The 72,089-nt window shown below is 44.2% G+C and overlaps 3 protein-coding genes across 7 annotated transcripts in view; all 3 read left to right on the top strand.

Moving 5' to 3' along the window:
- Positions 1-13,337: 13,337 nt before the first annotated feature.
- On the top strand, positions 13,338-60,974 carry LOC109877388 (neuron navigator 3; the record flags this gene model as incomplete). Its single annotated transcript, XM_031817979.1, has 31 exons — positions 13,338-13,472; positions 14,158-14,443; positions 15,261-15,972; positions 17,188-17,628; positions 18,396-18,437; positions 20,209-21,410; positions 21,584-21,772; positions 22,227-22,279; positions 23,831-23,851; positions 24,459-24,482; positions 25,769-25,792; positions 26,044-26,121; positions 32,706-32,789; positions 35,411-35,522; positions 36,021-36,142; positions 36,364-36,384; positions 38,150-38,173; positions 38,651-38,823; positions 39,304-39,393; positions 40,498-40,663; positions 41,746-41,929; positions 44,539-44,636; positions 45,814-45,909; positions 46,145-46,313; positions 48,125-48,360; positions 48,548-48,702; positions 49,172-49,243; positions 52,598-52,794; positions 53,317-53,435; positions 53,567-53,770; positions 57,712-60,974. Coding segments are annotated over 31 exons (5,649 nt in total), but the record flags the coding sequence as incomplete, so codon positions are not given.
- A 1,945-nt stretch (positions 60,975-62,919) lies between these two features.
- On the top strand, positions 62,920-68,503 carry LOC109876150 (zinc finger protein 2 homolog). Its single transcript, XM_020468618.2, has 8 exons — positions 62,920-63,116; positions 63,364-64,444; positions 64,747-64,949; positions 65,219-65,311; positions 65,759-65,854; positions 66,110-66,220; positions 66,584-66,707; positions 66,853-68,503. The coding sequence occupies exons 2-8, from the start codon at positions 64,402-64,404 to the stop codon at positions 68,313-68,315; spliced, it is 2,133 nt and encodes a 710-aa protein (XP_020324207.1). The 5' UTR covers positions 62,920-63,116; positions 63,364-64,401; the 3' UTR covers positions 68,316-68,503.
- A 610-nt stretch (positions 68,504-69,113) lies between these two features.
- LOC116352679 (uncharacterized) overlaps positions 69,114-72,089 on the top strand; it is a 3,061-nt gene continuing 85 nt past the window's right edge. Inside the window, exons 1-5 of one of the 5 annotated variants that reach the window (XM_031817976.1) lie at positions 69,114-69,222; positions 69,881-69,912; positions 70,055-70,089; positions 70,832-70,883; positions 71,009-72,089. The exon at positions 71,009-72,089 is cut by the window's right edge and continues 84 nt beyond it. In XM_031817976.1, coding sequence (XP_031673836.1) covers positions 69,892-69,912; positions 70,055-70,089; positions 70,832-70,883; positions 71,009-71,779 — 879 coding nt within the window. In that variant the 5' untranslated portion in view covers positions 69,114-69,222; positions 69,881-69,891 and the 3' untranslated portion in view covers positions 71,780-72,089. Of the gene's footprint in view, positions 69,275-69,459; positions 69,913-70,051; positions 70,090-70,831; positions 70,884-71,008 lie in introns of those variants that run through there. The other 4 variants (XM_031817974.1, XM_031817975.1, XM_031817978.1 and 1 more) reach the window with 4 other exon arrangements.

Genomic DNA, 72,089 nt, shown 5'->3' with positions numbered 1-72,089 from the left:
TCTACTGGCAGTGACAGCCATTATGTTTATCAAATACTTGGTTTTCAAGGCCAAATCTAAAAAATGACATATTAAAACAATGTCAATCACATTGCCCTCTAAAGCCAATGCTCATAATGACTTCCATTTAGTCTGAATCCCCATCAGACTCATTCTGTGGTTAGGAAACAAGCCTTGTGAATAATGTCTAGAGATGAATCTATATAGACAGCCTGCCTGCCTCACCTATTATATATGAGTTCATTTCCAGTCAAGGCTTCTCAGACAAACAGCACACAGTTTGCTCACTCTTCTTCCAGGAAGGGGTTCTGTTGTTGTCTCTCATCCTGAGGCTACTAGATTCATCCCCCTTTCTCTCCATCCTGCTGCAATTAACCCCTCGTGGTCCAGCGCTGGCTCTTATTGGTCTGCGGGGCGTCTCTTGGTGATTAAGTGGGTGGCGGACGGATCCTAACGGGAGGGAGGGGAATAGGGGGGAGGAGGGGTTGTGCGGAGTGATGGGGTAGGTGTCCCTCCACTCTCTGTAACTATCCGAGTGCAGTCGTGTCACAGCTAGCTGTACAGCCAGCCAGGGCAGGTGGGCTGGGCTCCTGACTCTAGTTAGGGCGCTATAGTCAGTCAGCCAACCAGGGAAGGAGCCAGGCAGGGAAGGAGAGCCTCAGCCAGTCGGTCCTTGTAACAACAGACAGCCATAATCCATCCATCCTTCCCAGAGAGGTGAGTGGGAGTCAGCTGGCTCCAACGCTTTATCCCCCCCCTTCACACTTTACCCCCCCTTTCACACACACACACACACACACACACACACACACACACACACACACACACACACACACACACACACACACACACGCTATTGATTGCTGTTCGTTTGGTGTGCTCTCTCAGATCAGTAAGGAATGACTTATACTGATGGGACAGTTTACAGTTTGGCTTTGGCTAAGCTGGATGAGCCTGCTGGTTAAGAGAGAGGGAAAACATTGATTAAGGTCATTTAGCACGGCATGTTTTCTGACATGTAATTGCGAGAGCCTCGGGGCTCAATAGCATTAGGCTAGGATTACAGAACGGACTAACACGGCTAGAGCACTTTGAAAGCAGTTTCTTTGAAAGCGTCCCCATTATGGCGTCGACGTGTGTCTCACAATTCACTTCACCCTACACTGCTCTAAACCGTGTTCAGCCTTTTATTCTCTTTGTTTTGAGGTGGAATGGGTGTCACAGATTGATCCTGAGTGTATTTCATGGTATTAAGCGAATGAGTGTCATGGTATTTCATGGTATTAAGCGAATGGGTGTCATCTCGAAAATGACTGTTTTTCTCTGGATTTATCGTCTTAACATTTTCATGATTCTTCTGAAGGAACAGTGATGAGGTCCTTGATTGAATACATACGGTCACTTTCCATTTAGTATTAAAGACAAACCGTTTATGAAAACACCTCTGGGCGTACTCCACCTCCCAACAGAGTCTCTGTGGCTGCATTTACAACGCAAACAGTTCTTTACAAAAGGCGCCAAATGAAAGAACTGTATGGATGAATGTGCTTGTCATTGTGTTGAGAAATGCGGAGGGAACACATCACTGTAGCTCCTTATTGTGAGAGTCTGGGTGATGTCTGGGTGATGTGTGGGAGTCTGGGTGATGTGTGGGAGTTTGGGTCGCTGTTACACAAGAAGTCCTCAGAGAAAGGGTCACATCCTACTGTCGATGCCGGTCACACACACACAACACCACAAGGTACTCTTCTGAAAAGACGTTGCTTCTTCCATTCCTCTGTTCGTCTCTGTATTACAGAGTCTTTACAGTCGTCCGTTCTACATGCTGCAAATAGCATTGAAATCGTCTGGGGTTTTTCTCCCTTCGCCGAGCAACACTTACAGTATTGAATATTGCATGAGACGCTGTTTGCATGGATGAGAGGAGCCATTTCATTGCACTCTATGTTTGGAAAGTACGTGCCACAATGCATAGTAGGAAACACAAGCATCAATACTAGACACTGCCATTGTTATTAAACCTGAGGGAAATCTGGCACGTCAAGAGGAAAGGCTTCTGGGTTTACAGGAAGTCTTCAGTGTGTATTGTGACTTTCCTAAAGTTTATTTTCTGGATATGATATATTGTATACAGTACCAGTCAGTAGTTTGGACACTTTCTTTATTTGTTCTATTTTATACGTTGTAGAATAATAGTGAAGACATCAGAACTATGAAATAACACATATGGAATCATGAAGTAACCAAAAAAGTGTTAAACAAATCAACATTTCCACCGGTCTAATGTCCATTGCTCGTGTTTCTTGGCCCAAGCAAGTCTCTTCTTCTTATTGGTGTCCTTTAGTTGTGGTTTCTTTGTAGCAATTCGACCATGAAGGCCTGATTCACACAGTCTCGTCTGAACTTTTGATGTTGATGTGTCTGTTACTTGAACTCTGTGAAGCATTTATTTGGGCTGCAATCTGAGGTGCAGTTAACTCTAATGAACATATCCTCTGCAGCAGAGGTAACTCTGGGTCTCCCTTTCCCGTGGCGGTCCTCATGAGAGCCAGTTTCATCATAGCGCTTGATGGTTTTTGAGATTGCACTTGAAGAAACTTTCAAAGTTCTTGACATGTTCCGTATTGACTGACCTTCATGTCTTAAAGTAATGATGGACTGTCGTTTATCTTTGCTTATTTAAGCTGTTCTTGCCATAATACGGACTTGGAGCAAATAGTCCATAGTATGGACTTTTACCAAATAGGGCTATTTTCTGTATACCACCCTTACCTTGTCATAACACAACTGATTGGCTCAAACGCATTAAGTTAATTTAACGCATCGTTAACTTTTAAGAAGTCACACCTGTTAATTGAAATGCATTCCAGGTGACTACCTCATGAAGATGGTTGACAGAATGCCAAGAGTGTGCAAAGTTGTCATCAAGGCAAGGGTGGCTTTGAAGAATCTCAAATATAAAATATATTTTGATTTGTTTAACACTTTTTTGGTTACTACATGATTCCATATGTTTTATTTGATAGTTTTGATGTCTTATCTAGTTGTCTACAATGTAAAAATAAATGTAAAAACCCTGAATGAGTAGGTGTGTCCAAATGTTTGACTGGTACTGTACATGATATACAGAAGGGGGAATCAACATGCTCTACATCTAGCAACATATCAAGACACACAGCGGGACTTACACGTTGTTGTTTATTAAAGAGCTTGTGACTCAAACACCTATACTGTTAGTGTTGACATAGCTTCAGGGCTGTGATATGGTTATTGGTCATAGCTGTGAGCTCTGTCTGGGGCCGGGCCCCTAGAGATATGGAGAGGCCCCTAGCGTGTGTCGCCCATCCGCAGCTCTGAGGGACTCGCTGCCTGTCAGAGACATCACCGATGATTCCATCAGGGGCTGGTGCCTAGGGATGCACCTCTATTAAATATTCAGCCAATACAGGCATGCTCTCAGGACAGCCCTCAGGGGTCCTCCTGTAAACAGGCCTTGGCTGCACTAAGCTAGGCTGAGGGGGGAGAGGAGTTGAATACCTTTAGGTAGTACTGTAGGGTTACTTTACCTGTACTGTATATTAGTTATTACTACATTTGCACACATTGTATATAGATTTTTCTATTGTGTTATTGACTGTACGTTTGTTTATGTGTAACTCTGTGTTGTTGACGCACTGCTTTGCTTTATCTTGGCCAGGTCGCAGTTGTAAATGAGAACTTGTTTTCCACTGGCCTACCTGGTTAAATCAAGGTGAACTAAAAAATCAATCAATCAAGTTATCGCTATTGTATATCTATAGTGCATGTTGTCGAAGGGTGGGTTTATTCATTCATCAATATAATCAAGTAATTAATTCGCCCCTGTCCTCCAGTGCTTCATAACAATGTATTGACAATGTAATCAACCCTGGTTTGAGTAACAAGCTTTCATTCTGAGATGTGTTATCAGTAAATGTCCCTTCTAACATGATGCTTGAATTGTAGGTCACTTTTTGTGAAGTATTATTTGTCTTCCTAACTACTTCTTCTTCTTCTAGCCAAATACAACCATTCTGAATTGCACATTAGAGTCAGTCACTTAATTAAAGTAATTGACTTACCATCACAAAAGAGGATGGCAGAGAAATCAAAAGGGTTAGTTAGCGTTACGATTATAGGCTTATTTTTTCAAGAACAATCCAGATCGCCCCAAGTCTGTGACAGTCAACACGTTCTAACTGGGACAAATTGGGGTGGAAAATAGCAGAGAATTATAATCTTATTTCCCAGCACTTTGTAGACTAATTAATATTACTTTGGATTGTCAGCATTGTGTTAAGAAGACCACCGCAGGAGGGAAGAGGGAATTGTACCCAATGTGTCACAGCCGAGAGTGAGAGAGAGAGAGAGAGACAATTTCCTCACTTTTAGAAAAGAATTTGAAGGCAGTGGAGATTTTAAACAGCCATCTGTTTTAGTTCTGCTCATTAGTGTGGCAGACAATAATAACACAGGCTAAGTAGCTATTTGTATATCCAAACAGTATCATATGGATAGATAGTCATCACTTGTTAGCTGTTAGTCAAGGCTGACACTCTCACAAGATTTTCATACCATTTCCTTGAAAACCATCCCTGTAATTTTGTGATTTAGACTCAATTTGGGATACGGTATATAAAAGCCATCCCTTCTTCACAGGAAATTAGCCTCCCCTCTCTACTCAATCCTCCCAAATAGACAGTGCTACCGTCGATGTTATCAAAAGTGATAGATTTGGTGGGGGAATTGAAAGTATATCAGATAAGAGTCTCTTTCCTTTGTCTGGTCTTCTGTCACAGAAGACTCACCTTATAGATTGATCAGGAGTTTGATGTGTAAGATTGGGCATAAAGGACTATTGACGCTGTACAGTAGTATAGTTTTTATCTCATGAAATGTTTAGTATTTATCTCATGTATTTATTATATCATTAGTAACATAGTATGTACTGTATCTCATTAAATGTTAGAAAGTTTAGGAGCTCTATTTTGTCTTACTATTCTGGCCCGGTTGCCTACGCAGTACGCAGTAATCCAAAGGTATTGATCATCAGAAAGGAGACACGAGTCATCTAAGGGCCGGTCACTTCCCAAAACGGGGATTTTGGTATGCTACCAGTTCCTCTGAGACGCTGATAGATCCATTCCAAATAGCACCCTATTCCCTTGTACTGCACTACTATGATAACAGTTTTTTGGACGCAGTCTTAGACGTGTCTCTGTCTGCCCTCTTCTTGTCTGTTACCCAAGGATACCTGGTCTCTGGAGACGTTTAGGAAAGGGACATCACATTCCCCCCTGTTGGTGTTGTAGTTGTGAAGAACACAGGACCGGCTCTAGTCTTTTAGGGGCCCTAAGTGAGATTTATTCAGTTTTAAAGCTAATTTTCTGCAGTTCTACACATTTTGCCATGACTTATGCCATGTTAATGATATCTGAGTGAGAGTGACTAACTAAATCAATGCTGGCCCCCTGGAGGTCAGGGCTTTAGGGCACGTGCCCTGCATGACCGGTCAGTATTCGGCCATGATTATTAGTTTAGATAGATGGCTAGACTAATTTACCAGTGTAAAAATTGTTAGCTGACATGGCTTATTGAGTGACTGAGATAACAACAACAAAATTGCTGATGCACAACCAACTTTCTAACTTGCACCTTGTGTATTTTTCTATTCTAACTCTCAAAGGTAAGTTGAGACCCTGACTGAGTTTATAAACGGGTTGGGCGCCCCTTAGCAGTCTGGGGCCGGCCCTGGAAGAACAGGACAGGTTTCTTTATTTTCAGAGGGGCACATTTAAGTAGAAATACGATGTGACCTGACAGAAGCTGCTGTCACTATGGAAACTCAAGCGTTAGCCCTGGGTGCATTCTTGATCCTGAGTACCATCATCGTCGAGTCAGAAGTTTATCTCTCCATGTTCCATTCTAGGAGGGGAAAGTCACTGTCAGCCAACACAAGTGCTTTGGATGCTGAAGCTCGTCGTAACAACTTCCAGGCAAAGTCGTGGCGTTGCCATCGGCCACTTAAGATAAGAGGAAGTGATTACAGCAAACAAGCCATATTTTTTCGAGGCTATCGATTTCCGTGTCTTTGTAGAATCCTATTGGAGAAAAGTTGCATAGTGCCTTTCACTTTAAGCACCAACTGACTCTGTTTGAGATCAGGTCAGTGCAGCTCTTGCGGTAAAACGACAATTAAACGTTTAATGTTAGAGTAGCTGGTGATCTTTGAAATGGCTTGTTCACAAAGTAACCACTCTGATTGATTCGATGTAAATACATCCAGGCTTTTAATGTGTAAAAGCAATGGGATACAAACTAGCTTGATAGCGTAGCTACACAGAAGCCCCATACATTTCTCTCCCAGACAATGGGTACGTTTACATGCACACAATACTATGATTATTGTGAATACCCAGATTGTGAATAGCTAATCATTCAAAAGAGTTCAAAAAAAATCTAGGTGTTTTAATCGGAGTGTGCTGCTTACTTGGAATATGACCTTAAGCTCGTTAAGATAATCAGAGTAAGATGTTTATGGCATACTCAACCTATTACCACAATCAGTTTGTTATTGAATTATTAGTGTGCATATAAACATACTCAATGGAAAGGCTCAAAGGCTCAAATGATGCCATCTAATCAATGCCACTAAGCACCTGTCCTGAATCAGGGCTTAACGAGCGGTGTGGCCAATTACCACCTACAACACTAAGAGCCTGTCCTGAATCAGGGCTTAACGAGCGGTGTGGCCAATTACCACCTACAACACTAAGTGCCTGTCCTGAATTAGGGCTTAATGAGCGGTGTGGCCAGTTACCACCTACAACACTAAGCGCCTGTCCTGAATCAGGACTTAATGAGGGGTGTGGCCAATTACCACCTACAACACTAAGCACCTGTCCTGAATCAGGACTTAACGAGCGGTGTGGCCAATTACCACCTACAACACTAAGCACCTGTCCTGAATCAAGACTTAACGAGCGGTGTGGCCAATTACCACCTACAACACTAAGTACCTGTCCTGAATCAAGACTTAACGAGCGGTGTGACCAATTACCACCTACAACACTAAGCACCTGTCCTGAATCAGGACTTAACGAGCGGTGTGGACAATTACCACCTACAACACTAAGCACCTGTCCTGAATCAGGACTTAATGAGCGGTGTGGACAATTACCACCTACAACACTAAGCACCTGTCCTGAATCAGGACTTAACGAGCGGTGTGGCCAATTACCACCTACAACATTCTCAACATAGACACAATTAATCAACTGTTGATGATAGGATGCTTTTAATATCGTAGAAAATATGTAATGAAAATAGCATCTAGGCCCGTTGAAGCAAACAATCAATACCACCATCAATTAAAACAATGAGGAAGTGAATACATGTTTCTCATGAAGATCTGCATCTTCACACATGATGATTCAATCACTCACCCTGAGCACGGTCATCAGTGAGACTGCCTCCTAATAATAGAGTTTGGGGACAAATTAAATGGCAAAATGAGAAATGACATATGGCCAATGAGAAATTGGCTATCGTGAAATGGAATCCATGCCAGACAGGCCACAGGCAATTTATAGTTTCCATTTATTTCATGGAATTGAGATGTTCAGAGACCTATATTCCAAAAAGATGGAGGAGCTGAGAATTCCCATTTAACTGTCAAGGATTCCATTTGTACAGATCAAACTTTTGCTCCAATTGAAATAGTTTCCAACTCTACATACAGTACAGTTAGAAAACATGCCCTTTCCAGCTCTACATACAGTTAGAAAACATGTCCTTTCCAACTCTACATACAGTTAGAAAACATGCCCTTTCCAACTCTACATACAGTTAGAAAACATGCCCTTTCCAGCTCTACATACAGTTAGAAAACATGCCCTTTCCAACTCTACATACAGTTAGAAAACATGCCCTTTCCAACTCTACATACAGTTAGAAAACATGCCCTTTCCAACTCTACATACAGTTAGAAAACATGCCCTTTCCAACTCTACATACAGTTAGAAAACATGCCCTTTCCAGCTCTACATACAGTTAGAAAACATGCCCTTTCCAGCTCTACATACAGTTAGAAAACATGTCCTTTCCAACTCTACATACAGTTAGAAAACATGTCCTTTCCAACTCTACATACAGTTAGAAAACATGCCCTTTCCAACTCTACATACAGTTAGAAAACATGCCCTTTCCAACTCTACATACAGTTAGAAAACATGCCCTTTCCAGCTCTACATACAGTTAGAAAACATGCCCTTTCCAGCTCTACATACAGTTAGAAAACATGCCCTTTCCAACTCTACATACAGTTAGAAAACATGCCCTTTCCAACTCTACATACAGTTAGAAAACATGCCCTTTCCAGCTCCGTCTTCTTAACAGGCTCACCCTGTTAGCATTGCAAAAGGGAAGGATTCTATTATTGAATAACCAACTGTGAACTTGATATTTAAATTCCTGGTGTTATCCAATGCTGATATGAATAGCTTTCAATCCCTTTGAAAAGCACGAAAGAGGTTGTAAAAATCAATGAGCAGGGAGAACGCACCCGTGCATGTCCACACTGTTATATCTTTCAGAGGAACACCCACACACCTCTCCCAACACCCATTGTGGGACTTTCATACAACTCATTATTTTCTCCTTTTGAGCCTGTCTTTGGGTTTCAGCTTTGTCTTGGATGAGTTATAGATGTCAGAGGAGAAGTAATGTTCACTCGACTAAAATGGAATTAGCAAACTATCCTAAGCAATGACAACTGATTCACTTTTCTAAGGGATTGGAAGTCATCTCTGATCTGTCATCTCTGGTATGTCATCTCCCATATGTTGTAGAGGACAGTTGCTCAGTCACATATGATTGAATTGAGATAACAATACTTCAGGGTTTATTGTTTCATGTCCTTGAGCAGGTTAAATCCTCTCCTCTCTTAGACAGTCGATAAGGTTCCCACACGTTGTTGCTTCATTTGTCGTATTTCTTTAGTTCCCTGTATGTATGACTGTAGCTATGCTGGATCAAATTGGCTGCATTTTCCTCTGAGACTCAATTTCTAGCTTTAGTGAGGTGATCAGACTCCAAATGTTAATTCATGCTACACAGACACAGATTGTCATGGCAACCATCCACTGTGTGTGTGTGTGTGTGTGTGTGTGTGTGTGTGTGTGTGTGTGTGTGTGTGTGTGTGTGTGTGTGTGTGTGTGTGTGTGTGTGTGTGTGTGTGTGTGTGTGTGTGTGTGTGTGTGTGTGTGTGTGTGTGTGTGTGTGTGTGTGTGCATGAGCCTGAGACGGAGAGAGAACTAATACATTATTATTGAGGGGGATTTATTAGGTGTGATAAGAGAAAATGGAATTGAACATGACTGAAACATATTTCTGGAGATCCCCAATCTCTGGAGCTGTGGTAATTAAACAGCTTGTGCAGAAATGATCACCAGTTGAACCATATGGCCTTTGTTTAGGGGTTCTGGGTACATCACCTGCATAATAACCAGACCAGTGTTCAGATACTATTTGAAATCATTTCAAATACTTTATCTGGGCTTGATGATTCCGCTTGCCTGACGCAATGGAACCGATAGAATAGTTTCAAAACTGCAGAACCCATCCACCCACACTCCAGCCAGGCTCAAACAAACACTCAAAGTATTGGAAAGATTTTAAATAGTATTTGAACCCAGGCCTGATAAGAAAGTCAAAACCATCCAATGATGTCATGCTAACATGTTCCATACATCACATATATAGTCCTGATCCATACATCACATATACAGTCCTGATCCATACATCACATATACAGTCCTGATCCATACATCACATATACAGTCCTGATCCATACATCACATATACAGTCCTGATCCATACATCCCGTATACAGTCCTGATCCATACATCACATATACAGTCCTGATCCATACATCACATATACAGTCCTGATCCATACATCACATATACAGTCCTGATCCATACATCACATATACAGTCCTGATCCATACATCATGTATACAGTCCTGATCCATACATCACATATACAGTCCTGATCCATAAATCCCATATACAGTCCTGATCCATACATCACATATACAGTCCTGATCCATACATCCCGTATACAGTCCTGATCCATACATCACATATACAGTCCTGATCCATACATCACATATACAGTCCCGATCCATACATCACATATACAGTCCTGATCCATACATCACATATACAGTCCCGATCCATACATCACATATATAGTCCTGATCCATACATCACATATACAGTCCCGATCCATACATCACATATACAGTCCTGATCCATACATCACATATACAGTCCTGATCCATACATCACATATACAGTCCCGATCCATACATCACATATATAGTCCTGATCCATACATCACATATACAGTCCTCATCCATACATCACATATACAGTCCTGATCCATACATCACATATACAGTCCTGATCCATACATCACATATACAGTCCTGATCCATACATCACATATACAGTCCTGATCCATACATCACATATACAGTCCCGATCCATACATCACATATACAGTCCCGATCCATACATCACATATATAGTCCTGATCCATACATCACATATACAGTCCTGATCCATACATCACATATACAGTCCTGATCCATACATCACATATATAGTCCTGATCCATACATCACATATACAGTCCTGATCCATACATCACATATACAGTCCTGATCCATACATCACATATACAGTCCTGATCCATACATCACATATATAGTCCTGATCCATACATCACATATACAGTCCCGATCCATACATCACATATACAGTCCTGATCCATACATCACATATACAGTACCGATCCATACATCACATATATAGTCCTGATCCATACATCACATATACAGTCCCGATCCATACATCACATATACAGTCCTGATCCATACATCACATATACAGTCCTGATCCATACATCACATATACAGTCCCGATCCATACATCACATATATAGTCCTGATCCATACATCACATATACAGTCCTCATCCATACATCACATATACAGTCCTGATCCATACATCACATATACAGTCCTGATCCATACATCACATATACAGTCCTGATCCATACATCACATATACAGTCCTGATCCATACATCACATATACAGTCCCGATCCATACATCACATATACAGTCCCGATCCATACATCACATATATAGTCCTGATCCATACATCACATATACAGTCCTGATCCATACATCACATATACAGTCCTGATCCATACATCACATATACAGTCCTGATCCATACATCACATATACAGTCCCGATCCATACATCACATATATAGTCCCGATCCATACATCACATATACAGTCCTGATCCATACATCACATATACAGTCCTGATCCATACATCACATATATAGTCCCGATCCATACATCACATATACAGTCCTGATCCATACATCACATATACAGTCCCGATCCATACATCACATATACAGTCCTGATCCATACATCACATATACAGTCCTGATCCATACATCACATATACAGTCCCGATCCATACATCACATATACAGTCCTGATCCATACATCACATATATAGTCATGTTTTGACCCTGCTGGTGATCTATGAATGTTTGAACATTTTGAAGAGTGATGTGGCCTTAATGGCCATGTACTCTTATAACCTCCACTAGGTTCCTGCCTTTCTAGGGAGTTTTTCCTTGCCACCGTGCTTCTACATCTGCATTGCTTGCTGTTTGGGATTTTAGCCTGGGTTTCTGTACAGCACTTTGTGACATCTTTTGATGTAAAAAGAGCTTCATAAATACATTTTATTTGTTGAGAAATTATCCCAGGATACACAATACCCAGATATCAATAGCCTAATGAAGATTTAAAGAGGGCCACCGCCACTCAATGTACTAATTAGAGAGGATGAATGATCAACAACAGTGATAGATGGGAGGAGGTGATTGGAAATTGAGCGAATCCCCACCCATGACAGAGATGGCTTGTTTCCGGCATATCTCCTGGCTCCCTGGGGACTGGGTAGGTTTCATTAAGGCAGCGTGATAGGAAGCCAGGGACAACGCATAGTGATTATTGTGACTTTGCCATTGTAATTGTTTGTAAGCTTGTGTAGTCAAAGTAATCTATGATCGTATGCTAACCATTTGTTGTTTGTATGCTGTTCTTTGTATGACATTTTAATATTTGATTATTAACCAATGATATTAGGCCACTCTTGGCCATGATTACAGATACCTGTGTCTTTTGACACTATATAAACGAGTCATCCCGCAGTGTTTGTGATTATACCCTGATGAAGACAGCTTGGCTGTCGAAACATTGGTAATGACATTTTTGCATCTGAGCTCCTAGAGTGTGCGGCTCTCTTTTATTTTCAAGTTTTCTACTCCGTTAGCCAGCACCTCATCTTAATAGGTGTTCTACTCCGCTAGCCAGCACCTCATCTTAATAGGTGTTCTACTCCGCTAGCCAGCACCTCATCTTAATAGGTGTTCTACTCCGCTAGCCAGCACCTCATCTTAATAGGTGTTCTACTCCGCTAGCCAGCACCTCATCTTAATAGGTGTTCTACTCCGCTAGCCAGCACCTCATCTTAATAGGTGTTCTACTCCGCTAGCCAGCACCTCATCTTAATAGGTGTTCTACTCCGCTAGCCAGCACCTCATCTTAATAGGTGTTCTACTCCGCTAGCCAGCACCTCATCTTAATAGGTGTTCTACTCCGCTAGCCAGCACCTCATCTTAATAGGTGTTCTACTCCGCTAGCCAGCACCTCATCTTAATAGGTGTTCTACTCCGCTAGCCAGCACCTCATCTTAATAGGTGTTCTACTCCGCTAGCCAGCACCTCATCTTAATAGGTGTGCGTTTATTTTTCTTCTACAACGCATAGTGCACCTCAGGGTGAAGTTTCCCCTAGGTACAGATCCAGGATCACCTTCCCCTCCACCAATCATTAAGTTAACCATTAGTTAGGGAAATGCAAAACTGACTAAAGATCAGTGTCTAGGTGCAACTTCACCCTACACAGAGTGCATTACCTGCAGGTTGGAAAGGGTTTCTCTTTTACACGGTGCAGAGATGCACGTTTCTGAGTTTACCTGAAGGGTTACTGGAAGGGTGAAGGAGAGGATTGTTGGTATTTGTGGAGGGATGACAAAATGGAATGAAAGATTGATATGGTGGGAAGATGGATGGCTTCTGTCTTTATCACTCATCTCTCTCTCTCTCTCTCTCTCTCTCTCTCTCTCTCTCTCTCTCTCTCTCTCTCTCTCTCTCTCTCTCTGGTAGTTGGGATGACAGCAGTTCGGTCAGCAGCGGTCTCAGTGACACTGTAGATAACATCAGCACAGACGATCTGAACACACCCACCTACCCTGCCATCACATCGTCACCACGCAAGAACAAGGCAGCCCAGGTACAGTACACCATGGAGTGTAAATGAAGGCAGTAGGCTTGTCCGAGCCTGAACAACCCATAGAGCCTATATCCTGTTTATTTTCTGATAAATGAACAAGGAATAGAGTATATCCATGCTTCCAGACATTGAACTAACTGTGAGTAATGATACTGAAGCATCACTGTCTTTGCACTTGCTTCAATTAAAACAGGGACTTGTCTGTCATACTTTTTATGTGTATGTGTAACAATGAGGTATATCACTGTAGTCTGGAAATGAAGCTATTTACTTTGTTTTAATTGGCTTTCAAGAGAGAAAGCCAAGGACATGTACAGCGGAACCCATTCCTTGTGCAGTGTTCAGGGAGCACGGTAAAAATAGCCAAGTATGTGTGCCTTGTGGAAACCTCAACAGATTGATCTCTTAAGAGACTGTTGGTGTGGTTAGTGAGGGGGGGTTCACCATCTGTCAGGTGGCTTACTCATACTGTATTGTGTGTGGTTTTGTTTTGTTTTACTATCCTTGTGGGGACCAGAAGTCTTCATAAGGATAGTAAAACAAGGAAAAAACCTGATTTAGTGTTAGGGGTTAAGTTTAGGTTTATAATTAGGGGTTAGGGAAAATAGAATTTTGAAATGGAATACATGTTTTGGTCACCACAAGGATAGTAAAATAAAGGTGTGTGGGTTACTGACTGTCCCAGGCGGACACACACCAGCATGTGGAGCAGGAGGTCAGCAGCAGCTGGGCCGGAGCTGAAGATCTGAAGAAGGTGGACGAGGAGCTGGATGTCAGCATGGAGCCCGGCTCAAAGTGGAAGCCTTCCTCCTCCTCTGCATCCTCGCCAGCGGGGCAGTGCGGTGAGGATCCCGGGCAGAAGACGGGCCTACCCATGTCCCAGACTGGCTCCTGGAGGAGGGGTATGACTGCCCAGGTGGGCATCACGCCCCCCCGGACCAAAGGCACCAGCGCCACCCTAAAAACCCCTGGTAGGACCCGCCCTCCTTCTTCGACCTACTTCAGACCTTGCTTATTTCTTTCTACCATGGCCCTGTTGGAAAACTGTAGAAATAACTTCCTTCCTTTCTTGTTGTCTTGAGGTGAGCACAGATCTACAGTATAAGTGATTGTATCGGTGTATCCAAGGTTACCGCCGTATTACGTCCACCAATTCAGATCTGTGATTACTTCAAGGAAGGTAGGAAGGATGTATTTCTGACCTATTTGAACAGGGCCCATGTCTAACTGAGGATGGATGGTGGTGTAGATTATTCTCTGACTGGTCATTCATTCAATCAAACTGCCTGTCTGGTTGATATTAGGACCAGGAAATGTCCATCCTAGCTTCATTTATAAGTGAATTTAATTTGTTGAAGTGTTCCAGTTTGACATTGATTAGATAACGGGGTCAAAGATTTTGGCCAATCAGATTATTCATTAGGAAACCTGTGTCGTTGCCCTTCGAGGCCTTCGGTAATGTTTGTCGTTTCTCCGTTCTACTTGATCTTTTTCTCAATCGTGTTTTGGTTTGCTCAGCAAGTCTTCTCGTGTTTGGATTAGTATAGCTTTCTATTTTAGCTGAGCTTTGTGAAAAGAGTTGTAAAATGTTAGCGAAGTGTAAAGTCATTTGGCACACCTGCCCTGTAGCCCTACAGATGATGACGAAGATGAGTCCCATTATTTACCAATAAGCTGCGAGGTCCGTCTCCCCTCTGCTCGATCCTAGCTAAATTATTCCGTACCCCAGCAGTTTGCAGAGGGGAAGGTGTTTGCCAGCTTGTTAATGACTGGCCTTTGTATCGACAGGTAAAACTGATGACGCCAAGGCCTCAGAGAAATGCAAGGCCCCCTCCAAGACCGCTGGCATCCAGCGCTCGCCCTCCGACGCCGGCAAGAGCAGTGGCGACGAGGGCAAGAAACCCCCCTCGGGCATCGCCCGCCCCCCCACCACTGGGTCGTTCGGCTATAAAAAGATGGCCAGCACCCCCTCCGGTGCCCTCATCACGTCCAGTGGTGCCACCCTGACCAGTGGCTCCGCCACCCTGGGGAAGGTGCCCAAGTCTTCGGCTATCGGCAAGGGGACAGGGATCAGCGGAGGCCGTAAGACCAGCTTAGATGGCTCCCAGCCCCAAGACGATGGGGTGCTGATGGGCTGCGGAGGCTCCAAGGTGCCCCTCCAGTACCGCTCTCTGCCCCGGCCAGCCAAGTCCTCCAGCGGGGGTGTGGTGGGGCGCAGCGGCCACCGCTCCAGTTCCAGCAGCATCGATTCCAATGTCAGCTGCAAGTCGGCCGGAGGAACGGGGACCAAGCGAAGGGACGCTGGGAAGGTGGGCTCGGGGCGCTCGAGCCCCATCCCCATCACCATCAACCAGACGGACAAGGAGAAAGTGGCCGTGTCAGACCAGGACCCAGCAGGTTTATCCACCTCCCCCAAGTCCAGCCCCACCTCCACGGGCCAGTCTGGCCTCAGGCAACCAGGGTCCAAGTACCCGGACATTGCCTCACCCACCTTCCGCAGGTCAGTCAACACTGCTCACTTGGTTTCCCCTGCACTCATATAAGAGCTTGGTAGCCTAGCCAAGCAGCTGCCATTTTTCTTCTCTATTATAAAGGTGGAGGGAGCTTGTTGTTCCCTAGGCACTCTCACCGACTGCGTGCTCGAGGCCACCACAGAATAATGAAGTGTTGTTTGTGAGGTACAATGTTGTTTCTCAGCTCCAAGATGCTACTGATAGATAGTGTTCATTGGTGCTGTCAGAATTACAGGTAGAGGTTCACTTCTTCTCTGAAGCGATGCAGAATTAGCATTCCAAAGTCTCATATTTATATATATATATATTTTTAGGTAATAAGGTAATAAGACACTAAATCATATCCCAGCACAGAAACATTGGTCTGAGTTTGTTCGTTGGGCTTTAGAGTCGGGGAGGCAAAGGTTGCCCCCTGCTGTTCGGTAGATGTCATCACAGAAACTGATGGCATTTCTCTCAAGATGAACGGTAGATGATTTGCCATTCAGGTCAGGCTAAACTGATTCACTGACAGTGAGAAAGCTATTCTGTTCGTGAACCCCTGTCTCATTGGTTAGGTGTGTCCGGACACGGCCGCGCCGTCCGACCTGTCGAGGCGCAGAGTGCATTTTTGATTTGTGCGTATACCCCTTAGAAAAAGGCACCTATTAATTGGGAGCCTGTTTGATGGCAGCCCCACGTCAAACACGACAGGAAGGACCTGTGAACAACATATGTGTTTCTGAGTGACCAGATTGGCTGATTACATGCATGGAAAATAAATGGGGCAATGCTATGACCACAGCTGTCTGAACCACAGCTGTCTGAATTAAAATCACTGGGAGCTCCGTCGTCTCAACTGTCACCCTATTCCCATAGGACTCTGGTCTAAAGTAGTGTACTAAGTAGTGCAATATATAGGGAATAGAGTGCCATTTGGGATGCAGACATACTCTAACAGAGGCAGTAGGGAAGGTGTACTTCTTCATAGTGTCTATGAAGAAGAATATGGTAGGCTTATGAGATAGGGGAGGGGCAGTGTTGAGCAGAATGCAAACTTTCCCCAAGCTCCTATTTCCTTGGTGTAATTAAATAAATGTAATACTGTTCTATATCAAACAACCTAGTTCTGAACCTAGAGACTGAGTTTGTTCAGTCTGAGGGGATCATGATTGCCATAGATAGTCTGTGAGTGAATGGAACCATCTCTTTCTCTCTCCCAGGTTGTTTGGCACCAAAGCCAGCAGCAAGGCCAGTACCCCAGGCACACCCGACTCAGGCAAGTGCCCCTCTGCGTTGGGCAGCCCTCATGGCACATTGGCGCGCCAGGCCAGCCTGGACTCTCCCTCCTCGGGCACGGGGAGCCTGGGCAGCGCGGGCGGGCAGAGCGGGGCTAGCAGCCCACTCTATGGCAAGGCCCCTGACCTGGGCACTGATTCGCCTGCCTCCAGCCCGGCGTCAGGCCTCTCGTTGCCCTCCAACGCCCGCCCCTGGCCCACCAACCTCAGCAGCTCCTCGGCATGCTCTGGCAGTAAGGACACACTGAGCTGCCAGAGCATGACCAGTCTGCACACCAGCTCCGAGTCCATTGACCTGCTGCTGGGGCACCACCACGGCCCCAAAGTCACCCGCACGGCCAGCGTCAAGTCCACGCTTTCTGAGGGGTGAGTCCCAATGTGGAACAACTCCATTAGGTTCCTGTGGGTAGTTTGTTTCAGAGCAGCGGGTATAACATGTACATCAGTGGTGGCTGATGGGAAAAGATATTGTAATGGTTGGAATGAAGGGAACGATATCAAACACAGGGAAGCTACGTGTTTCACTCCGTTACGTTTATTCCATTCCAGCCATTACAATGAGCCCGTCCTCCTATATCTTATCACACCAGCCGTCTCTGACACACAGCCATCAATGTACAGACACTTTGAAAATTGACTTGTAGACTGTATGTATGGAATACAACGTCGTGCTCGTCTTGTCCTTTCAGTATAGCTCACTGTTGTCATAGCGGTTTGTAATATTTCCTTCATTCACAGATTGTTGTTTAAATTGAGAGTATCAAACTAACCCAAATGTTCGGTTTAATGTGTGCTTTCCGTATGTCTGTTTCTTGGGTAACGTTGACCATTGTAGTGATTGTCCTTTAGCATTCTCACTTTAGACAGTCTGTGTTCTATCAGTCAATAGATGTGAATTTAATCCATGGCATCATGATCGTTTAAATGTAGAATCTTAATTTGACCAGTTTCTCACAGCAGGAAAATAATCCTCCAGCAAGTGGAAATGACAGACATTAGAAATGACAGACATTAAACCTCAAGTACAGTACACTACAAGATTGCATTTCCTGCTGTGCAACAACAGGGTGATCAAATTAAGATCCTACACCTGTAGGTAATTCTAATGTTTTTCGTTCTCTGTGTCTTAACAGCATGCCTCTTGACAGAAACACTCTCCCCAAAAAGGGACTGAGGTAACTCATCACTCATGCGTTGTCCTTTTAGTGTTTCCTTGTTTTGTCTTTTCATTCTCACAAGTTATTCATACATGTCTTTCTAACTGAAGGAAAGCAGTGTTACATAATGACATTAGTATTTTGCTTGACATTTGTCTCAGGAAAGTGTGGCACCCTATTGGCACTCTATTCCCTATATATAGTGCCCTCCTTTTGATCTGGGTCCATAGGGCTCTGCTCAAAAGAAGTGCACTATGGAATATGGTTCCATTTGGGATTCAGCCCCTATCACACCACCCTGCAACAAATGGCTTTTTCTACCCAATGACTCTGTCTGCAAAAAGCACTGCAACAAGTCCAGGCTTCTGCCCAGGGTTTGATATGTGTCTTTATTAGCCTGCAGTAGAGAGGGAATCTCTACCTTCAGTAGGAGTTCTGCAACCTTTTATAATTCACTGCATGTAATGCTAAGGGGATGTTTGACACACAAAGAACAGGTATTTCCTTTAAACTGTACTTTCACAGCAGGCGTGGAGGCACTTTCCCTTCAGAAGTCTATTTCTATTGATCTCAGAAGCCACTCAGCAGTTTAGGACTGGGTTGTATTTCTTCTCCCTGCCTTTTTTTCTAGCCCAGAGGGATTCAAAGCAACAAATTGCCTTTTTTTCTAGCCCAGAGGGATTCAAAGCAACAAATTGCCTTTTTTTCTAGCCCAGAGGGATTCAAAGCAACAAACTGCCTTTTTTTCTAGCCCAGAGGGATTCAAAGCAACAAATTGCCTTTTTTTCTAGCCCAGAGGGATTCAAAGCAACAAATTGCCTTTTTTTCTAGCCCAGAGGGATTCAAAGCAACAAATTGTCTTTTTTTCTAGCCCAGAGGGATTCAAAGCAACAAATTGCCTTTTTTCAAGCCAGATAATAGCTAAATGATTATGATATTCATGTGTCCAATGTTCAGTTTTTAAATGCACATTAAGCAGACTTCAAAACATACTCTGATTGAGGCATTATCTCCTCTGAACTCCAAGTGGAATTCAAAATCAATGGACAATTCTGTGCAAAATAAGCAATTTGATTTGAAATTGAACATGCAGACATGTGCACATGATATATCATTCAATACCTTTTACTGTCATTAGATGTCAATCAGAGTACCTTTCTTCGTCTGAAAGAATTCAGAGTGGTTTTAGTATGACAGACAGTCTGTTATGAGCTTCAGTGTTGAAAGGATGAGCTTGAACTCAATTATCTTCCTTTAAGGATTAAACATGGCTGCCTATCAATCATTTAGATAACTCTTCCCCCTGCTAGGAACCGCTAGAGATGAGGAGAGTAAAGACTGTCAGTGTCTTTGACCGTGTGTGTGTATGTGCATGCTTGCACATAGGTGGGATGGGTGGCTGTGCCTGTGTGTGGGTGGATGCATGTGTGTGTGTCTGTGTCCACAGTGCTTGACTTGGGCCGGAACACACCAGAACTCTTCCACCTCCCTCCAACGTTATACTGCTTGAGGTCTAGCACCTCTTTTAGAATATTGACTTAATTATATTGTGGCGTTTCTGCATCTATATATAAACAGAGTACCGGCACTTATATATAAGCAGAGTGCCGGCACCTATTTTAGTCAAAGTCAAGCACTGTGTGTACGTATATAACTATGCATGAGATAGTGAATATATTTGTCACCACACTCCAGTCATGTGATATGTAGATAATACAGTTGCATGGTTCAATAGACGCCATGTTGAATCAGTGGTGCCACTAGTTGACGTGTACCACGTCCTCTCTAGGTACCCTCCCTCGTCCAGACAGACGTCCCATGAGGAGGGGAAGGAGTGGCTGCGTTCTCACTCCACTGGAGGGTTACAGGACACGGGGAGTCAGTCCCCTCTCTCCCCCCCTGGAGTTGCATGCACAAGCACCGGAAAATACCACTACTCCAACCTGCGTAAGCCCTACTCCAAATACCACTACTCCAACCTGCGTAAGCCCTACTCCAAATACCACTACTCCAACCTGCGTAAGCCCTACTCCAAATACCACTACTCCAACCTGCGTAAGCCCTACTCCAAATACCACTACTCCAACCTGCGTAAGCCCTACTCCAAATACCACTACTTCAACCTGCGTAAGCCCTACTCCAAATACCACTACTCCAACCTGCGTAAGCCCTACTCCAAATACCACTACTCCAACCTGCTTAAGCACTACTCCAAATACCACTACTCCAACCTGCGTATGCCCTACTCCAAATATCACTACTCCAACCTGCGTAAGCCCTACTCCAAATACCACTACTTCAACCTGCGTAAGCCCTACTCCAAATACCACTACTCCAACCTGCGTAAGCACTACTCCAAATACCACTACTCCAACCTGCGTATGCCCTACTCCAAATATCACTACTCCAACCTGCGTAAGCCCTACTCCAAATACCACTACTTCAACCTGCGTAAGCCCTACTCCAAATACCACTACTCCAACCTGCGTAAGCCCTACTCCAAATACCACTACTCCAACCTGCGTAAGCACTACTCCAAATACCACTACTCCAACCTGCGTATGCCCTACTCCAAATATCACTACTCCAACCTGCGTAAGCCCTACTCCAAATGCCACTACTCCAACCTGCGTAAGCCCTACTCCAAATACCACTACTCCAACCTGCGTAAGCCCTACTCCAAATGCCACTACTCCCTCCTGCGTAAGCCCTACTCCAAATACCACTACTCCAACCTGCGTAAGTACTACTCCAAATACCAGTACTCCAACCTGCGCAAGCACTACTTCAAATACCACTACTTCAACCTGCGTAAGCCCTACTCCAAATACCACTACTCCAACCTGCGTAAGCCCTACTTCAAATACCACTACTACAATCTGCGTAAGCACTACTCCAAATACCACTACTCCAACCTGCGTAAGCCCTACTCCAAATACCACTACTCCCTCCTGCGTAAGCCCTACTCCAAATACCACTACTCCAACCTGCTTAAGCACTCCTCCAAATACCACTACTTCAACCTGCGTAAGCCCTACTCCAAATACCACTACTCCAAATACCACTCCTCCAAATACCACTACTCCAAATACCACTACTCCAAATACCACTACTCCAAATACCACTACTCCAACCTGTTTGTGCGTGTGTGTTTTCTCCCCCAGTGAGCCCCACCAACCTGTCACCCTACAACCTGCCAGGACCCAGCAGTATGAGTCGCTCCAACAGCATCCCTGCCCAGGACTCCTTTGACCTGTATGGAGAAGCCCACCTGGGGGGCAGCGCCACCTCTCTGGAGGACAGACCCCGGGGCATGAGCCGCTCTGGCTCCTTCAGGGACAGCACCGATGAAGGTAGGCCCAGACTGTGGTCCTATATATGCATTGTATATGCATTGTGTATGTATAACTTGTCTGTGGGACGCTGCTTAGACCAAGAAGAAGTGATAGTCAGGGTTGAGTTCTCAGACTGAAGCTCAAAATGCACTGGACTAGGAACCCGACTTTTTCTGCTTCTCTTTTTAAAGAGAAGATTGGTGTTTCAGTTAACATCTTGGTAACGTGACGGTGCCACTTGAAAGTAATGTTACTAGTCAATGACTAGGCCCTTTGAATTATCCAAACAAGTACTTCATTCGTACACAGCCACACACATGCCATTAGAATATGTTACTTTTACATGCAGATGACATGGTGCTATTTATAGGACCACAGGTTATGTTCTCTTAATTCCTCTTCCTCACTCGCTCTCATGCTCTCTCGTTCTCTCACTCGCTCTCACTCTCGCTCTCTCTCTGTCTCTCTCTAGTCCATGGATCCTCACTGTCGCTGGTCTCCAGCACCTCGTCCCTGTACTCTGCGGTAAGTTGCATTGTTTTCTCCAAACACACAAACAAACATTTAGACAATCATGCTTATGACAGCCATGGGTGCTGTGTGTGATCCCGGTTAATTGGTGTCATTAGCCTAAAATTATTTCAGGAGACAATATGTAATACATTTTTCAGCAAGCGACAGCCCTGCCACTTTTTTGCTATAAGGCTGGAGAAATGTAACCACTCTCAAAATCAAAGATTGTGTTTTGGATGCAAGGACAGAGTCCATGAAATCAGAGTAATATTTTGAAACATATTTGTGGTTATGATGGGGTAGAACAGTTGCACTTTATAAGTTACATTCTTCAATAATAGATAGGTGTACGAATTGCTTTATAAACTGGGTGGTTCAAGCCCTGAATGCTGATTGGCTGACATCCGTGGTATATGAGACTGTATACCACGGGAATGACAAAACATTTATTTTTACTGCTCTAATTATGTTGGAAACCAGTTTATAATAGCAATAAGGAACCTCTGGGGTTTGTGGTATATTGCCAATATTCCACGGCTAAGGGCTGTATCCAGGCACTCCGCATTGCGTCTTGCCTATGAACAGTCCTTAGCTGTGGTATATTGGCCATATACCACACCTCCTCGGACCTTAATACTTAAATATATCATACATGTTTATATTTAGGCAGTGCATCCAAGGTGATATAGGCAAATTCAAGCTTGGAGAAGGTGTGGATTTTTGGGGGCAAAAGGCAACACTCCAGCTGCAGTCAAACTCAATGAGAAGACAGATCAGTTGAGGAAGATAATCAATTACTGGCGCTCTCCACCTTTTTCCTCCCCAGCAGAAAGTTCTAGAAAGGCCTGGAGAGGAGTTTAGACGTTCACTGATTTCAGAGACTTGTTCTGAAAGTATTCCTATGGGGCAGAAAGACAGCAAGCAGTTATTGTTTATTCTTCATTTCATTGTGTCGATGTTTGGTTGTGTTCATATTTTAATTGTAATTTCATATTTATTTGTTTACATTACTATAATATTTATGTCATTTATGATTTGAATTTCATCATACTTTTCTGTTTGCTATTTTATCATTTCTTCTCATCTTTGGCATTATCTAGTCATCAGTTTTGTTTAATCTCATCTGTTATCACTCAACACCTAGGGCGTGTTCAGTAGGCAGAAAACGTTGTGAAACAGGCAGGTACTATTTCAGCCTGTCCTATGAGAAACGTTTGTTTTCGTTTTCCGTTGCAAAGCGTTTTGCTGCGATGCGCCCTAATGAGCACGACCCTGAAAAACACGACTGACAAAGAGCAATTTTATTAAAATCTCCTACGAAGAACACTATGATAAAAGTATCATGACACATTTTCCCAAAGTCATTACAACACCAATCATTCAGCCCAACAATATAAAGATAGACAAAACATATAGATGTCAATCAAAAGGCCATAGATGATAACCAATGAGAATGCTTGGCTTACACAAAAGTTTGGCACCCTGTTTTCAGGGCAGTGCAAAGTGTTGAGTTGCCATGGTTTCCCATTGCAGCAGCTTGAACCCACGTTTTCTTACTTCCAGGTTCTTTCCTTTCTGGCCAAGGTAAAGACTATGATGCTGTCAGCTATGATCTCTCCACACCACACAGACAACGTGTTTGTATGCCCACCACATGCTCTGATGCTGGTTGTATGTGGCAGATGTTCACACAGGTTTTTGGTTGGTGTGTGAAAAAAAACAACCAATGCTACTTGTGTGCAATGTTACCAGTGTGTGTATATATTGCAATACATACATACAATGTATTATGTTAATTATCCCTGCCACATCGATTACATATGACTTGATTGGCCAAAATCAAACGTTGTGTAAGTTCTTAGTACAGTCTGACTTGACTTGAAATGACACCACAGTCAACGATTTCCCAACACACGCAATAACATCTGCTAAATATGTGTATGTGACCAATAACATTTAATTTAATTTGATGCATCAAGAGCTGCCTTAGCATTTGCTTTCACTTCCGGGCGTCATCTATGGCCTTCTGGCTCCTGCATCATACTCCATCAAAAGCTCAACCCCAATGATCTACTCATTATGACAATGGGCATTCATTGCATCCATAAAGACGCTGTCAGAAGTGAATCATTGTTCATACAACGTGGCTTATTCCTGCACATCTTAACGACATGTCTTCTCTCCCAAACAGACAGAGGAAAAGGCACATTCTGAGGTAAGTGGCTTGGCTTGGTGAGGGACAAAATGTCTCCTATCTGTCTGTCTGGTCTATCTAATCTCTGTCTGGTCGTCTGATCTGTTTGGTCGTCTGGTCTGTCTGTCTCTCTGGTCTGTCTCTCTGGTCTGTCTCTCTGGTCTGTCTCTCTGGTCTGTCTGTCTGTCGGTCTGTCGGTCGGTCCGTCAGGTCAGTCTCTCTGTTTGTCTGTCTGGTCAGTCTGTCTGGTCAGTCGGTCGGTCGGTCTGGTCCGTCAGGTCAGTCTCTCTGTTTGTCTGTCTGGTCTGTCTGTCTCTCTGGTCTGTCTGGTCAGTCTCCCTGTTTGTCTATCTAGTCTGTCTCTCTGGTCTGTCTGGTCTGTCAGTCTCTCTGTTTGTCTGTCTGGTCTGGTCTGTCTGGTCTGGTCTGTCTGGTCTTGTCTGTATCTCTGGTCTGTCTGGTCTGTCAGTCTCTCTGTTTGTCTATTTAGTCTGTCTCTCTGGTCTGTCTGGTCTGTCAGTCTCTCTGTTTGTCTGTCTGTCTGGTCTGGTCCGGTCAGATCTCCATAATGAAAGATAACAATCAAAGCACGAGCAGTGATGTATGTATCCACTTTGTCCACAATCAGGTTCTGGTCTATCAGTGGAGAACCTGAACATAAAACTTGTTTATATAACCTTGGACTTGGTGTCCAAGTCAAATCTCTTTGACCCTATGGTGCATTGCTTGTCATTGGCCAGTCTTTTAAACAACCAGGCATTTGAATAGAACCAAACAGCACTTTGACTTGATCTTTACCACACGTCATGCTGACAGTCATGGACAAACATCATTAATACACCCTACTCTATATCCTTCTCTGTGGTTTCACTTCACACCCTATTCAGTTATCACTGGCTTTTCTTTCATTACAATGACTTCCTGTTTCTGTTTGCACCCTACATGAACACGTTAGTTAAAGCCCACAGGTATAATGCTTTATTACTTGTTAAAACCATGGTTGAGTCTTTTTAAAATGCATTATACCAGTCAGGTCTAAGGAAAGTGTTACCAAAGTGACAACTAGCCTAATGTGTTTAGATGCTTGTACACGTTTTCCCCCTTTTATTGGCTAATTTGTCCAAGACTGTGCTGTTGTTTATGTGTGAGAGATTGCCTTATGCCTTATTGGCTAATGGTTTAAACTGCTAACGGTGAGGAAACATGCTGCTTTGTCATCATCGTAACAGATATCTCTCTCACCATATCTTCTGTTTGGACTAAGCATGCATCATAGAGTTAATTGTATTCTTCTCTTTTCAATCAAGGGTCAAACAGGCCAAAATACCACGGTAATCCCCCACTTACGTTCACACTTACATTCACCCCATTGTTTTATACTGTGGCAATGAGGCAGACTTTACATCAATGTTTTCAAATGGATGTTTACTAGGCAGCTGGTACACCAGATTTTGGATTTGCATTTAAAGGGATGGAATCGGAAGATGATGGGCATGCTCTGTTGTATTTTCAATCAGTCCTGTTTTTTTAGGAGAGACGTGATCGTCATGGTAATCTGTTATTTTTTCCCCCACCCAAACAGCAAATCAGGAAGCTGCGACGAGAGCTGGACGCCTCCCAGGAAAAGGTTGCGACCCTCACATCTCAGCTGTCTGCCAATGTAAGTGCCTCTTACTTCAACACACTGAGCAGTCAAAACGTCTGCCTCGTGGTTCATTTGCATCCTAGCCTGTCAGAGAGGTTCGGGGGGAAACTCTGCCTTTGCCAAACCCTTGAATGTAAATCAGTCTAGACACCCACTAATTCCCTTTCTCTCTCTGACTCAAAGGTTTCTTAAGCTTCTGATGAAATGTTTTGAAGTCTGGGTTGTTGTTTTTTTCGAACACGGCTCGAAAATGCAGCTTGTTTACCGGGAATTGTCCTGCGAAGCGGGTCTCATCATGTGGGGCAGCAATATAGAGCGGCCTAGCAAGAACATGCAGATTCAGCAAAACAGAGGGGGGGGGGCTTGTGAGCCCAGTTTGGAGGGAGGAAGTGTATTATACAGAGTGAGAGAGAACCCTGAGAACCCAAAGCCTATCAGGTCTCTGTGGCGAGATGGGCGTTCCTGTCTCTCTCTCAGTGCTGGGCCCTGCGTGAAATTTTTACTTGCTATATTGTATTTACTTTGCCATCATGGCCTTTTTTTGCCTTTACCTCCCTTCTCACCTCATTTGCTCACATTGTATATAGACTTGTTTATACTGCATTATTGACTGTATGTTTGTTTTTACTCCATGTGTAACTCTGTGTCGTTTTATCTGTCGAACTGCTTTGCTTTATCTTGGCCAGGTCGCAATTGTAAATGAGAACTTGTTCTCAACTTGCCTACCTGGTTAAATAAAGGTAAAATAAATAAAAAATAAAAATGTCTGATCAAGTGCGAGGCTGACAGGGTCTTCACCAGGGTCTCTGACTTTGATCGAGGAGTTCTACATCTCCAGGCACTAAGGCACCACACTGCCAAGTAACTTCCAACTAGCTTTTGTGTTCACTGTGTGACTCATACAGACCCCAGATGTCTTTGTAGAAAAGTTGCATTGTTTAATATATGAGAAAGCTTTTTTTAGATGCCTTTGTGTATATACTGAACAAAAATATAAATGCATCGGTGTTGGTCCCATGTTTCATGAGCTGAAATAAAAGATCCCAGACATTTTCCACTCGCACAAATAACTTATTTCTCTCTAATTTATTGCGCAAATCTGTTTACATCCCTGTTAGTGGGCACTTTTCCTTTGCCAAGATAATCCATCCACCTGACAGGTGTGGCATATCAAGAAGTTGATTAAACAGCATAATCATTACACAGGAGCACCTTGTGCTGGGGACAATAAAAGGCCACTCTAAAATGAGCAGTTTTGTCACACAATACAATGCCACGTATACTACCGTTCAAAAGTTTGGGGTCACTTGGAAATGTCCTTGTTTTTGAAAGAAAAGCACATTTTTTGTCCATTTAAAATAACATCATTGATCAGAAATACAGTGTAGACATTTTTTATGTTATAAATGACTATTGTACCTGGAAACGGCAGATTTTTAATGGAATATCTACATAGGTGTACAGAGGCCCATTATCAGCAACCATTACTCCTTTGTCCCAATGGCACGTTGTGTTAGCTAATCCAAGTTTAGCATTTTAAAAGGCTAATTGATCATTAGAAAACCCTTTTGCAATTATGTTAGCATAGCTGAAAACCTTTTTAGCCTTTTAAAATGATAAACTTGGATATCCACCAGAGCTGTTGCCAGAGAATTGAACGTTCATTTATCTACTATACATTGCCTCCAACGTCGTTGTAGAGAATTTGGCAGCACGTCCAACCGGCCTCACAACCGCAGACCACCTGTAACCACGCCAGCCCAGGACCTCCACATCTGGCTTATTCACCTGCGGAATCGTCTGAAACCAGCCACCCGGACAGCTGATGAAACTGAGGAGTATTTCTGTCTGTAATAAAGCCCTTTTGTGGGGTAAAACTCATTCTGATTGGCTGGGCCTGGTTCCCCAGTGGGTGGACCTATGCCCACCCATGCCAAGAGTGTACAAAGCTGTCATCAAGACAAAGGGTGGCTACTTTGAAGAATCTGGTTACAACATGATTCCATGTGTTATTTCATAGTTTTGATGTCTTCACTATTATTCTACAATGTAGAAAATAGTACAAATAAAGAAAACCCTTGAATATATATATATATATTACCTCATGCCTTTCCTGGGCTCCTGATCCCAATCTGTTCCAGTAGCGTCATCCCCACCAGACCCATACACTCTCTCTGGTACCGGCTGGTGTCTGGTACCGGATGGTGTCTGGTACCCAAGCTTCATGGCCCATGCTGTGCATTGGAACAACATTTCTCTCCGGAGACTCCAGTGGATGAAACATGCACTGCAGCATTGATTAAGGCAGCGTTTCAGGTGCTGTAATCTGATTTGTCTGGGAGAGATACTGCATCTTCAGCAGGTGCATACTGTATGTTTGCAGTCATGTTCTCCTGAATGGCTGATTAAATATAAATCCCACTTAGAGAGAGGCACTGTTTTGTCATTGAACGAATGAGAAGAGCTGTGAGTGTGGTGTCTGCTGATTGATGTCATCGCAGATTGACCCGAATCACATTTACAATCCAGTCATTTAGCAGACGCTCTTATCCAGAGCCACTTACAGTAGTGAGTCATTTAGCAGACGCTCTTATCCAGAGCCATTTACAGTAGTGAGTCATTTAGCAGACGCTCTTATCCAGAGCCACTTACAGTAGTGAGTCATTTAGCAGACGCTCTTATCCAGAGCCACTTACAGTAGTGTGCATACATTTTCGTACTTGTCCCCTGTGGGAATCAAACCCGCAACCCTGGAGTTGCAGGCGCTGTGCTCCAGCAGCTGAGCTGTACGGGACACTAATGGACTGTATGTAAGACGCTCATTTACTGTATCTGCTCACTGCCTTTGTAATATGTTAATATGGAAATTAATATTTTGACCTTTTTGGAATAAGGAATATTTTGAATAAAGGACTATTTGTTGTGTCACCTTCAGCATGGTGCTAGCAGGTCAGTCTGGCCTGATTTGTAGCTAAAATGGCCGCCACATCAGGCACACAGTTGTATGTGTGTAGTCACATATGGTTAGAGAAGCTCTCCCACGTCCACGTCAATCTATTTCATGTGTGTTTGGGTTTTCTTTGATTAGAACAAAGCCGAAGGAGGAAAACCCAGCATCCTGGAAAAAGGATTTAAAAGAACATTGTAGAAGCGTCTTAGTATTGTATTTTCTCCTCAGAAGAGATTCCATTCCTTGCCTTGGCTGTCATTAAAGTGGGTTTAAGAGGTGGGTTTATATCTCTGCACTCTACTTACCTACCTACCTTACCCTAATTCTCCTTCCTTCACCTTCCGTCACTCTCTCTGTTTCCTTTCCCTCTCACTCCTTTCTCTCCCCTCTAGATTGCCCTCACTCTCTCTCTCTTATCCCCTCCCCTCTACCTCTTTTTGTCCCTTTCTCTTTGGGGATTTGGGAATTAGTATATCTAGCCGTCTGTGCTGGCTTGTTCTACAGTATTCATGCTGGTGTGTGTGTGTGTGTGGATGGGTTGAGCAGAGAGGGCTCTGAGGATGGCGTCGACACTGGGCAGCAGCAGTAGTAGTAGGGGCAGCTCTCTGGCCGGTTCGCTGGTCTGGCCACCCCTCAACCACTACCCCGGCTCCCAACAGAGGCCCCAGGGCAGGGGTCGCAAGGCCAAAGGCCAGCCGCGGGATGCGTGGAAAGCTTCACAGCCCTACCCACAGGGCGGACAGGTGGGCAGGCGCGGTGGGTGTATGTCACATGATGGAGGGGGCTGATGGGATTGGATGGATGACATTTTGCAAAGGTTATATGCAATTCAGCCAGAGAGGAGAGAAGAGGACCATTATGGTGGTGTTGGCTTATTGGTGTATGACTGTGATTACTGTGTGGCTACTCCTCTGCCCTATTGAGCTGAGATTTTCTTATCTGTGGGCACGCTGCCTGGCTTTGTGTGACTCACTGGTCCTGACAGGTGTCTGAGGCTCCATGCTGTGGAGTTGCGTGGGTGTGAGCTCACACTGTTCTGTCTGTTTCTCTCTCTGTCACACACATGCACACACACACAATTACTATTCTTGTATTTTCTAGGTGAGGACTTATCACCCCCCCACACACACACACACACACACACACACTATCCCTCACAGTGCTATCCTATTTCCATGGAGCTTTACTTCCATCAGGCTCAGTGCAGCAGATGGTGTCATGCTGCTAAACATTTGGCACCCTTCAGTTTGTCGCCGGTGTTTCTTCAGGTGAAAAAATTACTCGACACTAAACCTTCCCTGACCTGTGTACAAGAAGATATGCCCACTTTTCACTTTCTTTAGGTCTGGGTTCAGCTGTGTTTTTGTGCATGTTCAAATCACCAGTTGGCTGTGAAAATCAGTCCTAATCATGGATGTTGTTGTCGCTGCTGTTGTCTTCAGAGAAAGTGAAGGTTCACAGCTTTCAGAAGAGCAGACGTGGTGTAGCTCCCACTTCTTCTGTAGCATGTCTGTACGTCATGTCTTCTCTGGACCTCGTGTTTTACCTTCCAGTCCATAACATCAAAGCTCTCACCCTGGACCAGTGGGGGAGTGGGTAGCATGCAGCAGGCTCCGCGTTGCCCTGAACCAGTGGGGGAGTGGGTAGCATGCAGCAGGCTCCGCGTTGCCGTGGTAAAGTGGGGGAGTGGGTAGCATGCAGCAGGCTCCGCGTTGCCCTGGACCAGTGGGGGAGTGGGTAGCATGCAGCAGGCTCCGCGTTGCCCTGGACCAGTGGGGGAGTGGGTAGCATGCAGCAGGCTCCGCGTTGCCCTGGACCAGTGGGGGAGTGGGTAGCATGCAGCAGGCTCCGCGTTGCCTTGGACCAGTGGGGGAGTGGGTAGCATGCAGCAGGCTCCGCGTTGCCCTGGACCAGTGGGGGAGTGGGTAGCATGCAGCAGGCTCCGCGTTGCCCTGGACCAGTGGGGGAGTGGGTAGCATGCAGCAGGCTCCGCGTTGCCCTGGACCAGTGGGGGAGTGGGTAGCATGCAGCAGGCTCCGCGTTGCCCTGGACCAGTGGGGGAGTGGGTAGCATGCAGCAGGCTCCGCGTTGCCCTGGACCAGTGGGGGAGTGGGTAGCATGCAGCAGGCTCCGCGTTGCCCTGGACCAGTGGGGGAGTGGGTAGCATGCAGCAGGCTCCGCGTTGCCCTGGACCAGTGGGGGAGTGGGTAGCATGCAGCAGGCTCCGCGTTGCCCTGGACCAGTGGGGGAGTGGGTAGCATGCAGCAGGCTCCGCGTTGCCCTGGACCAGTGGGGGAGTGGGTAGCATGCAGCAGGCTCCGCGTTGCCCTGGACCAGTGGGGGAGTGGGTAGCATGCAGCAGGCTCCGCGTTGCCCTGGACCAGTGGGGGAGTGGGTAGCATGCAGCAGGCTCCGCGTTGCCGTGGTAAAGTGGGGGAGTGGGTAGCATGCAGCAGGCTCCGCGTTGCCGTGGTAAAGTGGGGGAGTGGGTAGCATGCAGCAGGCTCCGCGTTGCCGTGGTAAAGTGGGGGAGTGGGTAGCATGCAGCAGGCTCCGCGTTGCCGTGGTAAAGTGGGGGAGTGGGTAGCATGCAGCAGGCTCCGCGTTGCCGTGGTAAAGTGGGGGAGTGGGTAGCATGCAGCAGGCTCCGCGTTGCCCTGGACCAGTGGGGGAGTGGGTAGCATGCAGCAGGCTCCTCGTTGCCGTGGTAAAGTGGGGGAGTGGGTAGCATGCAGCAGGCTCCGCGTTGCCGTGGTAAAGTGGGGGAGTGGGTAGCATGCAGCAGGCTCCGCGTTGCCGTGGTAAAGTGGGGGAGTGGGTAGCATGCAGCAGGCTCCGCGTTGCCGTGGGGGAGTGGGTAGCATGCAGCAGGCTCCGCGTTGCCGTGGTAAAGTGGGGGAGTGGGTAGCATGCAGCAGGCTCCGCGTTGCCGTGGTAAAGTGGGGGAGTGGGTAGCATGCAGCAGGCTCCGCGTTGCCGTGGTAAAGTGGGGGAGTGGGTAGCATGCAGCAGGCTCCGCGTTGCCGTGGTAAAGTGGGGGAGTGGGTAGCATGCAGCAGGCTCCGCGTTGCCGTGGTAAAGTGGGGGAGTGGGTAGCATGCAGCAGGCTCCGCGTTGCCGTGGTAAAGTGGGGGAGTGGGTAGCATGCAGCAGGCTCCGCGTTGCCGTGGTAAAGTGCAAGCTGTAACTAGTGGGAATGTTCCTAGTGTGTTGGTTCAGATACAGAAATAAACATGATCGTCCAGCCAGTCAGTCAGCGCTGGTGGTTCAACAGAGGGATGACTTGACTCAGTCTATCAGAGCTGAGGGTCCCTGGGGAGAGGGGAGACTCATGAGAAACACAAGGGAACATGAAGAGGGCGAGAGAGAAATAGCCTACACCCTCAGGTCGCATCGATTCTTCTCCTATATGTTTAAGTGGCTATCTAACAATGGATTTTCCACACTGTGTGCTCAATGTGTGTTTGTGAATCATCTTGAATCCACCTGGTGAAAAGGTTGTTCCACCTACAGAGAATGGTATATTTATAGGACTTCAGGAAAATGTGACAGAAAATGTGCAAATGTAACGCTGTCTCTTCATGCCTACTTTAATGACCCGTCCAGTGCTTTTGTTGTCGGTGTTGAACTCTGACCTCTGTGTTGGCAGGCTCACCTGGTGGCAGCCTTTGAGAAGAGCCTGGGGAACATGACCTGTCGCCTAACGAGCCTCACCATGACAGCTGAGCAAAAGGTACGTGCCTCTTTCTGTTGCTGCGTCCCACCGCTACCAGATACCTTCTCATGTATGAAGTCGCAGCTTTAGTGTTTCATCGTCTCTGAGAAGTCTGCCTGTTTGTGCACATCACTGTTAATCCACGGTCCTTTACACTTTACAATAACAGTAACTTATAGAGGTGTTATAGAGCATTCATAAGGTCTTCATAAGCACTACATAACGTACCCTAAATCATTTAGAATCATCCTGTGTCGTGCCCATGGCACATTTACCACGCTTTATACAGCACGACTTGTTCTTATGAATGATTTCTGTATAGACCTCTTGTTGAAGGCTTCATTACGTTAGACGCTATGTTAAAGGACAATTCCACCCAAAAAACTGTCTTTTGGTATTTGTTTCATTAGTCCATTGTCATATGATGCAAAACTCATGATGCAGGGATGGTTTCTGTATTCTTAAAGTTAACTATCTTCACAACTTTATTGCTGACAAGCAAAACATTTTGGGACTATGTCAACAATGGCCTAATGAAACAAATACCAAAATATTGTTTTTGGGTGGTTTCCCTTTAAGTTTAGTGTGGGACCTTTTCCACTCTTACTTGAAGATGTAACTTGTCACACATGTATCCTAATCCAGGACATTGGTTTCGCTCCATACTCTGCAGAGTTATTTCTTCAGGGGCGTGTACTGAATGATGCTATACTCATAGACAGATGTCAGACCACATTAGAGATGACAGAAGTGTTTGTTACGGGTTCGTAATTGGCAGCGGTTGAGTGGGATTAGGGTCTGGGAGAAGAACCCAGATAGGGTAACGTCATCCAGCTCTAAAACCAGGATCAGTGAAAGAATGGTGCATGTGTTGTAAATGTAAAGCCGTCCTTGTGATGAAACGTGAGCGTTTCCGCCTGTCCACCCGCTCCTGGAAACCCTACTCATAACATTGACGAGCTGTGGCAGCCCTAATCCTGGATAAATTAAACCAGAGATTCTAGAGGGACGTCTTTGTTAAGCAAGCCGCCTGCGCCCTCCCCACTTTTAATTAAGACTGAAACCCTATCACAAGCCCACAGTGGTTTTGGGGGAATTGGAGCGCTGTTGCCTTATATCTAATCATGTGGGTTTAATAGAGGAGCCGTGCAGGTTTTATCCAAGCAGGTGGGGCGGAGGGTAAAACTCTATTGCCAAACCTTATCATCTTAAACCTGCTTATGGCCTATCTTTGTGTGCTTTTGAGGCAGGAATATTTGACTGAGTTATTTGGATTGAGTATTGAGAGAATAGTGCCCCTGGCCGAAATGAAAGGTAGACCGTTAGAGATTTAGAGGCAGAAATCAAGATGTTTCTCTTTCAACAGGATTAGTGAACAAAAAGGTCTATTCAAGATCCACCTAAAGCACATTTGTTATTTTTTGGGACTCCAAATGTTGTTTCTGCAGTATATCTATAATCAAGCAATCAAATTGTTTTCAATTGTGCAGTTTGGTATTGTCTGTGGTGTGGTGGTGCTGTGGAGAATGGTATGGTCTGTGGTGTGGTGGTGCTGTGGAGGTTGGTAATTGTCTGTGGTGTGGTGGTGCTGTGCAGGTTGCTATTGTCTGTGGTGTGGTGGTGCTGTGGAGAATGGTATGGTCTGTGGTGTGGTGGTGCTGTGGAGGTTGGTAATTGTCTGTGGTGTGGTGGTGCTGTGCAGGTTGGTATTGTCTGTGGTGCTGTGGAGGTTGGTATTGTCTGTGGTGTGGTGGTGCTGTGGAGGTTGGTATGGTCTGTGGTGTGGTGGTGCTGTGGAGGTCGGTATGGTCTGTGGTGTGGAGGTCGGTATGGTCTGTGGTGTGGAGGTTGGTATGGTCTGTGGTGTGGAGGTTGGTATGGTCTGTGGTGTGGAGGTTGGTATGGTCTGTGGTGTGGAGGTTGGTATGGTCTGTGGTGTGGAGGTTGGTATGGTCTGTGGTGTGGAGGTTGGTATGGTCTGTGGTGTGGTGGTGCTGTGGAGGTTGGTATTGTCTGGTGTGGTGGTGCTGTGGAGGTTGGTATTGTCTGTGGTGTGGTGGTGCTGTGGAGGTTGGTATGGTCTGTGCTGTGGAGGTTGGTATGGTCTGTGGTGTGGTGGTGCTGTGGAGGTTGGTATGGTCTGTGGTGTGGTGGTGCTGTGGAGGTTGGTATGGTCTGTGGTGTGGTGGTGCTGTGGAGGTTGGTATGGTCTGTGCTGTGGAGGTTGGTATTGTCTGTGGTGTGGTGGTGCTGTGTAGGTTGGTATGGTCTGTGCTGTGGAGGTTGGTATGGTCTGTGGTGTGGTGGTGCTGTGGAGGTTGGTATGGTCTGTGCTGTGGAGGTTGGTATTGTCTGTGGTGTGGTGGTGCTGTGGAGGTTGGTATGGTCTGTGCTGTGGAGGTTGGTATGGTCTGTGGTGTGGTGTGGTGGTGCTGTGGAGGTTGGTATTGTCTGTGGTGTGGTGGAGGTTGGTATTGTCTGTGGTGTGGTGGTGCTGTGGAGGTTGGTATTGTCTGTGGTGTGGTGGTGCTGTGAAGGTTGGTATGGTCTGTGGTGTGGTGGTGCTGTGGAGGTTGGTATTGTCTGTGGTGTGGTGGTGCTGTGGAGGTTGATCTGTGGCGCTGCTTCTCTTCCCTCAGGAGTCGGAGCTGGCTGAGCTGAGAGAAACCATCGAGGCGCTGAAAGCCCAGAACACAGACGCCCAGACAGCCATCCAAGTGGCCCTCAACGGCCCCGACCACCTACACAAAGGTAGCGCCGCCAGAGGAGAACACTCCATATGCGCTTTAGTGTGGGCAAGAACCGCACCTCTTCCTCTTGATCGACCCACACATTTCAAACTCTGTCCCTCTTTACTCATGAGAGCAGCCATACACCACTCTAGAATGTTCAGAGCAGCCATACACCACTCTAGAATGTTCAGAGCAGCCATACACCCCTCTACAATGTTCAGAGCAGCCATACACCACTCTAGAATGTTCCGAGCAGCCATACACCACTCTAGAATGTTCAGAGCAGCCATACACCACTCTAGAATGTTCAGAGCAGCCATACACCACTCTAGAATGTTCAGAGCAGCCATACACCACTCTAGAATGTTCAGAGCAGCCATACACCACTCTAGAATGTTCAGAGCAGCCATACACCACTCTAGAAAATTCACCCTCTTTGAAAGTTGATCTCAAACACCTGGCGCTTGGGAGTTAGACTGGGTAGGTACTAAAAAAGCGGGTTGTCTTGTGCTTCCAGATCTGCGGATTAGGCGGCAACACTCGTCGGAGAGCATGTCCAGCATCAACAGTGCAGCCAGTCACTCGTCCCTGGGCAGCGCCAAAGACCTAGAGGACAAGAAGAAGAAGAAGAAGAGCTGGGTAAGTTAGTGAGTGAAGAAATCCCACGGGAGAAGGAGAGGAGGGGGGTTTCTTGGCTCGTATAGACGTCTCCATGCAGTGCACTTCACTCTAACCTCTGAACCATCTAAACCATGCCAGTCTCACACTCCTTTCTACTGAGAAGTCATACATTGTCATAACTGTGACTTGTAATTCCACTCCCTTTTCTCACGCTCTCCCTAACCCTAACCCTCTGCCAGGGAAAAGAGAGAGGCAACAAGGTGAATATGAAACCCCCCCATCCTCTCGCATGTCTATGACAGAGTGAATGACTTTGAGATAAAGAGGGGTAACACTTTTGTACAAGGATCACAAAATGGGCACTAATTTCCTCAGTGTATAATTGTGTATATAAGTAGATAAATAGGACCTTTATTCTATAGTATTAGCCAGTTGTTAGTCCTTCATTCAGTGTTTCCTGTACTCATTCATGTGTAAAGAAGAAAACACCAAATAAAAGCCTAATAAAATGTGTTAATAATACCAACCAAAGGCTTAATTCACTATTTCAAATAGTGCCTAATGTGATCCATTTACCCGAAAGGGACAGATACTTATTTAAGAATGAATCAGTGCTGTCCCACTTTGTTGCCTGAAGTCCCCCAGTCAGTGTACCACTTGATTAAGTGTACAGTCTATCTCTCCTCGTAATATTAGGCTTCTTTCCCCTCTCCTTCTGTGTGCAGTTACACTTCTGCCTCCCATGGAGAAAATATTACCCTATTTGAGAAACGCATTCATTCAAAATCCACGTTTGTGTAAATCCTCCCTCTACCCTGTGTTTTTCTGCCGGGAATACAGGTTCCTGCTGGTTAATGACTACTATTTTGCGAGGACCCTCTGAATAACTTCTCATTACATTCAATAATTACTCATACATTCTTATAATAAGATTCAGTACAGAAGACAACCCCACATCAGGAGTATACAATCTGACCTCCATACTATCTCTTCTGGGAAACAGACCATGATGAATGGCTAAATGTTCGTCAAGGAGTACGACCAGCATCTTTACAACTGCTCAATTCTCTTTCCCAATCCTTCCTAGACTCTGAGCCAGAGAAAAGCTCAACCCACGCTCATAAATAAAAATCTGCTTCATATTTATGCAGCTATTCATATTCATTTGCATATAAAATCTGCCTCTGTGCCACTGTGGCCTGAAACACTGGGAGTGTGAGGTTAATGAAGTGCCTGTGATCTGGCTGAAGAGGGCATCACTAACAGCAGGGAGCGGGACATGGGCGCACACACACACACACACACACACACGCACACACGCGCACAAACACACACACACACACGCGCACACGCACACACACACACACACGCGCAAAAACAAACACACACACACGCACGCACGCACGCACACACACACACACACACACACACACGCAAAAACACACACACACACACACACGCAAAAACACACACACGCAAAAACACACACACACGCACACACACACACACACGCACACACACACACACATCAAGTGCAGTTTCCCCTCCCTGGATCCATTCTTCAACTTGTACAGGAAACAAAATGTCTCCTTCTTCCGGCTCCATTGTGGCTCCAGATGTTCTTTGACATGGGGGGGAAAGGCTGCAGTCGCACTGAAAATGATGTGATTGTGCTAGGGCTCCTCCTCCAAACAAGGGAGAGATATGAGGCAGCTCAGCTCTGAGTGCCACAATGCAAATGCCCCAGACCTCAGGAACTAGTCGCCAGTTAAATGGAGTTTTAAAGTGGCAAGGGAGGTCTTTTGGGGTATGACAGTTGAACAAAGCTCATTAGGTATTTATAAGCTATATTCTTCAAAAATCAATATATATATCATTCATTTGAAAGTTAAAAAATTGATGTACCAATCTCAGATTGCCCCTTTAAAGATAATGGTGGGCCTAGCGGTAATACAGTAGTGATGATGTGTGGGTCAGTGGAGCGGCATGTTCTTGTGGTAACAGTAGTGATTGTTCTATCCTCAGGTGGCTGATTCCATCCCAGCACAGGTTAGTTGTACTGAGGCGTCTACTGTCCGTACGCTGTGGTGACCTCCTCCTCTTCCTCCTCTCCTTTCCTCCTCAGTTCTTCAACGTTTTCCCCTTCTACAACTGTTTGGCATGGAAACAGCCCCCCTCTCCTCTTCCTCCATTTTGACTGCCTGTTTGTTTCTAGTTCCAGGACCTTAAAAAGTCTGGCTCCTCCCCTGCATTCCTCATTCCTCCTCCATTCAGTCTGGCTCCTCCCTGCATTCCTCATTCCTCCAGTCTGGCTCCTCCCATGCATTCCTCATTCCTCCTCCATACAGTCTGGCTCCTCCCTGCATTCCTCATACCTCCTCCATATAGTCGCCCTTGATTGAGTTGCCTTGCGTTCCCTCTCTCTGATGGTGACTGTTGCCTAAGAACAGCACTGACCCGACAGGAAATTATCTCCGTTCAGTTGGAGAGATGGGCGATGTTGACGTTTTGGTGTTTCTCTTGCAGTTGCGGAGCTCGTTCAAGCAGGCCTTCAGTAAGAAGAAGGGCAACAAGCCTCAGTCTCCCCACGACGACATCGAAGAGATGACAGACTCATCGCTGCCGTCCTCGCCCAAGCTACAGCATGCTAACAGACAGGACAGCTTCCCAACACTACTCTCCTCAGCCTCTACCACAGAGTGAGTATACTGTAGTATACACACATGGCAGATAGCCTAGCGGTAAGAGCGTTGGGCCAGTAACCGAAAGGTTGCTAGTTCGAATCCGCGAGCCGACAAGGTGAAGAATCTGTCGATTGTCCCTTGTGCAAGGCACTTAACCCTAATTGCCCCAGGGTCACTGTTGATAATGGCTGACCCTGGATGTGACCCTACCCCCCGAGGATGTCTCAGGGGGAGTTGGGATATGCAAAAAACACATTTCTCATTAACACATGTATGAATACACACTTGTACATGTGTGAAACAGGACAAATACAATCACCCACCTCATTATTATTATTATTACACACAGGCTACATCCCAATCTACATACAACACATACTTCAGCGTCCATTTCTTGGCACAAATGTTGTTTTTCTTCTGAATTCACCCAGTCTTTTTTTTTTATGTCTCTTCTTGTTCAACTTGTTTCTCCATTTCATATGTCTATCTGTCCAGTAACAAGTGCGTTTGTGATAGCAAGCCCCTCCCCATTTGGATGTCAAAGAGAAGGCTAAACGGTCATGTGGTCTACAAGCACAGATCTCGGTAACAGGCAGTGTGTGGCTGGCACGCTGTTGGGGGTGTGAAGTGCTTTCATCATCTTAACTCAGCCTGCTTTTATCTTTGGGTGGCTCCCAAATGGCACGTTAGTCCCTATATTGTGCACTCTAGGACCCATAGGGCTCTGGTCAAACGTCGTGCACTATGTAGGGAATAGGGTGCTCTTTGGGACGTAACCTTTCTCTCACAAAGGGCCCCAATCAGGCCACGACGCAAAAATATAATGCACCAGAATGTAAGCCGCGTACACAAATATTAAAATCCCTTGTAGCAGTCATGGGAGATGATATTATATTTCTGTGCTTACTGATACTGCTGGTGAATTGGCCATGTACAGAAGGCTCCTCCATCTTGCTAATATCCTCGGCTGGCCATGCATTTGCCAGAAGCATGCTAGTTTCATTCACATCTGCTGTGTGTGGGCCAGCTGGCTAGTTGGTTTGCCCTCACTACTTTGGAGGGTCCCTGACAGGCTTTCCTAGTCGCGGAGGGTGATGCTCATGGTGTGGGTTTTGAAGTCAATTTCCCCATTTCAGATTGTAAACTCAGCTGTGACCTGCAGAGTTTGATAGTAGTGAATGACTTACATGGTAGCAGTAGTAGCAACACTGGAACTGTAGACAGACACCATCTTTGTCTTTGCTTGGCATGCCAGATGGACAATTCCTATGATGGAGGATTCACTCATCCCCAATGCTCACCTGATCCCTGTGTGACCCCGTACCACCTATGTGTTTGTGTGTTTTCTAAGTATGTCTGCCATAATGGTTTCCTACTGACTCCAATGGATCCTCCTCTGTTCAGCCGAGTTCTCTCCCTCGGGGGTTGAGGTTCCCTCGGTGGAGGCTCCCCATGCCTGTACTGTACTGTACTGTATGTGTAACTATCCCTGTTTGTAGTATTTCTAGCCTGTATGTGTAAATATCCCTGTTTGTAGTATTTCTAGCCTGTATGTGTAAATATCCCTGTTTGTAGTATTTCTAGCCTGTATGTGTAGCTATCCCTGTTTGTTGTATTTCTAGCCTGTATGTGTAGCTATCCCTGTTTGTAGTATTTCTAGCCCTGTGACCCCTGTGTGACCCCTTGCAGGCTGTGTGAGTGCACGGAGGCGGAGGCGGAGATCATCCTGCAGCTGAAGAACGAGCTGAGGGAGAAGGAACTGAAGCTGACAGACATCCGCCTGGAGGCTCTTAGCTCCGCCCACCACCTGGACCAGATCCGAGAGGCCATGAACCGTATGCAGGTGAGGAACCAGGTAGCCTGCTAAACGAATGCACAACCCAAACCATGGGGGACCCACCAATGTAAATTAGCACTGACTTATATATCAAATCACTAATTGTACATGTAGCCTTATATTGTTGTTTAACACTAATCCAGTCAATTTCTTATCTGTTGTTTTATCTGTATGTATATTGTTTATGCTGTAAAAAAAGTAATACTTCAGGAGGAGACATTATTGGGTTGCACCCAGAGAGACCTGTTTCCCAGGGCCCAGTGGGCCGTGACACTGTGCAGTTAGGGAGCTAAAGCAGCATTTGGGGATTGTTCTGGCTCTTTGATGCCATGCCAGGAGTGACTGGGGTGGTCAGGGGGTTCAGGGGGAAGCCAACAAGCCGCGATGGCACCGTGGTCAACTTACAATATAACCACTCAGACCACTAATTAGGTTTATCTGTCAGTGGGGCTGGCCGTGCCATACACCCAATCACCTTTCTGGTAGAGCAATGACAATGCATCTCGTGACAAAGACCGGGGGGGACAGTGGCTTGGCCGTTGATGCCAACTCCCATGACAAAATGGCAACAACTGGAGAAGTCAGCGCTCTCTCCTCAGATGTGTAGATAATCTACCCAGGCCCTTAATCTGGGATTTAGGTTTGTGAAAAGCCCAGTACAAAGAGCTCTGTTGAGATTAAAGGGGCTCTCACAGCCAACAATGACGCTAATACTGATCCACAATGATAACTATGGGCAGTCTGAATGCAAGGACATGTCCATATTCTTCTAATCGGCTTACCTCTCAGTAGAATGACTTTATTTTACATGGGGTTGGGCTCAGTTTCTGGATTGCTCTCTAAAAGCGTCCGTTTGTGGTGACGTCATTGTCTCCCAAAAGGTGGCATAGGCCTACATGATGAGTTATAACCATAGAAAGATGAATTACTAGACAGGACACTCAATACGGTTGCTGGTCCACCCATCACAGAACATTGACTTGAATGGGAATGTTCATTCTGGTAATTCTGTTTCTTTGGTTTAGAAAAGCATCTGTCAGGAAACAACGACCGTGTCATTTAGAGTATCCTCCTGATGCTTATTCTCTGTCATTGGGCAGAATGAGATCGAGCTGCTGAAAGCGGAAAATGACCGGCTCAAGACGGGAGGCACCACGACAGCCGCCACGCCAGCCAAGATGGGCCGGCCACCCTCTGAGACCTCCAGCACATCCTCGTCCTCCTCGCGCCAATCTCTGGGCCTGTCCCTCAACAACCTCAATATTACAGACACCATCATGTCAGGTGAGCCATAGCTTTGAGCCTGTCCGTCAACAACCTCAACATCAACTGTGGTGACCCACCATAACCCCATGACTCTACAACATGACAGACACCATCATGTCAGGTGATCCACCACAGCCCCTTGACTCTACATGACCCACCACAGCCCCGTGACTCTACTACTTGACAGACACCATCATGTCAGGTGATCCACCACAGCCCCGTGACTCTACAACATGACAGACACCATCATGTCAGGTGATTCAGCCCCGTGACTCTACAACATGACAGACACCATCATGTCAGGTGATTCAGCCCCGTGACTCTACAACATGACAGACACCATCATGTCAGGTGATCCACCACAGCCCCTTGACTCTACATGACAGACACCATCATGTCAGGTGATCCACCACAGCCCCGTGACTCTACTACATGACAGACACCATCATGTCAGGTGATCCACCACAGCCTCGTGACTCTACAACATGACAGACACCATCATGTCAGGTGATCCACCACAGCCCCGTGACTCTACAACATGACAGACACCATCATGTCAGGTGATTCAGCCCCGTGACTCTACAACATGACAGACACCATCATGTCAGGTGATCCACCACAGCCCCATGACTCTACAACATGACAGACACCATCATGTCAGGTGATCCACCACAGCCCCATGACTCTACATGACAGACACCATCATGTCAGGTGATTCAGCCCCGTGACTCTACATGACAGACACCATCATGTCAGGTGATCCACCACAGCCCCGTGACTCTACATGACAGACACCATCATGTCAGGTGATCCACCACAGCCCCGTGACTCTAACATGACAGACACCATGTCAGGTGATCCACCACAGCCCCGTGACTCTACATGACAGACACCATCATGTCAGGTGATCCACCACAGCCCCTTGACTCTCCTTGACAGACACCATCATGTCAGGTGATCCACCACAGCCCCGTGACTCTACAACATGACAGACACCATCATGTCAGGTGATCCACCACAGCCCCGTGACTCTACAACATGACAGACACCATCATGTCAGGTGATCCACCACAGCCCCGTGACTCTACAACATGACAGACACCATCATGTCAGGTGATCCACCACAGCCCCTTGACTCTACAACTCAGTAGAACAGTTTACATTATATTCTCCTGGATGATGATTTAGTGGAACAGTTTACATTGTCATTTGAGACCAGTCATTTAGGATAGGGAGTTGTTCTTAGGGAGTTGAGCTGGAGTGTGTCACACAGGGGATTGTTTGAGACTGCTTCTCTGTGGATGGGGGCTCCAATAGCTTTGATACACTCACTGTATTAACGTCTTTACTGTTACCCAACACACTGCGTTGATCTATCTTTACTGTTACCCAACACGCTGCGTTAATCGATCTTTACTGTTACCCAACACGCTGCGTTGATCTATCTTTACTGTTACCCAACACGCTGCGTTGTCCTATCTTTACTGTTACCCAACACGCTGCGTTGATCTATCTTTACTGTTACCCAACACGCTGTGTTGTCCTATCTTTACTGTTACCCAACACACTGCGTTGATCTATCTTTACTGTTACCCAACACGCTGCATTGTCGTATCTTTACTGTTACCCAACACGCTGCATTGTCGTATCTTTACTGTTACCCAACACGCTGCGTTGATCTATCTTTACTGTTACCCAACACACTGCGTTAATCTATCTTTACTGTTACCCAACACGCTGCATTGTCGTATCTTTACTGTTACCCAACACGCTGCATTGTCGTATCTTTACTGTTACCCAACACGCTGCGTTGATCTATCTTTACTGTTACCCAACACGCTGCGTTGATCTATCTTTACTGTTACCCAACACGCTGTGTTGTCCTATCTTTACTGTTACCCAACACGCTGCGTTAATCGATATTTACTGTTACCCAACACGCTGTTCAGCCAGTTTGAAGACAATGTGCTAGTACTTTTGGATGAAGGTGAGTCACCACAGCACGTTTGTCCAAGTAGAGTTCCTCAAGTTGAAATAACATCTGCATCAATCAAGCAGACGTCAGAACAGAACTCCTCGGAGAGGTGTGTGTGTGTGTGTGTGTGTGTGTGAGTAAGAGACTAATTAAACCTTGTATGCTCCTCTTCTCCGAATCCGGCCTTGTCCTCGTCGATGAGTGGAGTGCTGTTCGGTCCTCCTTTGGTCTCCTCGTCTGTCCTGTAATTAAAATAGAACCCTCTCGGGGGACCTTATGGCTGTTTAATTGATGGGGGGGTGAGTTGGAAGCAGCAGCGCGTGGCAAGACGAGTGGCAGAGTGGCAGAGGGCCCTTATCACCCCTGCACAGAGCCTGCGTGCCAGCAAGCCAGCCGAATACAAAGTAGTTCCCCTTCCGACCCAGTTCAATGTAAAGAAAGCAGAGAGCCAGGAAAATAGAATGTTTATAATTAATATCTGGAGCTCCTAGCAATGTAACTTTTTTAACCTGACAACCGTGTCTTTCAAAAGGCAGAAGGACCGCTCTATATTAAATTTAGGCTCTTGTTTTGACTTTTCTATTTTTCAGACGCTTTGTTTTTCCCCAAGATTGTTTCTTCCCTTGATAGATAGTTCTGTTTGTGCCCACAGATATTCTCCTGGACGATGGTTATGAGGGCAATCTACGCAAAGAGGGGCGCAGTGTCCGCATTGTGGTCACAATCAACAGTGGCTCCAATAAGACCAAGGTAGCTAATGAGATATGGTGCCTAGAATCAACAGTGGCTCCAATAAGACCAAGGTAGCTAATGAGATATGGTGCCTAGAATCAACAGTGGCTCCAATAAGACCAAGGTAGCTAATGAGATATAGGTACCTAGAATCAACAGTGGCTCCAATAAGACCAATGTAGCTAATGATATATAGGTACCTAGAATCAACAGTGGCTCCAATAAGACCAAGGAAGCTAATGAGATATGGTGCCTAGAATCAACAGTGGCTCCAATAAGACCAAGGAAGCTAATGAGATATGGTGCCTAGAATCAACAGTGGCTCCAATAAGACCAAGGAAGCTAATGAGATATGGTGCCTAGAATCAACAGTGGCTCCAATAAGACCAAGGAAGCTAATGAGATATGGTGCCTAGAATCAACAGTGGCTCCAATAAGACCAAGGAAGCTAATGAGATATAGGTGCCTAGAATCAACAGTGGCTCCAATAAGACCAAGGAAGCTAATGAGATATGGTGCCTAGAATCAACAGTGGCTCCAATATGACCAAGGAAGCTAATGAGATATAGGTGCCTAGAATCAACAGTGGCTCCAATAAGACCAAGGAAGCTAATGAGATATGGTGCCTAGAATCAACAGTGGCTCCAATATGACCAAGGAAGCTAATGAGATATAGGTGCCTAGAATCAACAGTGGCTCCAATAAGACCAAGGTAGCTAATGAGATATGGTGCCTAGAATCAACAGTGGCTCCAATAAGACCAAGGTAGCTAATGAGATATGGTGCCTAGAATCAACAGTGGCTCCAATAAGACCAAGGTAGCTAATGAGATATGGTGCCTAGAATCAACAGTGGCTCCAATAAGACCAAGGTAGCTAATGAGATATGGTGCCTAGAATAACAATGTGAGAATCTTTTGCTGTCGTATAATCAGATGCTTCAGTACCAGCGCTTGACTTGGGCAGGAGCTCACCGGAGCCGAGTACCGGGACCTTAGTTTGTCTGTTCCTCTTGTAAAATATTATATCAAAAGAATTTAGGAGCTCCTGCACCTTCATATAAACAGTACCGGCAACCAAAATAAACACTGGCACCTATTTCAGTCCAAGTCACTGTTCGGTACAACAATTTTGTCACTTATTTTCATTCATGTCTCTGACATGCTACATTTTCTAATTCCCTATCGTACTCTCAGGGTATGCAAAGCCAGGAGTACCTCATTGGTTCCATCGGCGTGAGCGGAAAGACCAAGTGGGATGTGCTAGATGGAGTAATCAGACGATTATTCAAGGTAAAACCTCCTTCCCCCTACTCACCATATGATCAGTCACTGACTGAACCCGACAGATGAAAAACCAAATATGTAGAACTACATTTTTTGTGTCAGAAAAAGCTCATGATATATGGTTCTTCGTCTGTATGATTGACAGACTATTTCTTTGCTGTGGAAACATATGGATAAACACTGAGATATTAGATAGAATGTGTCTTTATCTTAGAATTCAATTTGTCCATTTCCCCTCCAGGAGTACGTGTTCCGGGTGGACCCACTGACCAGTCTGGGGCTGAACTCAGACAGTATAGTCAGCTATAGGATGGGGGATGTGGTGCGGGCCCACGCCTCTGAACTGCCTGAAATGCTGCCCTGTGGCTACCTGGTGGGGGACAACAACGTCATCAGCGTCAACCTCAAAGGTACTAGGATGGCCCAGACTAACGGCATGATGCATTTCACTGTTTCTATTGTTGTGTGTTTTATGTATTACTGTACATCCTACATCCTTTTAAGGACATGACCAAACACATTTCCCTCTGGTGGGATAATAAAGTTTATTAAATGAAAATAGCACAGATATAGAGGAATGTCCTTGAGTCTTGACCATGAGACCTGATCAGGAACAACCCACCTATACCTATAGGATGGCACATTTCCAAACATGACCAAATGGAACCCCAGAAGGTTTAAATAGAATGTCCAAAAGCTTCTTAATCCTGACATGACAATACTCTCATGCACTTTGAAAAGCACTTCAGTCAATGTACTGCTCATGAAGGGGCAAAGGAGGTGTTTTAATTAAATGGACTAACATCGGCTTCCATTTTTATTCACCAGAGCTAAAAAAAAGTAGACAACACTTCCTTTATTTCACTCGCATGCTGGCTGCTATGTGGTCGTAATGGCCGCTTCTCTCCCATAGTCACAACAGTGGCCATCAGCAGGAACATGTAGTGGGCCAGGCCTGAACTAGGTGCCATTGAATCCTGTGTCAGCACTCTGCATTACAGTTGTGTTTTCACTGGAGGAGTAGTGTCCAAGCTCCCATCAACAGTCAATTATAGTTACTCTGCAGTCATTGAAGCTGAATTATAGTTACTCTGCAGTCATTGAAGCTGAATTATAGTTACTCTGCAGTCATTGAAGCTGAATTATAGTTACTCTGCAGTCATTGAAGCTGAATTATAGTTACTCTGCAGTCATTGAAGCTGAATTATAGTTACTCTGAAGTTATTGAAGCTGAATTATAGTTACTCTGAAGTTATTGAAGCTGAATTATAGTTACTCTACAGTCATTAAAGCTGAATTATAGTTACTCTGAAGTTATTGAAGCTGAATTATAGTTACTCTGCAGTCATTGAAGCTGAATTATAGTTACTCTGAAGTTATTGAAGCTGAATTATAGTTACTCTGAAGTTATTGAAGCTGAATTATAGTTACTCTACAGTCATTAAAGCTGAATTATAGTTACTCTGCAGTCATTGAAAAGTAATTATAGTTACTCTGCAGTCATTAAAGCTGAATTATAGTTACTCTGCAGTCATTGAAGCTGAATTATAGTTACTCTGCAGTCATTGAAGCTGAATTATAGTTACTCTACAGTCATTGAAGCTGAATTATAGTTACTCTACAGTCATTAAAGCTGAATTATAGTTACTCTGCAGTCATTGAAAATTAATTATAGTTACTCTGCAGTCATTAAAGCTGAATTATAGTTACTCTGCAGTCATTGAAGCTGAATTATAGTTACTCTGCAGTCATTGAAGCTGAATTATAGTTACTCTACAGTCATTGAAGCTGAATTATAGTTACTCTGCAGTCATTAGAACTGAATTATAGTTACTCTGCAGTCATTGAAGCTGAATTATAGTTACTCTGCTGATCCTAAATCAGCGCTCCTACTCTGAGACGCTTGACACATACGCCACCTGACGTCCCAAAGAGTTGCACCATAAACAATAATCAACTCTTCCCATTTCTCATGATTTATTTTGTTAACATAATTTATTAGCCATCGCACAGTCGCATTGCATTTAATTATGATATTTTATGGGTTATTACCTGAGTGAATGAACTCAATTAATTCCATTCGTTTTAGAATGGCATGAATTGTATTCAGTCTAACACAGGTTGTGAGAGGCCATGTACCATTATATACCGTTAACATGATAATATCCTGTATGATTATAGCACCTAGTATCATCAGACAATCACGTCTCTCCTCCTGCAGGTGTGAAGGAGAACAGCATAGACAGCCTGGTATTTGACACCCTCATCCCCAAGCCCATCGTCCAGAGATACCTCAACCTGCTCATGGAGCATCGCCGCATCATCCTCTCTGGCCCCAGCGGCACCGGGAAGTCCTTCCTGGCCAGCAAGCTGGCGGAGTTCCTTGTCACCAAGTCTGGTCGAAAGGTCACGGAGAGCAACTTGGCTAGCTTCAACGTGGACCAGAAATCCAGCAAGGTAAGAAAACGCTCAGCCAATAGTATTAAGGAGCTAGTCGCTAAGGAGTCGGCATCTTTGTCTATAAATCGCCTCATTTGGCACTGTACTGTATCAAGGACAGTGGTCCTATTTCAAAGACAAAGTTACACTCACTTTCTGAATAATGGCCACATCTTTCAGCTCACTGTGTGTTGTTTCTGTGCAGGACCTGCGTCAGTACCTATCCAGCCTGGCAGAGCAGTGCAACACTGAGGAGAGCGAGACGGAGCTGCCCACCGTGGTCATACTGGACAACCTCCACCACATCGGCTCACTCAGCGACATCTTCAACGGATTCCTCAACTACAAGTACCACAAATGGTGAGTATAGCTCCACCGGCACAGGAAGGAAGTCTAGCCGCTATAGGATGGTGATGATGATGGGGGTGATGATGGGGGTGGTGGTGATGGTGGTGATGATGATGATGGGGGTGGTGATGATGATGGTGGTGGTGGTGGGGGTGATGGTGGGGGTGGGGGTGATGATGATGATGATGGGGTGATGACGATGATGATGGGGTGATGACGATGATGATGATGATGATGATGATTGTGTTTAACTCAAATGCAACAGTTAGAGTTAATGTGAACACTGGGATTCTATACCAACAACCATTTCTAGCTTTACTCATTACAAGATAATGCAATTCGTATTCTATTCAAGATAGTTTACCTACTGTTCCCTGATAAGCACAATCACTGTTGTGAAAGGAAAGGTAAATATCCTTATTGCCTGGCCCTGGTACGTAACTGCACTGTCCTCAGTATAATTGTTCTGTCTTGTCTGCAGCCCGTATGTGATTGGAACCATGAACCAGGGAGTGTCTTCCTCTCCCAACCTTGAGCTTCACCACAATTTCAGGTATGTGAACCTTCACCACTCAAACCACGATTCAAAAGCTTCATTTGCTGTTTGCTTTGAACATATAGTTTTTCCTGTACAGACAACATATTCAAGCAGATTCTTGCTAACTAACATTATTTTGGGGCATTTTTCTTTTTTTTTGAAAACTCTGTTTATTCAGTTTTACACACAAGACAACACAAAACTCTGTTTATTCAGTGTTTATTCAGTTTTACACACAAGACAACACAAAACTCTGTTTATTCAGTTTTACACACAAGACAACACAAAACTCTGTTTATTCAGTTTTACACACAAGACAACACAAAACTCTGTTTATTCAGTTTTACACACAAGACAACACAAAACTCTGTTTATTCAGTTTTACACACAAGACAACACAAAACTCTGTTTATTCAGTTTTACACACAAGACAACACAAAACTCTGTTTATTCAGTTTTACACACAAGACAACACAAAACTCTGTTTATTCAGTTTTACACACAAGACAACACAAAACTCTGTTTATTCAGTTTTACACACAAGACAACACAAAACTCTGTTTATTCAGTTTTACACACAAGACAACACAAAACTCTGTTTATTCAGTTTTACACACAAGACAACACAAAACTCTGTTTATTCAGTTTTACACACAAGACAACACAAAACTCTGTTTATTCAGTTTTACACACAAGACAACACAAAACTCTGTTTATTCAGTTTTACACACAAGACAACACAAAACTCTGTTTATTCAGTTTTACACACAAGACAACACAAAACTCTGTTTATTCAGTTTTACACACAAGACAACACAAAACTCTGTTTATTCAGTTTTACACACAAGACAACACAAAACTCTGTTTATTCAGTTTTACACACAAGACAACACAAAACTCTGTTTATTCAGTGTTTATTCAGTTTTACACACAAGACAACACAAAACTCTGTTTATTCAGTTTTACACACAAGACAACACAAAACTCTGTTTATTCAGTTTTACACACAAGACAACACAAAACTCTGTTTATTCAGTTTTACACACAAGACAACACAAAACTCTGTTTATTCAGTGTTTATTCAGTTTTACACACAAGACAACACAAAACTCTGTTTATTCAGTTTTACACACAAGACAACACAAAACTCTGTTTATTCAGTTTTACACACAAGACAACACAAAACTCTGTTTATTCAGTGTTTATTCAGTTTTACACACAAGACAACACAAAACTCTGTTTATTCAGTTTTTATTCAGTTTTACACACAAGACAACACAAAACTCTGTTTATTCAGTGTTTATTCAGTGTTTATTCAGTGTTTATTCAGTGTTTATTCAGTGTTTATTCAGTGTTTATTCAGTGTTTATTCAGTGTTTATTCAGTGTTTATTCAGTGTTTATTCAGTGTTTATTCAGTGTTTATTCAGTGTTTATTCAGTGTTTATTCAGTGTTTATTCAGTTTTACACACAAACCAATATAAATAATATAGTAAACTAGAAAGAAAAAGAAGAATAGCTTTAAAGATACCGGACTTTGGACAAGTTAAACACACCAGGCTACCAAGGTTAAAGGGCCATCTGTAGTACAGGGACAGAGCACACACCTCACCATTGTTCCTGTAAACAGACAAGGGATAGGAGGGGAGAAATCACCCAACCATCCAAAAATAAAGTTTACAATAATTTAAAAATATATATAAATTTTATGTAAGCGTGAACAAAATAAAACATTTAAAAAACAGGGCAAAACAAACTCCCATTTTAGTCTCTGACCGGGCCAGATGAACAAGGCAGGTCACATTCAATAAGAATCAATAGGCACATCAACCTTAATGGGCAGTACTCCAAAAAGGGCTGTAAGGGGAGACGGATCTATAAGTGTCATATATATCAGAGAAACATTTAAATATTAATTCCCAGAAACCTGACAGTTTGTGACAGCCACAAAACATATGATACAGTGTGGCTGGTTCTGTTTTACATCGGACACCGGTAGGATCAGAATCTGAGAATATTCTTCCCAGTTTGGCTTTTTCAACAATATGTGTTATTTTTAAAAGGGTGACTATAAAAAATATAATTGTAACTCAATTAAAAATGAATCAATAGTCAATAGTAAAACTACCAATAAGAACATTGTGATTATGTACAGTATTTAATCAACATTTCATTCCTGCTTCCACTAGTAGAAACAATAATACCACCACCAGGCCTACTGCCACAAAATAGTCGTTGTGGATGTCTTTCAAACCATGAAGTCAGTCGACTTGGGCGACCTGACAATTCACATAATAAATATTTCTATAGATCTGTCATTCTAATTGAAAGTAAGTTTTATATGAGACATTTCTATGCTTCCCGTTAAGTTTCGTTTTTGAGTCTTTAAATGTGGTTTTGTCACCCAGCTTCAAACAGCTGAAAATACTATGTTTTTGGTTCTGGAAAATATTTCACAGCGGTTTAGATGATACAATGATTCTCTACACTATACTTGCTGGTTTTGTTACATAAACTGGAATTAGGTTAACTATTAGAATTTTTCTAAACAGGCAATGGCGGAGTGATTCATGCATAGTGCATCTTAAACTTGGCTAATTAGCTTTGCTAATTTGACCTGATATCATTTTAGGCCTTACACACCTGACCTCATTTTATACGTGACATATTTGAGAAGATAATTACATGACTAATGTGGCGACAGATATATTTGTCATTGGGTGCATGCAAAATCACACTGACATTCATTGATTAACATTTTCATCACACTGTCACCGTGGAAGGTACAGGAAACAGCCCAGCATTTCATAAAATGCCATGAGGTCAAATGTGGCACAACCTCCACGCTGATACGGGCCTTCCTGACTATGAGTCGGAATTACAATATGGAATGATCAAACCAGAGTGCAAGCCTCAGAACAAGCAGTCATCTTTATTATGACAACTGACAACAGAGCAGTCATCTTTATTATGACAACTGACAACAGAGCAGTCATCTTTATTATGACAACTGACAACAGAGCAGTCATCACCAATGGGGCTTTATTTGGGATACAGATTTAAAATATATGCCAAACATCCATCCCCCAAACGGCCCTTATCTTTGGGCCAAACTTGCATGGAATTTCCCTAATGCTGAATTCCTAATCGATCTCTAGTGCCATTCTCTAGTCACTGATCTGAAAGAATTGGATCTAGGTATAAGAAACTTGATGATCCATCTTTTCTTTCCATAGGCTGATTGTAATAACCACCACATCCAATCATTTCAGGTCTACCGGAATCATGTAGCCTCCAATTCCATCACAGCTGCTCCATAGAGTGTGATGTCATACATGTTGTCTCGTCATCCTCTTCCCCTGTCTCCAGGTGGGTGCTGTGTGCCAACCACACAGAGCCGGTCAAGGGTTTCCTGGGCCGATTTCTGCGCAGGAAGCTGATCGAGACGGAGATCAACAGGAACATGCGTAGCAATGACCTCATCAAGGTCATCGACTGGATTCCCAAGACGTGGCAGCACCTCAACGGCTTCCTGGAGGCCCACAGCTCCTCAGACGTCACCATCGGTTAGACAATGCCCCCCCCCCCACACACACACACACACTTTGAGTTCACATATTTCTAATGATATTGTGAACATTGCACACGACACTTAATAAGTGTATTTTGGTGTTGTGACTTTGGCTATGTGAGGTAATGTGTTGCTCAAACTGAAAGGTGCTACATGGCCAATCAGACGTCTGCATTGGCCGAGCAGCATTTACAGTGATATGGCCTCTGCAGAAGTCAGGGCATTCATACTTCTTGCTCTTCGCTGAGCAGCACAGAGCTGTTGTCTAGGAAGTGAGTTTGTGTTTATGCAGGACCTGTCGTCCCCATGTACCGTCAACCAATCATGTCAATGCGGCACTATACAGAGCCCTCCGGATTATTACAACATTTGAGAGGCGCACAGCGATGCGGTACAGAGCTCAATTTAGCCTCTGCGTCACACCATCCGTACTGCGCCTCCGACCACATTTTCCAATCAAGCATGAATTGTCTCTGACCCCACAAAACACACGGAATGTGTTGTGTTCTGCCTTCAGGTCCCAGGCTCTTCCTGTCCTGCCCCATGGATGCAGATGGCTCGCGGGTGTGGTTCACTGACCTATGGAACTACTCCCTGGTGCCTTACCTGCTGGAAGCCGTTAGAGAAGGGCTCCAGGTGGGTACAGACAGAGGTCAAAGGACACAAAGTAGAGGGGTACCGGTGTAGGGTGAAGTTGCCCCTGTCATCAGCATCTATGATTTCTCCTTTCGGTTAACTCCTTTCTCGTTTTGTGGCAACCATTACAGCTGTACGGCAAGAGGGCGGCGTGGGAGGACCCGTCCAAGTGGGTGAAGGACACCTACCCCTGGAGATCTGCCTCCTTGCAGCATGACAGCCAGGCCCTGCTCCAGTTACGGCCAGAGGACGTGGGCTATGACGGCTACAGCTCCTCCAAAGAGGGCGCCTCCTCCAAACAAGTGTCACAGAGTGACACGGAAGGAGACCCACTGGTAAGGACAAATTAAAACAAAGCCCTGAAATGCTGAAAGAAGGTCAAGTACAGGGATTTCTGAAGAAGACCATTGACTATCGAAATGTCAGTCTTTTAAGCTTGTCTAATAAAACTATGTGTCTTTAATGGTGGCGAGTGTTGCACCTTTTCCTGTCCCATTGTTTAATTTCCTTCAAATATGTTTCGGAGCATCGTTAGACATTATTGAACATTATTGAATTAAGTTTCCGCCCTGAACCCTTCTTTCAGCACTTCAGTTTTACTGAGCAACACTTCAGTGGTCCAGAAAATATAGACATATTGGTTAGAGAGCCAGCACAACACAATGATTCAGAGAGGCAGGTAGCCTAGTGGTTAGAGAGCCAGCACAACACAATGATTCAGGGAGGCAGGTAGCCTAGTGGTTAGAGAGCCAGCACAACACAATGATTCAGGGAGGCAGGTAGCCTAGTGGTTAGAGAGCCAGCACAACACAATGATTCAGGGATGCAGGTAGCCTAGTGGTTAGAGAGCCAGCACAACACAATGATTCAGGGAGGCAGGTAGCCTAGTGGTTAGAGAGCCAGCACAACACAATGATTCAGGGAGGCAGGTAGCCTAGTGGTTAGAGAGCCAGCACAACACAATGATTCAGGGAGGCAGGTAGCCTAGTGGTTAGAGAGCCAGCACAACACAATGATTCAGGGAGGCAGGTAGCCTAGTGGTTAGAGAGCCAGCACAACACAATGATTCAGGGAGGCAGGTAGCCTAGTGGTTAGAGAGCCAGCACAACACAATGATTCAGGGAGGCAGGTAGCCTAGTGGTTAGAGAGCCAGCACAACACAATGATTCAGGGAGGCAGGTAGCCTAGTGGTTAGAGAGTTGGGCCAGTAACCGAAAGGTCGAATCCCAGAGCTGATAAGGTGAACATCTGTTGTTCTGCCCCTGAACATGGCAGTTAACCCACTGTTTCTAGGCCGTCATTGTTCTCAACTGACTTGCCTAGTTAAATAAAGGTCAAATAAAAAACTGTAAAAAACATGATGAAGACTGAAATCACAGGCATGTTCTAACTCTGATAGACGATTCTAATGCTGATTTGCATGTTCTAACTCTGATAGACGATTCTAATGCTGATTTGCATGTTCTAACTCTGATAGACGATTCTAATGCTGATTTGCATGTTCTAACTCTGATAGACGATTCTAATGCTGATTTGCATGTTCTAACTCTGATAGACGATTCTAATGCTGATTTGCATGTTCTAACTCTGATAGACGATTCTAATGCTGATTTGCATGTTCTAACTCTGATAGACGATTCTAATGCTGATTTGCATGTTCTAACTCTGATAGACGATTCTAATGCTGATTTGCATGTTCTAACTCTGATAGACGATTCTAATGCTGATTTGCATGTTCTAACTCTGATAGACGATTCTAATGCTGATTTGCATGTTCTAACTCTGATAGACGATTCTAATGCTGATTTGCATGTTCTAACTCTGATAGACGATTCTAATGCTGATTTGCATGTTCTAACTCTGATAGACGATTCTAATGCTGATTTGCATGTTCTACCTCTGATAGACGATTCTAATGCTGATTTGCATGTTCTACCTCTGATAGACGATTCTAATGCTGATTTGCATGTTCTAACTCTGATAGACGATTCTAATGCTGATTTGCATGTTCTAACTCTGATAGACGATTCTAATGCTGATTTGCATGTTCTACCTCTGATAGACGATTCTAATGCTGATTTGCATGTTCTACCTCTGATAGACGATTCTAATGCTGATTTGCATGTTCTACCTCTGATAGACGATTCTAATGCTGATTTGCATGTTCTAACTCTGATAGACGATTCTAATGCTGATTTGCATGTTCTAACTCTGATAGACGATTCTAATGCTGATTTGCATGTTCTACCTCTGATAGACGATTCTAATGCTGATTTGCATGTTCTAACTCTGATAGACGATTCTAATGCTGATTTGCATGTTCTAACTCTGATAGACGATTCTAATGCTGATTTGCATGTTCTAACTCTGATAGACGATTCTAATGCTGATTTGCATGTTCTAACTCTGATAGACGATTCTAATGCTGATTTGCATGTTCTAACTCTGATAGACGATTCTAATGCTGATTTGCATGTTCTAACTCTGATAGACGATTCTAATGCTGATTTGCATGTTCTAACTCTGATAGACGATTCTAATGCTGATTTGCATGTTCTAACTCTGATAGACGATTCTAATGCTGATTTGCATGTTCTACCTCTGATAGACGATTCTAATGCTGATTTGCATGTTCTAACTCTGATAGACGATTCTAATGCTGATTTGCATGTTCTACCTCTGATAGAAGATTCTAATGCTGATTTGCATGTTCTACCTCTGATAGACGATTCTAATGCTGATTTGCATGTTCTAACTCTGATAGACGATTCTAATGCTGATTTGCATGTTCTAACTCTGATAGACGATTCTAATGCTGATTTGCATGTTCTACCTCTGATAGACGATTCTAATGCTGATTTGCATGTTCTACCTCTGATAGACGATTCTAATGCTGATTTGCATGTTCTACCTCTGATAGACGATTCTAATGCTGATTTGCATGTTCTAACTCTGATAGACGATTCTAATGCTGATTTGCATGTTCTAACTCTGATAGACGATTCTAATGCTGATTTGCATGTTCTACCTCTGATAGACGATTCTAATGCTGATTTGCATGTTCTAACTCTGATAGACGATTCTAATGCTGATTTGCATGTTCTAACTCTGATAGACGATTCTAATGCTGATTTGCATGTTCTAACTCTGATAGACGATTCTAATGCTGATTTGCATGTTCTAACTCTGATAGACGATTCTAATGCTGATTTGAATGACCGTTTTATTTGTACGGTGATATGTAAAATAGAGTCATATGAAAAGAGTTTGCTAAGAGAGTTTTACGTTTACTGAAGCTAAGGGAAGTAACATGAAGGAGACCATGTTGGTGGACATAATAATAATAATAAACGATACAAAAAGACACATCAGTGAGTAAAGGTGGAAGCTAGTTTCCAAGGATACCAATAACAAACGTGACAGCAGATGGATGACCTTGTCTTTTGAAAGAAGAAAAGACAAAGGGGGATTTAAACACACAACCACCCCCCATACACACACACACACACACACACACAACCACCCCCCATACACACACACACACACACACACACACACAACCACCCCCCACACACACACACACACACACACACACACACACACACACAACCACCCCCCATACACACACACACACACACACACACACACACACACACACACACACACACACACAACCCATTAAGCTCTGAAATGTCAGCAGCTCATTATTCGGATGACTACACTTTAATTCCACTTTGTGCGTGATAAACCGTGTGGCAGGCGATTCCTGGGGAGTTGAATAGGAATGGGCTTTCTCTGTTGGCCACTTAATCCTCAACACATTACTGTGTAATCATCAGAGAGGGCCTGCACAGAGCTTTCCAGCCCTGGCCGCTCGCCTCCCTATAGGCCCACCAGGACCATTACAGGGAAAATGAAGACCGCTGTGCCAGGTGCTTTCTATATATGGTAGGAATGGGCCTCTGCGTTCCTCAGGGCCTTGAGGATCGGCTGGTTTTTCATCTTTCTTTTAAAACCTCGTCTGATGTAGACCTGAGGAACAAGGTGTGTGCACTTGTGTGCAATTAAGCACGATGCAAGTGGACAAAGCAGCTGACACTCGGGCCCCCTGGTGTCTATCTCTGATAAAGGACCACTGCAATGTCACCTTAATGATAATACCCAGTCTAAGACCTTGTAGTTGTGATAGTGGACTCTGAATAGCAATGTGGTGTTTGTTGGCTCTCCTTTTGTTTGCCAGTCTTTTTATTGGTTGTTTGTTTTCTGTGTTTTCCAGATGAACATGCTAATGAGGCTGCAGGAGGCGGCCAACTACTCCAGCGCGCAGAGCTGCGACAGCGACAGCGCCAGTCACCATGACGACCAGCTGGACTCGTCGCTGGAGTCGGCGCTCTAGACGAGAGCTCGGAGAGGAGACCTCAGATGGAGTGACGGAGCGGAGCGCTTTTCAGCGTGGCGTCAGCGAGACGTGGCGGCTCGAACACTTCCAGGCACCCCACACATAACACAGAGAGATGTGTGTAGTCAGGAGATGTCTGTTAGCAGGGTCGGGGGGAGGAAGCCCTCTGACAAAATGGAGTAGATTTTTGTGTATGGTGGTTGAGACACAGTCCTCCATTTCTCCACTGGATGTGGCATCCCAGAATGCAGGCTGCACGTACACAGTGAGAGACAATTATGTCTGTGGTTCTACACCATACAACTGGAATTGACATTATAGTTTTATTTATGTTGATTCACAGTTGTTGTATTAACTACGGATGTTTACAAGGGCCAAATTCTGGTTTTGTTTACTAAGGTGCTGAACAAAAAAAGGCACGTATCCCTCCCGTCAAACCCTGACCTCAGACGAGCCACATGGTGCTGGTCCCGTGCTTAAACCTGTCCCTAGTTTACAGGCAACGCCAAGACCCTCCGTACACCCCTCGCCAACAAGCACAAAAAGAGCACTGTGTGTCGTCCAACCAACTGCTACTGTGAAACAATGGACAAGTGCCCGTGTTACCGTATGATATACTGCCAAGGGCACTGCAACGTGTCTGTCCACATCCACAGAGTCCTTTTAGGCTTTTCACACTAGCAGACCTGTTGTTCACCCTTTCCTTAAAAGATGGACAGCACTATACCAACAGATGGGTGCTGAAGGGAGGGGTGGCTCCTTCAATCCAAGGGCCAGGTCAAGAACAGTACAAGCCTGATATTGGTGCTTTCTCAATGCAAAGCTCTGAGACAGGGGTGTATTACTTCAGCCTTTGGCTCCCTGCTGACCATCCTGAGTGGATAGGAGATTGACAGGAACACACACTTCCTGACACACAACCATTCAAATGAAGTGGTCCCGTATCGTCTCAGTGGGTGCTTTAATTTCAGTACAGTAAAGGAGAGTTTTATAACTACTTTTAGGCCAAAATATCTCACAGATCCTGTCAAAGTATGTTCCCCAAAACCATCCACTTTTGTTTCTGACAGTAATATTGTACAAGCAAAATGGTTGTTATACTGTATTTGCAAGTGGAACTGACCAATTGTATAAAAGTTCAAAGGGGTGGGCATTTTTTTAGTTGTTGCTTTTACCCAGTTGAGCTGGGTTCACTTGAACTGTCATGAGCACAACCCGACCCTTTTGATTTTATAGCCTAAGGAGCATGTTTTAAGCTTTCTAGGGGGGAACATTTGAAGGAGACTTTTCCTTTTACATAACAGCGTGTGGTAGGGACAGCAGCCATTTTGGATTTGGATTGTCCTTTTCCTCCATTAATGAGTGGGTTGGTTTTGCACAGTTAAAGTGGGGGTGTAAATAATAAAGTATTGCACAGTGAATCAGAGATGCGTTCTTCCCTGTTGATGTTATATTACGCTTTAACTCGCTGAGAATTATTGTACGTTGCAAAAAAAATACAAAATAGAAATGCAAAAAACCAACAAGCTGTCAGAAACAGGTGTATGTCTTGTGGTGATTGGCTGTCTTGCCTATGCAGGAGACATACGATGTACAGGATGATATTATCATTTTAACCGCTGTATATTAATGTTCACTAAATCACTGATTTGAGGAGCAAACCATTCAATTTATCAAGAAAAGCAAATCTGGTCATTGTCACAGATTTCCCTTTTGTGTATTCTCTGGAACTAGCATTTGGTGACTCATCCCCCTATTCAACAGGCGAAAATTCACAAAGCATTACACTGTAACATTTCTGAATATACTTTCATTCAGTCTTGTATTCGGTTTTAGTAGAATCAGATTTTTTTTTTGTCATCCCATTCTGGAGATACTCTTTTCCTGCTGTTGTGCTATTTACAATTCCAAATAACAGGTGCTACTGGTCAACTAAATCTATCAGATTCCATTTTCTGCAGAAAATGTTGTCACAACCTCAGGACAAGCTCTTGTTGTCATCACTTGGCTGTGACAAATGTCTTTTTATTTTGTTTTTGCACTCATCATTGTTGGTCTACCCCATCAGCCTTACACACACACACACACACACACACACACACACACACACACACACACACACCTACACACACCTACACACCTACACACCACACACACCTACACACACCTACACACACACACACACACACACACCTACACACCTACACACCACACACACCTACACACACCTACACACACACACCACACACACACACACACACACACACACACACACACACACACACACACACACACACACACACACACACCTACACACCTACACACCACACACACCTACACACACCTACACACACACACACACACACACACACACCTACACACACCTACACACACCTACACACAACACACACACCACACACACCTACACACACCTACACACACACACACACACACACACACACACACACACACACACACACCACACACACACCACACACACACACACACACACCTACACACCTACACACCTACACACCTACACACCTACACACCACACACACCTACACACACCTACACACACACACAACACACACACCACACACACACAGTCGGTAAGACATAGCTCCCCTCCAACACAGCAGACATCTCGTCACTCCTCCCTGCTCCCCTAGGACACAATCAGTTGCCTAGTTAACCAGATGTTTTCACAACACAACCAGTTGCCTAGTTAACCAGATGTTTTCACAACACAACCAGTTGCCTAGTTAACCAGATGTTTTCACAACACAACCAGTTGCCTAGTTAACCAGATGTTTTCACAACACAACCAGTTGCCTAGTTAACCAGATGTTTTCACAACACAACCAGTTGCCTAGTTAACCAGATGTTTTCACAACACAACCAGTGTACCATTATGTCATGGTGACACCATACAATCTCAATGACATCTTAGTTGGAAACATCGCATTTACTGCTTTCAGAGAATCTTTTTTCTTTAAACATTTGTCCTTAAATGTTTTATATTTTGTACATTTGTATGTAACATATCGTGTAAATAGACAGAGACAGCGATTTAAATCATCTGGAGGGATTTTGTAGTCTTTGTAAAGCCCTAATAAATGGTATTTGGTGTCACATGAGCAAACAATGCGTCCTGTTCTATCTCATGCCTCTGATGATTTGTTCTCCTCCATATCTTTCCTCTGGTACAGACTTGGCGATATCCCAAACAAATGTTAACACACACAACTGCTCTTACCTTTATTTACGGTCGCTCTTTGCTAGTGTGCAGTTTTATTTAAACATACATTTGTTTGGGATTGAACTTTGTTCCTGCCAGAACCAGCACCTGTATCTGGACATACAGTAGAGCTGGGGACAGGGTTTCCACTTGGTTCTACCACTATGTCTAAACTTAACATGAACCTTTCCCTCATAGAGAATCATGTTGGGGATGGAAGGTGCTGGCTGGGTAACATTATTGTGCCCAATAGATTATGCCACTATAACCGATTACTGTGCCACTCCAGAGCTTTACCAACAAGTGTTTGTCTATCATTGAGCTTTGGCTTACCAATATGTGTCAGTGAGCTACTGAATAAGTAATGGCCAACCCTGTGAGCCACTCCAGAACTCTGACCACAAGTGCTCTTGATCAAATACACCATATTTGAAATTCTAAAAAGCTCACTTGTAAAGGAGTGTACGGTCACATTATGTTGCTTGTCCAACAAAAGCGGGTGTCAATGTTCACTACGAAAGATGTCAGCAACTCCACTTCCAGTTAGGTTAAATGGCTAATTGTTATTAACAGGGGTTCCTTCAAATGTGCTTTAATTGATAAAAAAAACAACAACAAAAATTTTAACTTAGTTTCTGAAAGTACAGATAATGAATACAGTTGACTTCAAAGTTTTTATTGGTAAGGTTTTCAATACGACTCGGGTTGTGGAAAGCAGAAATGCCAGGTTGAAGGTTATTGTGGAGATGGCAAAAGAGATATTGGGGGTAATAGACTGTTGAAATGGTTGTTGACATGCTGAACAGTCCTAAGGGTGGAGTGATTCAGCATGATATAAAGTTTATTGGGGTTGGGGAGGGTGTGGTAGAATTTTAGGTTTTGAATTTTATTTTCATGGTAGTACAGACTTGGGCAGATCATGATTGATCGTACATTCCAGCACAGTAGGTGGCGGCATGCACTTTAAACGTTTGTTTGCGGACCGCCATGATATCATAGAAGAAGAAGAAGAAGAAGAAGAAACTACTATAAGCTCCACTAGGTGGAGGGGGTGGAGGGGAAGGAGGGTGGACGCCTCGGCGGGAATGGAGTTAAGTTTCAGTAAGATTGAATTTTTAGCATTTATAGCAATGGTTATCAACTGTACTGCAGGGATGGAACGGAAGTTGCATAAAATTGACATTGTGGTGGCAGCTGCAGAGAGGTATTTGGGTGTGTGAGACTTGACATCAGAAGAGTTACAGGATGTGTTAAGTGGTGATGTCCCATCCTTTCAGGATTATTTATTTATTTATTTATTTATTTACCTTTATTTAACCAGGTAGGCAAGTTGAGAACAAGTTCTCATTTACAATTGCGACCTGGCCAAGATAAAGCAAAGCAGTTCGACAGATAAAACGACACAGAGTTACACATGAAGTAAAAACAAACATACAGTCAATAATGCAGTATAAACAAGTCTATATACAATGTGAGAAAATGAGGTGAGAAGGGAGGTAAAGGCAAAAAAGGCCATGATGGCAAAGTAAATACAATATAGCAAGTAAAATACTGGAATGGTAGTTTTGCAATGGAAGAATGTGCAAAGTAGAAATAAAAATAATGGGATGAGGTAGGAATAAATACATGTAATTAGTGGAGTAGGGTGGGGTTAATTTAATATAGATTGTTTTTATGTGTGAGTGTAATGTTAGTATTTATTTAGTACATTTTTATTTTTCAAGCAAAAGTATAAGGGAGTTGTACTCCAGTCTAGTAGGTGGCGGTAATGCAACAAATTGGATGCCAACCGCCGTTAAACCTCGAAGAAGAAGCCACTAGGCGGAGGCAAAGAGTAAGAAATAGACAGGGCTACGATAGCACTGGGGCGGTGCTCTTCGTGCACACACTTCCTGAAAATGGGCTCGGAAGAGAGTTTGGACACGAAAGGCGCTTTGGTATCTTTACCAAAACACTCATACTGGTTTGACTTTTGGCTGTTTGTGATGTTTGACATCGCATTTTTCCTCGTTATGTATTTCATAGTTCCCTAGCTAAAATGGTAAGTTTGAGTACAACTGCAAAACCCCAGATAGCCAGCTACAAATTAGACTTGCTAGCTATGGTGGCTAAGGAAGTGAGAGTGCCAGATAAGTTAGTTGTGTTTGGGAACACCCTGTGTATTTTAAAGTTAGCTAATTTATCATATTAAAATATATATATACAAATACCACTTTTTGTATCTGGTTGCGCACCAGAACATGTGTATTCAAGGTTATTAATAAATTGTTGAATTGTATCCCTTGCAGGAGTGACTTGGGATTCTACACTTGAAGTGCCGCCCCCTTTAACCATGACCCCCTGCTGGCTGAAATGATCGATCTTTAAAAAGGACTGTTTACACCACTGAGGTATAAGGTTTACACCCCTCGACCAGATTGGTGTTCAAATGATATTGGACGTCTTCCTTTGTTAGGCCTATGTGTTGTTTTTAACTGCCCACATTTTGGTATTATATGGAATATTTACCAGTATGTTTCAGTATGTCCAGAAAATAGCAGAATTGTGAGACCATAACATCTGAATATGCCTGTTGTTGAAATCAAGACAATGATTTGTGGCAGTCTGACTATTTAAAATGTGAAACTCAACTTCAAGACCACCTCACTCTAGATAAAAGTGGCTGCTAAATGACTGCAAGGTCACAAGGAACTGCAGGTTAACATGATGTAGCTAGTGGATTAAAGTGTGCTCTCTCTAAAATGTGTATGTCTGATTTGGATATAAGACAATTGAGAGAAGGTGACTTGATTGAGCCACCTAAACATGATGATTGGAACAAGATTACAGCAGATGTATTCCCGGTCTCTTGAACAAAGATCCTACTGAAACTACATCGGCATAAACCAGAGATCTGTAATTCCATGTTGTCTGGAATAAAAGTGATGTACACTATGAGATAAACCTATGTAAATCCCTAAATAAACATGTTTTTTTTCTGTCACATTCTGAGATGTGCATAGGGGAATCATATTTACTAATACTTTTTACATGTTTTATACAAATATATAGTTTGTTTTTGTAGTAGCACAGTAAATAAAGACAGTTGGAAGTTTACACCAGAGTCGTGCCAATGTATGGTCGGTAGGTGGCAGTATAAGCGCCTTTTCCCATTGATGGACCAGAGAGGAAGAAAACTTTCCCGGAAGATAAAAAAGAAGAGGAAGGACGCTAGCCTGCCAGATAGTGGATAAGCTAAACTATTATACTCCCAAATGTCTTTCTGGGTTTAATATAAACCAAACTAGTTCATTAAAGTTATATAAGTCACAACTGATTTATCCATAATGATGGAAATCTGTGTCACGACAAAACCAGTGGAGAATGCAGGTTCGTTTAAAATAAGTACCCAGCTAACGTTGGCTAGCAACTTGCGGCTACTGTTAGTTATAGCAAAGATACAGGCTGTCTAGGTTGGACCAGCCATTGGGGTAGACTAGCTGCTAGAAGATGGATCGAATAGATAAAATTGGGCCACTAATTCACATTTTAGCTACATCTTTATTTGCTAGCATCTACTCAAGTTATGCGGCAATGTAACGTTATGCCTCCTAACCCGCACTACCAATAATTATTGTCCCAAGATTGTCTCGTCTCTCTCACCAAACTCAATGACCAATTTTTGCCCGTAGATATCTTCCTCCCGTTATCCTCTTTGCGCCTGTTGATACCACCTCTGAGGCTGCTCTCTGCGGCCATGTGGCAAGTAGCGCAACGAAGAGATGTCATGGATTATGAGAAACTAGAGGAGTTCGTCGGCCTTGTGACAGCGACAGTTCCAGACCTGTTGAATGAGAAACAGAGGGCCAAGCTTCTTCTGCGGCTGCGAACAAGGGTTAGTGGCGAATACAGTTAAGGATGTTGTTTTTGTAAACTGGAACCCCTAACAGCAGTAGTTTGGACAGTGTGTTTAGAGCCATCTCTGATTAAAACGGTATTTCTTTATCTTGCGGTTTATGTAGCTGCTGATTAGTTAGGTTCTGTCCATTTTCCTGATTGCATGGGGGTTGTCCATGGTCCTGATCAGTTGGGTTCTGTCTATTGTCCTGATTGCTCAGGTTCTGTCAGTGGTCATCATTTGTTGGGTGCTGTTATTCCTTTCAGGTGATACTAGAGTTGTGTTCCACTGATCATACAGCTGATATCCAGATCATCCAACCCCACCTGGACAGAATTCGCCCCCCTGGACACACAGGGGTAAGTAATGATACTCTGTGGAGGACAACTTCAATTTGGCCTGGGGCCATATGTATCAAACTTCTCGGAGGAGGAGTGCTGATCTAGGATCAGGTCCCCCCTGTCCTTGTAATCCTTTTCATTGTGATATAAAATGCTTAACTGATCCTAAGTCGGCTAACTTTGAGATGCTTGATGTATATGGCCCCTGGTCTTTATGGAACCGCCTTTGCCATTCCTATCATTTGAAATGTGCTTATTTAAATCACGTATTTGCCTAGGATAAGATAGAATTAAAACATTGACAAAATGAATAAACAACCGTCAGATCCTTTGCACCAATTAGCTTGCACTAATTTCCAGTGCTTGTTCCTATATGTCAAGGCCATCAAGGACTGCAGTGTTGCTCCCTCTTATTTTCAGTGGTGGTTTACTGTTCCCTTATCACTGATAAGTTCTATTTCACAGAGTGGAGATGCTGAGGTGGATGCAGAAGAGGCCATCTTCCTGGAGCTCATCCAGACTTTGCTGAAAGACCCAGCAGAGAGAGAACACTTCTTCCAGGTTAGTCTGCCTCCATCATATGTTAAGGTCTCTCTCTCTAGCTTCCTGGTTCTGTTTAGTTACCAAAGACTATTTACAGTCCTTGTAATTATTGCCCCGGAGGGAAGTTTTCCATAGGTACAGATGTAGGACCAGCTTCCCCGCCCCCAATCTAACCTTGACCATCAGTGGGGTAAATGCAGAACTGACCCAAGATTAGCATCTTGGGTCAACTTCACCCTACACCAATTATATCCCCATCTATCTTGATTCCAGGAGGTGTTTCCAACGGAGTACGGCGCCAGCTATGACACAGATATGCAACTACTTGTGTGGGAATTCCTTTCTAAACTGGAGAAGATATTGCCAGTACCAGACCTTGGACAGGTAGCACAAAGTAACACCTCACTAGGTCACCTTCAGCTGGGTTCAAGTCCCCTTCTGTTATTGTATTGGAAAAATCCTGCAGTGCTGACCATGATGGCAACATTTAGACTGGTTAAGTTAAAGGAGGGTAATATCTTCTGTATCTTATTAGGAGAAGATATCCAAGCTGTACTGTCCCTTTCTGCACATAACCTCTGCCTTATAGCCACTCTGGGGCCACGCTGTTAGCTGAGGTGCTAGCCACCGGCTTCTCTGGTGTTCTTGAAATGGGCCTAGCATTTTGAAACGTTCCCCAGTGTGAAAAAAAACATGTAAACTTTCCAGCATATTGTCACTCACTTGTTTGCATCTCTGCTCCTATAGACTGTGTCATGGCTCAGTTCTGCTCCCTCTGTCCTGGAGGAGTGTTTGCAGGCCCTCTCTCAACCTGAGGACCTGAAATCCCTGCTGCAACACCACACATGTCTTGAGAACTTGGGCACTCAGAGTAAGGAGGAAATATTGAATGTCTTTCTCTGTTACGACATATAATAAAATGTGGAGACTGTGGTATGCCCTGTAAAAACAACCACCTAATGCTTGTGCTGCCTCTGTCACATTATTAGTCTCCTTTTCCCATTGTATTCCTTCAGGTCACACTGTTGAGATGTCTTCCCAGGTCTTTGCCTGTTCCCAGTGCCCATTCTTTCACATGCAGGAATCCTACCTCCTCCAGCACATTGAGCGAAATCACCCAGAGGAGTACAGCAAGCTCCAGAAAACTGAAGAGAACCCAGCGCTTCCCAGGAAAAAGTTCCCTCGTCCTGAATTCCCCAAGCCTTTCCCCATCCACGCAAGCTCTGAACCCGGTGCTCACACATGCCACGAGTGTGGAAAGACTTTCACTCGCTCGTCAGACGTGACCAGGCACCAGCGCATTCACACAGGGGAGCGTCCGTACACCTGCAAGGAGTGCGACAAGGGTTTCAAAAACTCCTGGGATCTGACGAGGCATCAGCGGATTCACACCGGGGAACGCCCATATATCTGCCCTCAATGTGGCAAGGGGTTCACCCAACTGGGCCTACTGTCCCTGCACTTCACCAGAACGCTTTGTGGCCAGAGTGCTGATCCCCCACTACAGTCCACAGAGCAACAGGAAGAGCCAAACAACAAAGGGAGTGGTCAGTACAAGTGTCAGAAATGTGGGGCTAGCTTTGACACCGTACTAGAGCGGCTGAAGCATAGGCAAACCCACGTGGTGAATCGCCATTACAAGTGTTCCCAGTGCGAGAAGATCTACGGCCGCCCGTCTGACCTGAGGAGACATCAGATGAAGCACACCGGAGAGAGACCCTTCCCCTGCGCAGAGTGCGGCAAGGGCTTCACTCACGTGTGGCTGCTGAACAAGCACCGGCAAATCCACACCAAGGAGCGGCCGTACCCGTGCCCGGAGTGCGGCAAGAGTTTCACCCAGTTACAGATACTGAACAGACACCAACTGATTCACAACGGGCAGAGGCCTTTCCAGTGCTCCTTCTGCGAGAAAAGTTTTACTCAGCTCGCGGGCCTGACGAGACATGAGAGGATTCATACAGGGGAGAGGCCATACCTCTGCACCGTATGTCAGAAGACCTTCTTAACACATGGGGAGCTGGTAAGACACCAACGCAGCCACAGCGACTTCAGACCGTTCTCTTGCTCTCAGTGTCCCAAGAGCTTCAAAACCAAGCGTGCACAGAGTGAACACATGAATACCCACACAGGGGAGCGACCGTTCTCTTGCACACACTGTGGGAAGGAGTTTGCCAAGTCTACTTCCCTCATAAGACACAACCTGATGCACACAGGGGAGAGACCGCATCAGTGCGCTCAGTGTGGCAAGACCTTCCTTACCTCTGGGGAGCTGCTCCTCCACAGGCGAATACACACAGGGGAGCGGCCATACCCGTGCTCGGTCTGTGAACGGCGGTTTAGGTGTTCGTCAGACCTGACCATGCATCTGCGGACACACACAGGAGAGCGCCCATACTCCTGTATGTTGTGTAAAAAGTGCTTCTCCACCTCAACGCGTCTCAAAAGGCACCTGCGCACTCACATAGGGAAAGGTGTGTAATCATGGCAAGAACCTTCAAAAATATTGTCATGTATATTAATTTATTTTCCAAATCATGTTTATGGACTGCATTACTGAATAGAATGAGGACACAAAATATATGCATTTTACTAAAACTCAGCCTTACAACATGCTCTATTAAAAAATACAATTATGCCTTTAATTCACATTAAACATTTTATTTAACACTTGGTGTGGAATTTTTCTTGGCTCATCTCTTGTATTTCCCTGTTAACATTTCAACACAAATGTTGCACACACATTTTCCAACAGTAGACCTGTTCGATCAGCCCACTGCCCATAAACTAGTCAACTGAAAAACAATATGGTGCGCCCTCCCTGATCAGATGTCTTTTCTGTTTCGTTAAGAAGTACTGCACCAAGCAAGATTGGTGTGAAATAATTAGAGGTGGAAAGATACCCCTTTGAGGTTAAAGCAACAGTCATGTGAGAAATGTTGAAATAAGCAACCAATGATTTAAATTATCATTGGGCACAATGGTAAGGTTTGGTTAGGTAATTATATTTTGAGGTTGAGTTGACAAAATTAAATTCTAACACTACACAAATATGCTTTCTGATATACTAAGGCTTTTTCTGTTAATGGCATAAACCATATCAAGGATGGACATGTATTCAAACATTTTATTTAGCATGCTTAGGTCATCTGTCTTTTAATCTGATTAAATACTATGGTTCATTATGAAGTATTTTATTACAACTGAACTTTTCTTAATACAGTATATCATTTATTATCAGCGGGGGGGGGGGGGGGGGGTTATCGTGTCGTTCACTACATCCGTCACGCAGCGTAAAACGTTTAACCTAACTGAACACACCCCTGGAGTCTAACGAGCTACTGACACCTAGTGGTGGAGATCGAGTCGTGTCTGGCGACAAAATTCAGGTGACGATTAACATCTCGCCTGTAAACTTTACAACTGACTTAACAAAACAAGGTTCTACAAAATCCCTTTCTCTTTTATGATTCTGTCAAAACATAATGCAGCTAGCTATTCATGGGTTGCACAGATGCCGCATCATATTGATGTCCAACTGATGCTCAGTCTTTCTGAACTGGGGCTAATGACATTGCTAAAAGTAGACAACCTTTGTAGAAAACAAAATTGGCATCATTATGATGTCAAGTTTACTTGAGAAATGGCAGTGTTGGCATCCTGAGCTAGCAAAGTTCGACAGAAAAAGCTAGCAATGCTAACGTTAAGCTAACTAAAATGTCGATGCTCAATCGTAGCTAGCTAGCTAAAGTTATACTGCATATAAAGTCAATCTGGCGACATTACAATGATGACAAAAGCTTGTCCTACTAATTATTTTCCTCCTTTTTAAAATGTCATTGTGTTTCCAAGCCACGGTAATGCACTTCATACAATATCTTCATCAACACCAAGAACATAGAATGCTCAGCTGGGCATCAGTCGAATCAAACGAATGTTCAAAACAATATTGTTTGACGAAACGTGCATCCCAGGAATACAATGAAACCACATGTTATGACGCGACATTTGCCTGGTTAACTGTGTTCCATTTGTTTTGAATCTAAGCAACTGCAACAATGCCGAAGAGAGGGAGAAAGGTATGTCGATTGATAGACTATATTTTTAAAGGCTACAAAACAATAATTTATTACCGGATAAATTACTGTAGAAGTCGTGTTTCAAACGGTGTGTAACTTGAGTGTGTGTGTGTATTTGTTTATTTTAACATGGAACTAGAAGAAGAGGTCAACCCCTGTAACCATCGAGAACGCCAGGTGAATTTACATTAGAAAATTGAGGCCCACATAGATCCTATTTAATTATCATATGTAATTCTATATTTAGGCCTATATACATTTTTCCCCACAGAAAATAATCTAATGAATTATCTAATAGTATCATTCATGTCACATGAAACCCCAGCTATGGTAAAGGAAGTTTCTAATGAACTCTACCAACAGAGTGAAGCAGAGACAAGTCAGTCTTTGTGGAATTCAGCTAGGACTACATTGATTCGCCAAAAGTCAATACTTGTAAAAAAATATATATATATATTATGAAATGCTTACCTTGTACCTATGTTTGTCCTCAGTAGTTGCGTTCCTTTCTTTGTTTGATGAAATCCATACCTTTTCAATAAACCTTAATCAAATACAACCACCTGCTGTTTCCTTAAAATTCAATTGGCACATGCTCATTTTCACTGAGTTGCCATCTTAGAGCAACAGCAATGAGCAAACAGTCAGTGGTTGTATTTGATTAACCTTTATTGAAAAGGTATGGATTTCATCAAATAAAGGCACGCAACTACAGAGGACAAACATCGGTACAAGGTAAGCATTTCATTATTTACATTTTTTGAAGAATTGACCTTGGGCGAATCGATGTTGTCAGAGCTGAATTCCACAAAGACTGTTCTCCACAAAGCCTGTTCATCAGAAATGTCCTTCACCATGGAGGGGAGTTTAGTCAGCTAACACATAGCTGACTAATACATATATGGTCAAATATCTGCAGGAACAATGAGACGACACATGACTCGATACGCCGTTACGCAGGAAAAATTGTGGTGAGCCATCAATTGTGAACGATACCGTTGCTCTATGTATGTGGTTTCACTGCATAAACATTTGCCTTGACTTTGTATTAATGAACCTGCATCATCTTAAACATACATCTTGCATTTACTTGTAGGACTACATTGCCCAGTCAACCACTGCTTTCTCTCAGGAAGATGTTTCCGGTATAGGCCTACATAACATCTTGGGGAAGACTGTAGAGGGCCTTCTCCAAAAAGTGTGCGGAGGGGTCTCAAGCATCCTGAACAAGTATTTGTATGGGGCGGGGGTGTTGTCTGATGCGGTGATCCCAGTAAATCTCTTGCCTGTAGCTTCAAATGGAGACAATCGGAAAATGGAAAAAAGATGGCAGGACTGCACTGAGGAAGACTGTGAACTGATAATTATCCGACTGACAGGGACTGTAATTATCACCATGTTGGATAGTGTTATGGAGAGTTGCAGGACGGACCCCACACACAGTTCATTCTTAGAAGAACTGGGGCTCACCATGGAAATGGTAACGATCATACGTGAAGTAGCAGAATGTGCAGCAAACGCCACAAGTAATGATTTCAGTCAGTTCACAGTTGGAGGAGTTCCTCTCTTTCAGAGACCACTGAGCAATCTCTCCTCTGGGCCGAGTCAACCAGCACCCCCCCAAAATGCCTTGCCAACATCCACTGTTCTCACACCGGTCTCAAAGGTGAGCTCAGCCAGTCCCAGATCCACTGACTCAGGGACCACACAAGTCAGGAAGCCAAGACAATCAACAGAAGGAGTTCAGAGACTCTCCGAAAGGCAGCAGAATCCAGGGGAGGAGATCACGTCTCTAGTGATTGAAACCATTCTACGGTCAGTTGCGGATTTAGCCAGGCATGGACTTCTGCCAAGCTGCACCCAGTAGACTGGATGCCCCCTTTTTATGGAGGTGATGCAGAAAACAAACATGTGAAGCCAATTCATAAAAGCATTAATTAAACAAATATGTTGTTAAAAGGTGAGTCAGCAGTTTGTTTCTATGGCAACAAAAACATGAAATAAAGTCAAATGTACTACTGTTGTTAATTTTTAATGAAAGCCTTTTATGAAGGGATTTAACACAGAACGTTGTGTTAAACGATGAATGTCAGTTATAGAGTCAAGTACTGGATGTGAAATGGCATTGCAGATATAATGATATGATATTTTCAAACAACAAAAGAATGTTTAACAAG

Source organism: Oncorhynchus kisutch, unplaced genomic scaffold (assembly GCF_002021735.2).
Source record: "Oncorhynchus kisutch isolate 150728-3 unplaced genomic scaffold, Okis_V2 scaffold1219, whole genome shotgun sequence".
Lineage (NCBI taxonomy): Eukaryota > Metazoa > Chordata > Actinopteri > Salmoniformes > Salmonidae > Oncorhynchus > Oncorhynchus kisutch.
The sequence above is the reverse complement of the archived record's forward strand: the minus strand, read 5'-3'. Positions and strand labels throughout refer to the sequence as shown.

Coding starts and splice junctions, on each gene's coding strand:
- LOC109876150 (XM_020468618.2), top strand. CDS start 64,402: ATGATGGAAATCTGTGTCACGACAAAACCAGTGGAGAATGCAG. Junction 64,950..65,218: donor TTCTGCGGCTGCGAACAAGG/GTTAGTGGCGAA, acceptor TATTCCTTTCAG/GTGATACTAGAGTTGTGTTC. Junction 65,855..66,109: donor AGAGAGAACACTTCTTCCAG/GTTAGTCTGCCT, acceptor TCTTGATTCCAG/GAGGTGTTTCCAACGGAGTA.